The following is a 62,425-nucleotide window of genomic DNA, read 5'->3' as shown; positions in this document are numbered from 1 at the left end:
TGGGAAACCCCAGTTTCCAGAAAGCGTTGCCAAAATGATCAAGGAGCAGCAGCACCTTTTTTTTTAGAAGGAAAGGCTGAATCATTTGGAGTCTTTATTGTGGTGAAGTTTAGAGAGAAGTTACTGCCTGCCCCATAATATTAAAATTCAGGGCACTCAGTGAAGTTGATGGGCAGTAGATTCAGGACAGACGGAAAAGAAAGTACTCCTTCACTTAGGACACAATTAAATTCTGGAACTCTCTGCCACAAGATGTAGTGAGAGGACATTTAGCCTAGACGGTGTTTAAAAGGCGAGTGGAGAAAGTCATGTAGGATTAGTCCATCAATGGCTGTTAGTCATGATGGTTAAATAGAACCTTCATGTTCAGGGGTAGGGTACCTCTGAATACCAGTTGCAGTGGGGGAGGCAGTTACAGATGGAGATTTTGGCCTCCATGTAATACTTATGGGCCTCCTGTTGGCCACTGAGGAAACAAGGTGCTGGACTTAAATGGGACTGTTGGTCTAGAACAGTGGTTCCCAAAGTGGGCAGTACCACCCCCTGGGGGCGGGCGGTGGGATTACCTAGGGGGGCACTAAGAGGCAAGGGGGCAGTAGGGGGTGCTAGAGGTGGGCCCCTTCAACTGTGTTGCTGGATAGGGTAGGGGGTGCTGGGGTTGAGTTTGTGGAACCAAGGGGACGGTGGCCCGAAACGTTTGGGAACCACTAGTCTAGAACATAAGAAAAGCCCTGCAGGATCAGACCAAGGCCCATCAAGTTCTTGCACAGGGGGCTACCTTTACCAAGAGTACAAGAAAAACATTTTTAGCTATATAACACAGCTTCCCTTCCTACTTTCAAGGTGAGGTAAAACAAATCTAGGGATTGGCTCACTGAATCAACCTCAACTTACCCAGGGCCCATAAGCCGTGGGGAAACACCCAGGATAACCGCTTCCCTGCCCTTACAAGGGCCACCAAGGGAGATTAACAATATAGAACATACATCATAAAAACTACATTTTAAAACCACTAAAATCAACCCACCAATTTAAAAACAGAGGAAGACCCAACACAAGATGGATTGACTCTATAAAAGAAGCCACGACCGTCAGTTTGCAAAACCTGAGCAAGACTGTTAAGGATAGGACGTTTTGGAGGCCATTAATTCATAGAATCGCCATGAGTCAGAAGTAACTTGACACCACTTAACACACACAAACATGCTTACAAGCACACGGCAGGATCAACAAGACTTGAAAGTGCTTAGCTTTGGCTGGATCACATCTAGAATGAAGTCATCATCACAGCAATGAAAGTTAAATTTGCTGCATACAGGTCTCCTGGCCAGCTAAGTCTATAAGCACTTTTCAGTTCCTTCATTTCCATACCTTACCATAAAGACTTCACAAGGAAACTGTACAGAGCATTTTTCCAGGGTTGCCCATGACACAAACCTTTGAACATATTTACCATGCAAACTGCCTGGCTTTGATACCAAAGTATTTGCAAGCTCACGGCCCAGCAAACTGAATTCTGTTTATTTTATTGTGTTGTGTGTGGAATCAGTAGTTCTTAAATGGAAGGTTTTATATCTACAGAGACATACCTATTAAACCAGGTTGGCTAAATGTTTGTGGTCTGATGAGGACATTTTGTTCCATTTGAAGGATACCCTGAGGAGCAGGAAAATGAGCCCTGTCTACTAAAAAGGCCATTAAGCACACTATGCTTCACTGTGACTCAAAGACCGAGAACAAGTATTATGTTGCCCATCTGCTTTGACATGATTCTCAACAGGTAGCTAAGATCTGTGGACACCAGGTTTGACTCCCCACACTGCCAAGGAAACTTGCTGGCCTGCCACGTACACTCAGCCTAACCTACCTCACAGGGTTGTTGTGAAGAGGGAGCAGAGGAGGGGAAAGCAACATGGTAAACCACTTTGGGTTCCCATGGGAAAGAAAAGCAGAGTATACATTTTTTGAAATGGCTCCAGAAATTCCCATACTAGTGACAATTCCTTACACACACCACAAACTTCTATCTGAAGAGTGAAAAAGCAAATCAGCTAGCCACCATCTTGTTTTTGTAAAGCTTAAATGATAATTGAGGTTTAAAGTTGTGGTGCAGGAACACAAAAAAAGGGCTGGCTCTCTTATTCACACTGAAACCTAAGATTTTGTTATTTGGTAGAACCTTCATCCTTCCGCAAGTATCTAACTTAGGCTGGAGGAACTTCTTCCACCCTGAGGAGCTTCCCTGCAGCTTCAGTGGTGCTTCCTCCAATGGAGGAGCCTTTCCCCAATGTAAGTGGCTCTTCCATTGGGAGAACAGCCACTTATGTCAGAGGAAACCCCTTAGACTGGAGGAAGGCCTGAAGGGAAGGCACCCCGAAAGTGCCTTGGGGAAAGCACGCACGGTGCTTTGAGGGAAGACGCATACAGTGTCTTGAGCCCCAGTGATCTCTCAGTTTTATTAAGGAATATTACAATGGATAGCAAAGGTCAGTTAATGATCACAGAATGGAACTTAGGCAATGCATACCACGATTAATGATTAACAAGATCAAGGTATAGCGAAGACAATGATATATTCTTTCTCTTGGAGTCATCCTCCTTAAAGCAAACATTTGGCTGTCTAGCACCTTGCAATGGGTTGATTAAGCTAATCCCTTTAAGATTGCTCCACTGAGGTCATTAGGTCACTATACAGTCAGTAGACTTTGGACAGTATATATCCAGAGATGAGACCCAGAAATTGTTATGACAATATTATAAGCAATGAGGGTTTGCCCTGCCATTGCAATAAAACCATAAGAACTGCTACAAAGGCCTCAGACTTTCCTTAGCGGCATGGCAGGATACAGGCCAGTGTCATGGAACCACACTATTGCTTCAGGTAATTGCTAACGGGAATGCAGCTGCCTGTTTACTTTTCATTTTCTTTGTTCTTCAAGTCTTTGTTACTTAATGCCTGTAGCCAGAGCAATAGGATCAGGCTATTAGCATCAGGTTGCCTTGAAGGGGACTCCATGCAAACCAAGGGGAGAAAAAAGTGGATCTTTTTCCCCTCTGGTGGACAGAAGGGAAATGAGCATTAATAAATTAAGGATGTTTGGGGGTCAGAACACCTTGTACACCTTGGGGAAGTTACCTGTCTCCATATAATTCAACCCTTTATTCCTGTCAGTGGCTAGCCAAATGCTTTCAGAAAGCTCAGAAACATGACATGATGCTAACAAGTCTCTTTTGCGGTTGGTCCCAGATAAGCTGCTTTTCAGAGGTCTACTCTCTTTGAAGAGGGAGATTCCATTCAGCTACCATGGCTGATGGGAGTGGCCTACCAGGAGCAAACACAGCAGGCACAAACAGCTTTAAGCAGGGAAAAGCAAGGAACATACAATGGGATTGGCTTGGCAAGGGATCCAGAAGAAGGCTTTTTGGAGACACTAGCAAGTGGTAAGCTGCAGTACTGCAGTCAAAAGCTCTGCCCACGACCTGAGTTCGATCCCAACAAAAGTCGGGTTCAGGCAGCCGGCACAAGGTTGACTCAGCCTTCCATCCTTCCGAGGTCGGTAAAATGAGTACCCAGCTTGCTGGGGGTAAAGTGTAGACGATTGGGGAAGGCACTGGCAAACCACCTTGTAAAAATAGTCTGCCTAGTAAATATCAGGATGTGAGTCACCCCAGGGGTCAATAATGACCTGGTGCTTGCACAGGGGACTACCTTTACCTTTAGCAAGAGTACAAGAAAATCATTTATAGCTACATAACACTGCTTCCCTTCCTACTTTCATGGTGAAGTAAAACAAATCTAGAGATTGCCTCACTTGAATCAACCCTAACTTACCAAGGCCCCATAAGCCGTGGGGAAACACCCAGGATAAGCTGGTGATAGCTTATCCTATAAGCTGGTGATAGCCAGCTTATCCATTTGATGAGGACCTAGTTGTAGGTCCTCATCAACTGGCAATAGTTCCCTAACCCTGAGGAAACAGGGTTAGTGCTCTCAAGGTTAGTGCTCTCAAGACCATGTACTTTCTATGGCGGGGGGGGGGGGAGAAGAAGAGTTGGTTTTTATACCCCACTTTTCTCTACCTTTAAGGAGTCTCAAAGCGGTTTACAAACACCTTCCCTTCCCCTCCCCTCAACAAACACCTTGTGCGGTAAGTGGGACTAAGACAGTTCTTAGAGAACTGTGACTAGCCCACGGTCACCCAGCAGGCTTCATGTGGAGGAGTGGGGAAAACAAACCCGGTTCTTCAGATCGGAGTCTGCCTCTCTTAACCACTATACCACACTGGCTCTCCCTGGAAGAGATCCACACATCTTTCCCATGTAATCTGCCCATCCATCTTAAGACACAGATATGATATGATATAATATATACATGCATCTTTCTGTGACTTGCCTGGTGGCAGCTTTCTATGCTCACAATTAGGCATTGCTGGAACCCAGCCACTGAAGGAAAGCCATGGATCTTCTCCCAAAGGAAATCACACATAAAGCGCTATACATTAAGTACTCTGTGCTGCTTCCCATCATCTAAGTGGGGTGGGGAACCATGAGCTTCCTAGCTGTGGAAACTGAATTGCTGAAACAGCTCTCCTGGTTTTAAAGTGAAATCTTGCAGGACCTTTGTCTAAATGCTGTGATTCTTCAACCGTTCTGCCTTTAGAGAACCCTTCCCACATTGTCTTGCCAATCAATGAACTCCTGAATATCAGCCATGGATGCAAGATGCCAACACACTGCAGAGGATGCAGGATGCCAATGCATTGCAAATGGGAGCACATTTTAGGGCAAAGCACTCTGTGCAGTGCAATGGCCAAGCCATTATGTCAGGTCTCATTATGTCAGGTCACATGAACCAAGAGCCCTTGCAGTAGCGCACTATTAGAACATAAGAACAGCCATGCTGGATCAGACCAAGGCCCATCAAGTCCAGCAGTCTGTTCACACAGTGGCCTATTAGGTGCCTCTAGGAAGCCCAAAACAAGACGACTGCAGCAGCATTATCCTGCCCGTGTGACCAACTTCCACAGCACCTAATAGGCATGCTCCTCTGATCCTGGAGAGAATAGGTGTGCATCATGACTAGTATTCATTTTGACTGGTAGCCATGGATAGCCCTAGCCTCCATGAACATGTCCTCTTAAAGCCTTCCAAGTTGGCAGCTATCACCACATCCTGAAGCAGGGGAGTCCCACAATTGAACCATGCATTGTGTGAAGATACATAGAAAGGGGCAAGTTGATTTTCAGGGACACTATCTGATGCTGCGGATTGTCTCACTGATGATCCCCTGGTAAGTTTCCCCCAAAACCCTCTAGAATTCCCTTTGAAACAACAATGCAAACATCTCAAGACCGTTGAGATCCCCCAAACAAGAAGTCAGTACAATCCAGTACCACCCATCTTTTTCAGAGAGCTAACCAACTTTATAGAACTCATAAGAATCAACACAATATCATCCTAAGCACAGTTACTCCCTTTTAAAGTCCATTGAAAAGATGTAACTGTACGTAGGGTGGCACTGTAAAAATGTACAAATGTGCTCCTAGGTGCCTACATCTGGAGAAAGCAATTAACTTTACACCAGTAATGTTGTCTTCGCCCAGTGAAGAAAGGCAAGGTATAGAAAGAACAACTTCAGTAATCCCCCCCCAAAAAAAAACAGTTCCCTCACCCAGCGCCATACAGGATCATGAATACAGTACTAGTTGAACTTTACTGAGTGCCAAGCAAATGCTTCATCCATATATGTCGGAGGTCTGATATAACATCACAGCAGTTTTTAAAAGATATATGCAATCTGCTGTTTGTTACCACTGCCCTCTCCATCCCACACCCACAGTACACACCCATTTGCAAAGAACAACAACACTGCCATAGAAACCACTCCATATTTGGGGATATATATTTGGGGGCATATTTAGATATTCATACCCTGTTTTTCTCCCTAATGGGGACCCAAAGCAGCTTACATCATCATTCTCTCCTCCTCCACTTCATCTTTAACACAACCCTATAAGTTAGTCTGAAAGTAACCAGCCTACAGTCACTGAGGAAGCTTCCAAGATATTTATTTTGAAAATGTGTATGCTGCCTCTCCGTACCTGCTCAAGGCCACCACAACACCAAAACAAAACCAAGCATACAACAATAAGAATGGGGTAGAGAAGCAATTTGATCCTGATCCTAGTCTAATGCTCTGATCAACTACTGTAGGGGAATTCTGCCCTAAAGGTATTACCTCCCAATTGGAGAGGAATATGTTATCTGGGATACGTGGCCCCACCCAACACTAAATTGTACAACATCAGATAAGGTACTAAATCTGGGAAGTTTTGTTCTTAGACAGGTTCGTAGTATACAGTTCATTTCCCACAATTGTACCCAGCTATTGTTTTTCATACAAGGATTTTATTACAGAACTAAGGTGTGTTATAAGGTTCAAGAGAGGATTGCTGCTTCTAACTACTTTGTTTCATGCATAGCATTCTGGGTATGTCTCAGGTCTCAATGTCCTGATTTCCCTTCATTTCCCTCTTTGATGGCGTCTAAGCCATCATATTATCATATATGAGGCTTTGTTCATGATCCTTTTTTTCAGGAGGACCATTTCCATAGCATATGAGCTATATGATATTTTAAAGGTGGCCAATAAGGTTAATAGAGTTCATAGCACAACAGAAAGAGGCCAATAGCAAGAAGTACTGCCATTCCCTTGAATGCATACTTAATCATTGTTTTGAGCAAATCACCAATATCTGGAAATAAAGAGAAAACCCAATCCTGCGAATGATCATATGACACTTGGTGGATGACTTGAACCATATGTTATGATCATGACTACCTCTAGGGAAATGTTACCTGATTGATCTACAGAGAAACAATATGTGTGTGTGTGTAAAGTGCCATCAAGTCACAGCCGACTTATGGCGACCCCTTTTGGGGTTTTCATGGCAAGAGACTAAAAGAGGTGGTTTGCCAGTGCCTTCCTCTGCACAGCAACCCTGGTATTCCTTGGTGGTCTCCCATCCAAAGACTAACCAGGGCTGACCCTGCTTAGCTTCTGACGTCTGAAGAGATCAGGCTAGCCTGGACCACCCAAGTCAGGGCCAGAGAAACAATACTGTTACCTAAAAGTGCACAAACCGCTTTTTGTTGGGCAGTGATCAAATCTAAGACCCTTCTATCGTGAAGAGCTACTTGTGAAATGGATTGTACTTCTTACTGTAAATCAGAGATGGTTCAGATTATTGCACTGAATCAGGGTTCCATCTCTCTTGAGATGTTGACAATAGCTTTTTCTAGTTCAATGACCCCAAGGCAGGACAAGAAAGCATATACAAAAACATGAAAGCCACTTGGCCTGGTAATAAGAGGATTAGTTCCCTCTACAGCAGTGGTTTTGCCAAGTGGTCTCCTTGACATCTATGCCTCTGACCACCCATAATTATGCCACTAGGGAAATTATGAATAGTTCTGGCCAGGCTCTGAGGGTTTTTGTAACAGTGGAATGTTGTTTACATACGTCTATAAAATGCTAAGTTGCCCACTAAGGAGTTGAGACAGACTCCAGTGACAACCCCCGGGGTCAGCACCATCTCTCCCCCATCTGTGCAAATGTGTGTGATTTCTTTATGAATACTGTTTTCCTGTTATATGCGTGGTTTTCCTAATTAAAGCTTTATCTCTAGATTTCAAGGTTTCTCTTGAGTCCATTCTTACACGCAACTTGATTTGAACCTGGAGTCCTCCCACACTACAACCCTAAAAAGTCACCACAGTTAACCATGAGATTATCACTGCACCTGCAGGCCCCCATTCCAGAAGGGTAGTCAAGTCAGTCTGCGGCAGCAACGTCCCCTAGTGGCTAACAGATTCATATCATTTCTGCACTTTATTCATATCCAGCATTTCTCCCCTCCCTATCAGGACCCAAACTGGCATGCATCACTGTCCCCTCCTCCATCTTAGCCTCACAACAGCCCTGCGAGGTAGGTTAGGCTAAGAGAGTGACCGCCCCAAGGTCATTCAGCAGAGCGGGGATTCGAACCTGCCTCTTCCTGATCCTAGTTCTAGACTATAGCCACTACATCATACTGGCAACACCGTCATGAATTCCAGTCCAGCCTACAACAGACCTTAAGCCATTTCCCCATCCCACATCTCCATATACCTTCAAGGTGTCTTAAACCTCCTTTCCACGTTTCACCTCCGAGGCGAGGCAGCACATCAGTCAATCCCTGGGCGCGAAGGCATCAAGACACCTCCGGCTACGGGCCCTCGGGTCTCGGTCCAGCAAACGAGAGCCTTAAAGCCATCCTTTCCCCAAAGTAGATGCCGGGGTCTCTTTCGCAACTGGGGGGAAATATTCCCAATCCCCCCACCACCACCACACACAGGCTATGACCCCAAACCTGCTCACCTGGGAGGACACCCTGCTGGTAAACACAGCGGGACTCACTAGTGTGAGAAAAGAGCAAGAGTCCAGTAGCACCTTAAAGACTAACATCGACAAGGATCAACAAGATACGTTAAAATATTTAATTACAGCTGCAAGGGTAGTTTTAGCATCTCTATGGAAACACAAATAGAATACCACAAATCGAGACCTGGATTGATAAAGCATACGAATACATAACGACGGCACAATTAACTGAAACACTACAGAAAGAAAAACAAAACAGAGACAAACGGAAATCCTTCTATGAATACATTACAACCCAAAAATAACAATAAAACCTCATAAAATCCAGCAGAGTCATACTTGAGATCAAACCCAATTCGTTAATAAGTTAATATATTATGACACTCTATAAGGGGGCAGTACTAGATATATTAATGCTGCACAATATCTATGTATTTATTTTTATTTTTCTTATTCCCTTGCCCTTTTTTCGTTCTGTATCCCATGTATTATTAAAAATCAATTATATATATATATATATATATATATATATATATATATATATATATATATATATATATATATATATATATATATATATATATAATGGGATACAGAACGAAAAAAGGGCAAGGGAATAAGAAAAAGTTATATATATATATATATATATATATATATATATATATATATATATATATATATATATATATATATATATATATATATATATCCTATTATAATATATTATCTATTTATATATATAATCTATTATCTATATATATAATCTGATATATATATATAAAGACTAGCAAAAATATTTTCTGGCAGGGTATGAGCTTTCGTGAGCCACAGCTCACTTCTTCAGATACCTGTAAACACGCTCGGGATTGCAGCGCCCACGGAAGTAATCACTGCAATGGAACCCCCGGCCTATTTATGGTCCCACCCCGCTCGCCTCTCCGCCCGCTGCACGACGCTCAGCCCCGAGCCGACGCTTACCCAGGCCGGGAAGAGGAGACAGCCGCGACCGCCCGAGTTCGCCTTCTTCGGGAAACCTCAAGGAGGAGGCGGCGTCTGAGGCCGGCGCGGCCGCCGGGACCAATGCGCGGGACTGGGAGGGGGGGGTCAGCGGCCTCATTGGCGGAGCTGGCAGCCTCTGCTCGGGCCCGCTCCGATTGGCCTTCCCGCGTCAAAGGGGCGGGTCGGAGGAGGCGCCGCCTCCGGCCCGCCCCTTTGGCGCGGGAAGGCCAATCCCGACGGAGCGGGTGGGCGGGGCAAGTCCTTGAGGCTCTGAATCTGAGAAAGGGGTGGAGCACACGCTCTGGGGGTCTTGAGCTGCGCGCAGCCAGGGCTACCCTGGTGTAAAGGTTACCGAACTGAATTGAGGCAGCAAGGTAGACTTCCCCTGACTATGGAGGAGCCACTGATTTTGCAATTTGTAATAATCTTTCTTTTCTTTTCTGTAACTGTATTGAATGTATTAGGACAACAAGGGAATCGCTTGTTGCTGGGCAGGGTATTTCTGTGTCTGTGTGCTAGTAATTGGGGCAAGAGTCGCGGAGGGTTACAGTGGACCATAACAAGAACTGGGTGAAACTGTTACTTTACTGCCGCCTCTATGTCTGTAGTGCTGTCAGCTTTACCCTGAATGTTGATGGGTTGTCATATCTTGAATTTGGATAAATATCTCTCCCTCAGTACAATCGGGACTCAGAGATTTCTGCCCATTAGGGACTCTGGGCCGCAGCTGCCAGAATAAACTGTTTTCTTGAAATAACCGTCCGGGTCTCTATTTCCCCCACGAACCTCTGGTTTACCATATCAGAATAGAAGTGACCGCAAGGGATAAGGTTGTTTCTAGGAAGGAAAAGCCATTAGAACTCCCTGGGGGGGGGGGGTTATGGTGCATGAGTAAAAATGCCTAGGATTCTGCTGTCACGTTGCAATCCAGCGCATGCTTACTGGGAAGTAGACCCTTGCCCCAGGATGTAGTGATGGGTGCCAGCTTGGAAGGTTTTAAGAGGGGAGTGGACATGTTCATAGAGGAGAGGGCTATCCATGGCTACTAGTCAAAATGGATACTAGTCATGATGCATACCTATTCTCTCCAGGATCAGAGGAGCATGCCTATTATATTAGGTGCTTTGGAACACAGGCAGGATGGCGCTGCTGCAGTCGTCTTGTTTGTGGGCTTCCTAGAGGCACATGGTTGGCCACTGTGTGAACAGACTGCTGGACTTGATGGATCTTGGTCAGATCCAGCATGGCCTTTCTTATGTTCTTACCCCCACTACTTGATAGGGCTCCCACCTGCTCCTATTGTCTGTAGCTTTTTGGAAGTTTTTTAGGTCATGGTGTTGCCAGCCCCCCTTTCATCTGCACACCCTCCCTCCCAGCCTGAATGGATGTACTACCAGAGTAGCACCGCGAGCGAGTGCCACAAGGCACAAAGCAGAACATGGGGAGCACTGTTATGTTTCGTCTCTCACAGGGAGCTGTGCAGCAGTGAACACAGCAGAGGAGCCTGGGACAAAGGCCACAGCAGTGCTTCCTCTTTGGGAGAAATCATGCTGACAGCAATTAAGCCACACCAGGCAAGAAGACAAAAATGCCTCTTCCTGAATTGTCTTTTACATGATACGCAATCACTGATCATTATCACAATTTTGATTTTAAGTGTCCTGTGACAGTTTGGAACCTCCGATTCAAAGCTTCCCATTGACCCCCAAACTCCTGCCTAATACATATCTCACCTTAATATCTTCAATTTTTGTAATCCTGAATTATAATTCAATCAAACACTGCCCTTCCTGGTGTTGTTTAGGCAGTTCTATAGCTTTCTCCTGATTACTCTCAAATATTCCTTTATCCTCTCATAATCATTTGTTTCCTGAAAAGAACCAATTTTATGCTATGGGCCAAAAACTGCATAACTTACCTGACTTTAGAACCAGGAAATTGAGTCTCTGATCCTACATACCAATTGAACCTACAACACACCCCCAACACACATTGGATCCCACTTTTTCCATCTGATTTCTTTGCAGAACAGGACAGGTAACCTTTGCTCTCCCCCTGATCTATCCTCCCCCCATTTTCCAACCACTATTCCCCATTTTCCACACCTTTAGCTCTAAATTGGAATAGCTGTGCTGAATATTTGTATGTTGTTGCTATATTAATTGGGATAAGGAACTTGTTTGTGCCTTGGTTTAGTATTTGCTTAGGATAAGTCTCCTCATTGTAACAAATCCCTTAATAAACCATGTATTCCTTTTAAACCAGGTCTCTGTCTTCCTTTTCCTATTAAAGACTTGCTGCACACAGCCCTCTTTAGGTAACGGATCCTGGTTTGCTGTGCCCTGCACGAACACACAAGCTAATGCCTCATGTTAACCTGAATGTATGTTCACGTGTTTGTGGGGGTGCGGTAACAAGGGTTTGTCCACACATGGTGTTATATCACACTGCAGCAATCTTTTTCAACTGGATTGACTTGTCCACACAGGAAAATCCAGTTCGAAATGATTGCAACAGCGCAATAGCCAATCATGTGTTGGAACAGCCTGATGTCCATACTGTCTCATTAAAAATGAAAGGATCATTGATCCTTCGGTATGGTGCGATCTACCGTGCTATTAACCTGATGCCAGATAGGGGAATTTCCCATAGAAAATTAGAGCACAAATGTCTCTAAAAAGAAAGAAACTTTTTTAAGCAACCCGGTTAGCATAGATTGCTCAGGCAGCAGCAACCACTCCAAAGGAGTCCTTTTGCCTTAGGCTACTCCAAAGGCAACCCTGCCTTGTTGCCAGACTGAAAACTGCCATGCATGTAAGTGTAAGGATGTGTCGCTGGTGACCAAGATAAAGTTATTCATGCCATAGTATTCCCCATTTCTATGTATGGGTGTGAAAGCTGGACAATGAAGAACGCTGACAGTAAGAAAGTAGATTCCTTGGAAATGTGGTGTGACAATAATCGTAGGAAAAGTTGAAGGCAGCGGGAATGAGGAAGACCAAACCTGTGATTGATTGATTCAAGTTTAAAAAATAAACTTTAAACATTCCAGAGGAATAGCCAAGTTAGTCTCTTGTAGCAAAAATAAACAGGAGTCTAGTGGGACCTTATCAATGAAATAAATTTTCATTCCAGCACATGATTTCATGGACTTTGTCACTGCATCTTGACAACATGGGTTGTTCTGGCCTACAAAACTTTATGCTGGAATTAAAACTTTGCTAGTCTTTAAAGTTCCACTAGAGGACTGCATAATTATGCGGAAAGATTTTAGTGGCCCCTGCTGGCTAAAAGCTGAAATTTCATCAAGAGTCTTGATATGTAAACGTTATTCTTTCTTGGGGGAGGGGGGGAACCCAGTCCATTTTTTAACTAGGTAACATATTTATTGACATCATTTATATCCCAAAGTGGTTCAACATTCTTCCCTCCTCCATTTTATCTTCACAACAACCCTGTGAGGTACATTAAGCTGAGAATATGTGTCTGGCATAAATTCACCCAGCAGCCTTCTATGGCAGAGTAGGGATTCAAACCTGGAGTCTGTCAGGTCTTAGTCTAACACTCTAACCACTACATAACACTGCCTAAATAATCTGCTACTTTAGCTGTGGCAGCAATAAACACACATTCTCCATATAAAATTATAAACAGAGTTTGGTTTTGCATGATAACTGAATCAAGTCACTCCCCTGTCCCACAAGTCTTCGTTTTCTGGGCCGATACAGTTTGCATACTGTTGCGTAAGCTAATTTTTCTACCTTTTAAATTTGCAAAATGCTTTATAGTTGGGAAACTGACACTGATACCCACTGGCTTTCTCAAAGCTGAGCAAGATTCACAGCAGAGTTGTGTGACACTGACGCGTCTGCTAACCTTCTAGCAACTGAACTGCACCAGATCCACAAAGAGGGCTGATTGAATTTACTCAGGAGTGGGAAAACTGGAACTTTACACATGGGCAATGGTACTTTGCTCTTATTCCTGAGTCTTGAAACTGAAAATAGGTCCCTGAATTAAGCTATGGCAAATGTTGGCTCAAACCAATCAAGGCTTTAAGCCAGGGTCTAATAAGGACTCTATTGTCCCAGCTGTTTATAAAGCAAAGCACTAGATCAAGAGTCCCTTTCTCTGTAAGACCAGATTTCTTGGTTGTTCTTGGCACCATTAATGTTTTGTTAAATCAACCGCAGGGCATCCAGATTGAAAAAAGTATAGAAATCCAGAGCTGTGATTTATAACATGTCCTAGTTCTAGTCTAGTCCACTTTTAACATACCCATATTGCAGATAAGGGCTCTCCCCAGTCTGCCATCTAGGAGGCTAAACATCACAATTACACCTCTCTGAACCACAGCAACTCTAGGAATCTTCAAGAGCTCTGCTCCACCTCTGATACCCTATTAAAGGCTGCCCTACCACCTCCCTTCTCCTCATTGAAGACTTCACCTCCTCCTCAAATGATGAAATTGAAACTATCCATTTTGGTACTCCTACTTTTTTCTATCACCATCTCTTCCAGCTTTTCATCTTCCTACACCTCCTTCAGTCCTTTCTTCTTTTCCCTGGTCTCACTCAACAAGATGACTATCATCACTGACTTGGTTCACCATCCACACACACCCTTGATGAGATAGGGTTGCCAGCTCCTGCTTGAGAAATTCCTGAAGATTTGGGAGTGGTACCTGGGGAGGGCGGAGTCTGTGAAAGGAAGGGAGCTCAGCAGGGATGGCCTCTGAAACAGCCATTTCCTCCAGAGGAAATGATCTCTGAACTCTGGAGATCAGTTGTGAATTCAGGAGAACTCCTGCTACCACCTTTTTTTGGTACTGTTTTCTCTTTCCTTGCCGTGTCAATCTACTACCTCTACAATATTGCCAAATACATCCTTCCACTGCAGTATGCATTATTCTAGAAGACACAAATTGCACAGTTGGTCTGTTACAACAGAAACACACTGCGGGATAGAATTTTCATGAGCTACTTCATCAGATCATTGAAGTGAACTCAGTTTCTGTACCCATGTCTAAGCATCAATTCACACATGCAAGGGAATGAAGTCATAAAATGCTGAGATGATAAAAGGGACTGGGCCGCTTCAGGCTGTGGGCAGAGAATCAAATGTTGCAGTATTCCTGAGGTTAAAAGTTCCCTGCAACTAGAAAAGCTTTCTCCCCGTGGTGCTAGTTTTCTACCTGAACAGAGGGTTTCCCCTTTTTTAAGCAAAGGATCAGTCATAACCAGAATGTACCATCTGTAGTGGCACAGGCTATTCTACTACTGCAGCAATCTCTTTGCATGTATAAATCAAGCTTAAAAGTTCAATCCAATGTACATTTATGTAGAAGTTGTGTGCGTGTGTGTAAAGTGCCATCAAGTCGCAGCCGACTTATGGCGACCCCTTATGGGGTTTTCAAGGCAAGAGACTGACAGAGGTGGTTTGTCAGTGCCTTCCTCTGCATAGCGACCCTGGTATTCCTTGGTGGTCTCCCATTCAAATACTAACCAGGGCTGACCCTGTTTAGCTTCTGAGATCAGACGAGTGTTAAATGGGGCTTACACTCCCAAATAAGCTGGAAGAAGATTACAGCCTAAATCACCTGAAGTCATCACATAATTATACTGAAAACAGACAATGTGTGTGTTAAGTGCCGTCAAGTCGCTTCCGACTCATGGCGACTCTATGAATGAAAGTCCTCCAAAATGTCCTATCTTTGACAGCCTTGCTCAGATCTTGCAAACTGAAGGCTGTGGCTTCCTTTATTGAGCCAGTCCATCTCTTGTTGGGTCTTCCTCTTTTCCTGCTGCCCTCCACTTTTCCTAGCCTGACTGTCTTTTCCAGTGACTCTTGCCGTCTCATGACGTGACCAAAACAGACAATAAAGCAGAAAAAAACAAATTTCTCAAAATACAATTCCGATTTCAGTAAAAAAAATAATGTAACTGCCACCCCATATTACCCCCTGAAACAAAAAAGCAACTTGTTACAATGCAGAGCTATATTCGAGTCCTGGAAAACCCTCGAGACGAGCAAGGTTTTCGGGGTTTAAGTTCCGAGTTAACACGGATTCCTGTTAAACCAAAGGGCGACCATTAGCCACGATTCTGCACCGGTACAGCATGGCGTGGCTCTGCTCCTTCACCATCTCTATGGCCTGACACACATGGGCGCGCCTCCCTCTCAACCCGGAAGTGCCGAAGATAAACACCGAGCGTGACTCCGGACTCATCAGGGAACCGCCTCCGCGTTTGGGGGCGGGGCTGGGACCGGCGTTCTCACGTCACTTCCGCACCTGTCCTCGTCCGCGCAGGCGCCCTTCGGGAGGGAGAGCGGTCGGGGCCGCTGGGTCCTGGCGCCGCCGGATCCGTAGCCACGTCTCCCGGAAGAGCGAGCCCGGGCTGCCCTGACGAGGCTGCGGCCTGGCCGGGAGTCGCTGCTGCCGCCGAGCCTCGTTTCCCCGCTCTTATGTGGCTGCTGGGCCGAGGCCGGGGCCCTTACAGAGTGTGGCTGAGGGTGAGCTGAGGAGGAGGGAGGAAAGCAATGAAGGGTTGGTTGCGGGGGGGCTGGCTGAGAAATGGGGGGAGGTAAACTAGAGTTCTGAGGAGGTGGGTGCCAAAAAGACGGGCGGGATATAAACAAAACGTTATTATCCCACATGCATCAATACAAACGGGGTCTGAGGCAAGTTGCTAACCCCTGTGTGTCATTCCAATACCCTGTACAGCGCCTGGCACGAAAGGCTGTGATGTCTCCCCCCCCCTCCCTTCTCCTGGTTGGGTTCCTGCAAGTACAGATTGAACAAGAAGAAGAAGAGTTGGTTTTTTAAGGCTTACTTTCTCTACTACTTTTTATATATATATATATATAATATAATTTTTATTGATTTTTCAAATATGTAAACCACTATTTAACAACAATTAAAAAGATAAATCGTAACAGTGAAATGAAAACCAAAAATTATTGTTAAAAATACAAAATTAACTAATATAATGACTTCCCCTTCACCTCCTTCTACCTCAAAATGAAATTATATATTCTGTCGTTGATTATTTTCTGATCCTAATATTATCATTACAGCCATGTCACCTTGCTCACTTTCTCTACTACTTAAGGGAGAATCAAACCGGCTTACCATCGCCTTCCCCTCCCCTGTGAGGTAGGTGGGGCTGAGAGAGCTCGAAGAGGGCTGTGTCTAGCCCAAGGTGGCTTCATGTGGAGGAGCGGGGAAACTAACCGGGTTCTCCAGATCAGGGTCCGCCGCTCCAAATCACTGCTCTTAACCACTGCACCACGATGGCCCACAAGCAAAGCTTTTCTCGGGATGGCAGTGGTAAACCCTAATCAGTCAGAAACGTGCAGAAAGTGGATCATGATGGGTAGCAGCGTTAGTATGTCAGTATCAATAGAAAAGAGCAAGAGTCTTTACTCCAGTAGTACCTTAAGGACTTACAAAATTTTTGGCAGGGTATGAGCTTTCAGAAGGTGAACATTGATCTCCGAGTAAATGAAGGAAATACAGGCAAAGAGAGTCAGGCCCACAATAGCCCTCTGCATCATCTTGCCTTAATCCAGCCTATAGAGCCATAGGTGAATCCTGACTTGGGGGTGCTCCAGGTTTTTGGTACCCTGGAGCTATAATCAAACATGAAGTAAACTTGTGAATATTGCAGCAATCCTAGCTGAGGGTCTCAACCTGCCGAGTGTCTTTCAGCCAAGCAAGTGGAAGTCACAACCCTCCTAGCTCTGTTGTTGGGATAGAAATGCCGAATAACTACCGGCTGCTACCGGCAGTCGGAGACCAAGGAGATTTTTATGTAGAGGAGAGAAAGTGAGAGAGTGGCAACTCAAGGAATAAGGGAGGGTTGAAAGTTTGGTGGGAGGGAACGGCGTTAGTGGGGGCAAGAGGCAGAAATTAGGCGTACTGGATATTTCTGGGATGGAAGGCTAGTCATTGGCAAGGGGGGGTTTAAGCATTTTTTAAAAGATGAATAAGTGATGAGGAAGGAAAGAGGATTAGGCTGGCTGGTGACAGCATTTTCTGTGGATGTCAGTGTGTGCACTAGTATTTATAGTTCCTATACCAGCCCTCTGACACACCCCCATGTTTGTTCTAGGTGCTTTTTCTGTTGGTGTGTCCTTCCCTTGCACCAGAAAAATCCCTCCCACAGAGCATGCCAGGGTTTGTAAAATGGAGGGATTGGTGACTGCCAAAATATAACTTGGCTACGTTGATTAAAACAGCTACCTAAAAACTAGTTTATGAAGTGGGTTCCCCCCCCCCCCCCCGTTCATATGAACAATTACAACTGTTTCCGGGTATGCATTTATGTGTACAAATGTGATTTGGATCTTTTTGTTTGTTTTGTTTTTGTGCTGTGGGGATTTCCGCTTACAAACATTTAGTATGGCTTTGGAACAGTTGATCCACTGTATGTCTTGGCAGGGCTGCTGTGAGTAGCACAGGACTAGATACGTTTCCAGTGAGAAGTGTAAACACAAGATTACACTATTTCAATGAGCAGTTGTGGATGACGGCAACAGCCAATCCCTAGAACACAAAAGCCATTTTCCCTCTGCCATCAGCCATACCAGTGATTGCCTCCTTCACATTTGCACAAGATTACATGGCATTATTCTATTCTATCCCCCTTTCAGTTATAATATGTATTTCATCATGAATGGAATACCATTGCACATGCCTTATCTATGTTCCAGCTCTAATGGTTGCAGCTGTGGCACAGTCTGATCAACACCGCTGTCATAAATAGGCTTAAGGAGGTTACCTACAGGAAAGATCTACCACATTCTTTAGTTTCTTAACATTTTTGTTTTGTGTGGGCATGATCTGAAATTTCCACTGTTGTATCTTTTTTCCCCTAGAGTGAACATTTGATGGTCTAATTCCATATCGTCTTGGTCTTTGACTCCCATAATGTCTTGGTTTGCCGAGCTTGCTGGTAAGGCAGAGGACCTTCTCAACAAAGTAGATCAAGGAGCCGCCTCCGCTTTAAGCAAGAAAGACGCTGCAGATAGTGGGCCCTACAGCAATAGTCACTTAGATGCTGTCATCGAGTACCCCAAGGTGAACCACCAACAACATCAGATGTCATCCAAATCGAGCTTTATCTCTTCCGCAGCAGATAATATTAAGCACCAGAAAGCAACCATCCTAGCAGGGACCGCAAATGTGAAAGCGACTTCCAGGACGTCTGTAGAACCTTTGCCTTCTGCAGAAACGGTTTCCACACCCAGACCGTCTTCCCAGTTTGTGAGAAGGAAAAAATCTGAACCAAATGACGAACTCCTCTTTGACTTTCTCAATAGCTCTGAAAAAGAACCAAATGGAAAAATGGACCTCAGACGGGAGAAAAGCAAAGCAGCCCCTGCTCAGAATCATTCACGGACTTCGAGCATTAGCTCCATGTCGGCCAGTTCACAGAGTGTCAAAACTGGAGAAGATGTTTCCCTCAGGAGTCAGAACGGTAGCTAAGCATAACTACAGACATTAAGGAATATTAAGTATGGTGGTGGTGGTGAACGGATCGTAGCCTTATGATGTCGTTGTATAACTGTGGAGTAAATTCCAATTGTGATGTTTAAAGTAGTGTTGCATATAAAACAGGATGTCTTGAGTTCTGCTACCAGTCTTTGGATAGATTGCTGTCTGTTGCCTGAAGGGTCATGTCTTTGTTCCATGTCTGATTCCTCAACAGAGAGAGTGGTGCTGCTTCATGGGGCTGCCTTTGTAGCCTTTCTGTCTCCTGGCGGAGTGCCTAGTTCTCCCCTCCCATTTTACCTTCACAATAATACTAGGGATAGGTTGAGAGGGGGAGTCTGGCCCAAAGAGGACCCAGTGCAGGTCATGGCTGAACGGGGAATTTGGACCTGAGATGCCCCTATCCTGATCTTAATACTCTGTCTGCTACAGCACGCCTACGTATTGTATCCAGTTGGTAGCTTTCAACTGTGCTGCACAACTGAATGTAGGAAAGGGTCACTGACATGCCCTAGGGATGACACCTAGCCCTATGGACAAGAGTTTATTGCAGGAAGCCAACCGCGGAGCCTGCACAGCCTAGGATGGATATGTATTGGTAGGCATTGAGTATGGGCTGAGGCATCTTGCCTGTATGTAATGTAGGGACTGGATATGCTTAAATCAGGGATCCCCGACAAGGTACCTGTAGGCACTAGGATGCCCATGGATATGTTTCATCGTGCCGACTCGCTTTTTCTGCAAAGCGTCTCTTCAGCAAAACAGAGAACCACTCCTGGCTTTCTTCCATTTCAGTGGAATGGAAGGTGCTTTAGAACAGCCCAAGAGGCACCTTTACTTCTTCAGGGAGCACCATTTGGAAAAAGCTGCTTTCATCGTAGGCACATGCTTGTCTTGGAACTTCCCAGTGTTTTGTGATTGGACCCAGCCCTCATAACAGCCATTTCATGATTGGTTCCACTTTTCCATGGCAGCCCTTTCACAGTGGTGTCTGCTGTCTGTTCTCAAAGTTCTCAAAATGCCCATTGGTTCAACAAAGTTGAGAACCCCATCTTAAATAAGTAGAGCTGTTTGTATTCACTCTTCTGATTACTTGCTTTGTACAAGAGCAGGGTGGATGTACACTAATTTTTTTAAAAAAACTGTATTTTTTTTTTAATTAAGCTATCATTTTTCTTTTAAAATTTGCCTGGTTTGAAATTAAATTTGAAATGATTGCCAACACAAAGGCTTTTAAAACTGAACATATGAACCTCTTATGAAATGTGGTTTTTCGTTGTAAAGAAAAAGGGAAAGGGCTGTAGCTCAGAGACAGAGTTTCTGCTTGGCACGCAGAATGTCCCAGGTCCAATCTCTGGCATCTCCTATTTTACAAAGGATTGAATAGTTGTTGATGTGAAAGACAATGCTGTGGGTAAACGATACTAATCTTGATGGGCCAGTGGTCTAATTCAGTATAAAGCAGCTTCATGTGTTTTTTAAAAAGTGCAGAAAACAGCTATGTCAGCCATCCTGTAGCATAATACATCATGCACACATTATGCTTGCTATGGGAGGCCAGGACCTACAAGGAACTCTGGATGTCATCCTGTGATCCATCTGTTTTATCCTATATTATGCCTAGGAGTTACCTGCTCTCTGCAATTGGCTCAGTACTCAAATTTTATATAGTGATTCAACTAGCAATCAAAGAGCATGGACTTTCCAGCTCATGGAGAGCAGTGGGGAGGGGCTGTGGCTCAGTGGTAGAGCATTTGCTTGGCTTGCAGAAGGTCCCATGTTCAATCCCCGGCATCTCCAGTTAAAGGGACTAGGCAAGTAGGTGATGTGAACGACCTCAGCGTGAGATCCCGAAGAGCTGCTGCCGGTCTGAGTAGACAATACTGACTTTGATGGACCAAGGGTCTGATTCAGTATAAAGCAGTTTCATGTGTTCATGTGACCTGAGCAGTCACACCCATCAGCTTTTGCTTCTGATTGAGGTTTAGTCTTTTGTGAGGTGGGCCAGGGCAGATAGAAAAGAGAAGGTACAAATTAAAGCAGAAAGTAACACTGGGTGTGACATGCCAACCAGCACCAGTACAAAAAACCCTGTCGAGGCTTCAGGCTGTCAAAGAGATCCAGTCTGAGGTCATGAGCATTGTTATTGGAAAATGTGCATTAGGTAGGATTCAGTGATGTCTCACAGGGGAATCCCTGTGCCAACAGGTGAGGGAGGGAGGAGTGATTCTGCCCCCTTCCCTCTCCTTACTGCATTTCACAGGCCTGCATGGCTATTATTCCATGTGGGTCCTGCAGCCCTGGTGATCAACTTTCCTAGGATCAGAAGTGATTGCTGTCAAGGAGAAGAAGCAGGGGAAGATCAGTCAGTCTTGTGCAGGTCATTGGATCCAAACCCAGCTATTTTATATCACTTTTTAACGTAGCAAAAACATTCAGTTAAAATATTTACACAACACACCATGTGCCCTCTGAGGTTTTAGGAAGTCTCTATTCAGTTTTAAATCAGTATGTTTTATGGGTATAGTATCCAGTTTTATTTAGGGAACACCTAAATAATAAATGGAAAACTTTAGTTTAAAGCAACGATTTAAACCGCTTCCCCCTTAGCCCACCTTGTATAAAAGTGTTTAATGGTTTACTTTTCAGTGGGTCACACAGATGAGTGCTTCTAAAATAATTAGAATCTTAATTATCTGTTACAAAATTCCACAGTGTTATGCATTAATAACCCACCCATTGGTTTGGTGCAGGCTTATGTTATTACTAGATACTCTCCTGCTTTGTCCAGTTCAGGGAAGCTGTAAAGTTAATAGTACATGCTAGGCCACAATCCTCTGGGTAGTTCTGCACACAAACAGGAGCTATTTTTATGCCTTTTGTTGTCACTGTGCAGGGGATCTTCTTTTTGCTAGCATCCATCAGTTTTCACAGCCAGTAAAACTACCCAACTTTGGGACTTGTTTTTTGCTAGTGCATCTTATCAGTAACAATTGATATGGGGGACAACCTCTTTGGCCCAAGTGTCTTTGGGCATGCTGGGAAGCATCATCAGGGGGTGGAAATCAGCAGCAGGGAGTTACCTGGACTGCTTTTTTAGCTGCAGAAAAATGTTCCAGTCTTGCCTTGTCTGGTTTCGCTCATCCTACACCCGGCCTGCACACCCTTTGACCTATTGATCCATTTGTTACATTTTTATCCTGCCTTTCCTCATAGGAGCTCAGGTTGGCATATGTGGTTCTTCTCTCCCCCCATTTTAGCTTCACAACAATCCTATGTGGTTGGTTAGGCTAGCAGGGAGTGTCATGCCTGAGGTCCACCATTCAGTTTCATGGCAAGTGAGCATTGGAGCCCAGGTCTTCCCATAGTCCAACACTCTAACCACTGCACCACACCGTCTCTCCAGCATGCTAGCGTGGTGCGGTGGTTAGTGTGTGAGAGCAGGATCTCTGCCACAGAAACTTGCTGGTTGGCTTTGGGCCGGCCACATGCTCTCAGCCTAACCTACCTCACAGGGTGATTGTGAGGATAAACTGGAGAAGAGAATTATATATGCCACTTTGGTTCCCTGTTGAGGAGAACGGTGAGGTATAAGTGCAGTAAGGAAGTAAACACACCAGTTATGTATCGTAGCCTTCTAAATGCTGTATTGTCTTTTTCTCTCTGTCACATGCACCCACATTCGCACACCTACTCACACCTGTTTATGCAGGCCCAGGCAAATATCAAAACACAGAGTTTTATCAGGTCTCTGGCTTTATTTGGCTTTAGTTGAGTGGAAGTTGGGGTGGGGGATCACAATTTGTGTAGGCTTCATCTACACCTGACTACTAACAATGCAATCCTATAGAGGCTTACTCCAGTCTTTCATTTCAGTGGTCTTAGACCGGATAAATTCTTCATAGGTTTATTTATGGTAAGGATTCAGAGGAGCTGTTAAGTATTTTTTGTGTGGTATTGTGGACCTCTAGAATAAGGACATTTAAAAAAAATATGTTGAGTATACCTGTTTATATGTTCTGCACAGCAAGTAGGCCATCAAGTGAATGTGCAGAGTTTAATGTGCATCTCTTTCTACAGATACTCCCGATAGCTCCAGTTCTGGCGTAGAGAAAGATGTGGATGTCAAAAAAGAGTTTTCACCAAGTGCAGAAGCGAACCCAAGCCTGGCACCCAGCGACAGCGCATCACATGAGCTTTCCAACCTCCGACTGGAGAATCAGCTCCTACGGAACGAGGTGCAGTCTTTGAACCAAGAAATGGCAGCATTAATACAGCGAGCCACTGAAACTCAAAAAGGTAGGGAAATGTCTGAAAATGCTGAGAAGGCCGTGTTGTCAACAGTATGAAGCTAACAAGCTGTTTCCAGTGAACCAAGAGTGGAGCAAAGCTTGTGGGGCAGGACTTTCCTCGCTTCCCCTTTCAGCTGCAGCCTTCTGCAGTTCCCCTTCCTGAAATTCTGCTTGGGGGGGCATTGGAGACCCTCACAAACAGCCTAGTGGGATTTCCAGTAGAGGAGTAAATTTGTGAGCTCCAGTAGAGGAGGAATGTGTGTAGGGTTGCCAGGTCCCTCTTTGCTACCGGTGGGAGGTTTTTTTTTGGGCGGAGCCTGAGGAGGACAGGGTTTGGGGAGGGGAGGGACTTCAGTGCCATAGAGTCCAATGGCCAAAGCGGCCATTTTCTCCAGGTGAACTGATCTCTTTCGGCTGGTGATCAGTTATAATAGCAGGAGATCTCCAGCTAGTACCTGGAGGTTATAAGTACGGATCCGGTACTTCCAGTTCTGGTCTCACCTCAGCCATGAAGGTGGCCCTTCATGAGCCACCGTTTTCTCAGCCCCCTTCCTCTTGCATTACTTAGACGATAATGCTGGCATGCTTTTACAGAGCTTGTTACGATGGGCAGCCATGTTAGTCTGTCTGTAGCAGTAGAAAAGAGCAAGAGTCCAGTAGCACATTATAGTCTAACAAAATTTCTAGCAGGGTATGAGCTTTCTGAAGGAGTGAGCTATGGCTCACGAAAGCTCATACCTTGCTAGAAATTTTGTTAGACTTTAATGTGCTACTGGACTCTTGCTCTTTTCTAGAGCTTGTTACGTGTATTACGAAGATCACATATTTCTTTGAATCAATTTGGTTTCCTGAATTACGCTAACGTTTGCTGCCTTGAATTATGCAGAACTAAACAATGCCCGAGCAAGAGTTGAAAAGTGGAATGTTGACAATTCAAAGAACGACAGGTTTGTCCGCGAACTTCAGGCTCGGGTGGACGATCTGACGGAAGCTGCCTCTGCCAAGGATTCCCAGTTGGCTGTCCTGAAAGTGAGGCTACAGGAAGCTGATCAGCTTCTGAATTCACGGACCGAAGCGCTGGAAACCCTGAAGACGGAAAAATCTCGGTATACAACAACCTCCTCACCCCTTTACTAATAAAGGATTCAAGCTATCTTTGCTTTCTCTAAAGCAGTGGTCTTCAGCCTTTCCCTCCCCAAGTCCCAGCGAGCATGGGATCCAATGAGCTGCAAGCATGTGATGGGAAGTTGCATCACAGAGTCTTGAGTGGCCATGAAAGCACATCTGACAGGAAGAGAGGGAGCCCGACTTATGACCTTGTTGGAGTCAAGGCCAGGCTCGTGGGAAGCAGACCAACAGAGCTGAACTGGAAAGACAGCAGCCCTGAACAGGACTGCAAGAGGAGGCATAAAATCTCCTAAATAAATAAATACATGATAAGCACCAAGAGGCCTAATGTACAAGCCCAGGGTCAGAGCCATGGAGGGATTTTTTTCCCCATCTACGAAAGTTGCAAAGTCTACCATTTCAAGTCAGCTTGCAATAATTGTTCTTTTCCTTTTTCCTTCTTGATAGAAGGAAGGGAGAAAAGGTCCTACATACAAAAACCACCCTTGTCAAGGAAATAATTTAACTTCTTTTAATAAAATGTTTCCAATTAATGTTTTGAATTTTCAGGCTGCCACAGCACAATCTTAAGCAGAGTTATTTACATCTTTTAGTGGTGCTGTGAGTTCAGTCCACTGTTTGTCTCAGTATTGGTTTAGTTTTGGAGCAGCATCAAAAGTTGGATTTAAAGCTTCCATTTATGATGGAACCTTCTTCCAAGGCAATAGGCTGTCCTTGGTTGCCTAGAGGGTTCCTCCAGCAGAAGACTCTTTGCACTAATGGAAGATTGCTTACATTGAAGTACGAGAATACCGTTAGTACCCTTGGAGCTAAACTCTAGTGTGTAAGGAATTTTTTCCATTGGGGAAAAAAGCACTGTGAGAAAAAGAGCTTAAATAATAACCAGGTCTGACCTGTATGGCCCAGGGTAGCCCAGTGCTTCAGATTTCAGATGCTAAAGCAGGATCGGCCCTGGTTTGTACTTGGATGGGAGACCACCAAGGAATTCCAGGGTTGCTATGCAGAGGAAGGCAATGGCAAACCACCATCTGAATGTCTCTTGCCTTGAAAGCCCTATGGGGTCACCAGAAGTGGACTGTGACAGCTCTTTACACACACACAATAACCACATAGAATTAATTCTGACATAACTTTTTAAAGAAGAAAAACCTCAAACATATATGCTACTTCTGACCACTAGTCCAGCCTAGAGGTGTCTGTTCTGCCTGGCAGCAGCTCTCTGAGGTCTCAGGCAGAGAAAGGTTTTGCTCAGCACCTGCCAGCCTTTGACCTGGACAAGGTAGGGGGTTGAGCCTGGGACCTTCTGCATGCAAAGCATGTGTTCGGCCACTGGAAGGGTCCCTAAATTATTGATTTATCTTGAAAACAAGTAACGTCCTTCCCTCCTGTGTCAGGTTTACTGATTCCAGGTCTGTCTTGTCCAGAATAATACAGGATAATTGTGAAGGAAACAGCTTGCACAATCAAGCTCTTCAGACTCTTCAGGAGAGGCTACATGATGCAGAGTCTACGCTCAAACGGGAGCAAGATGGCTACAAGCAGATGCAGGTTAGAAAAGCAGAACTGCTGACTCATTTAGCTGTTGGAGGGCTCACCCCACAGAGCACAGAAAGACACCTTCAGATGCTGTTATTTCTTTTGCACTCTAATGACCCTTTAGGGTGGGGTGGGGGAATCTTCTTTTTTTTTTCAGTTTCAGTGGCTCAGATTCAGCATATGTACATAAGAACATAAGTTATGCTGAGATACAGCATAAGTAGAGTAGCATTTTCATTGGTTGGGTTGACTTTTTCGGTGGCTGGGTTGACTAATCTGGAGAACCAGATTGGATTCCCCACTCCTCCACATGCAGCCTGCTTGGTGAACTTGTTCCAGTCACAGTTCTCTCAGAACTCTCTCAGCCCCACCTACCTCACAAGGTGCCTGTTGTATGTGGGGGCGGGAGGCTATTGTAAGCCACTTTGAGACTCCTTTCGGTAGAGAAAAGTGGGGTATAAAAACCAACTCTTCTTTTGTTGCTAAATGAATGAGGGAGGTAAGGAAGAACTTGAAACTCATAGCAAAATAACTTGTGCAATAAATAAAGTGCATCTGCAACATTGTGTTTTCTTATCACCACTTCCTATGAGTCATGAGGGCCTGTGGGAATTGATTATACCAGTTTGCCAGCCGGGACTTGAAAACAGCAACTGGCTGTTCTGTAGCCCTGCAGCGGGGGCCCTACGTGGCGAGTGCCCAATGACCCGGCCAGCCTTGTCTGGCCTGTTTTCTGCATGCTGAAACTAGAGCAGCCGCTAGGCAAGCCTGCAGACGCTGAATGCAGCTGACCAGCCATGGGTGCCCGCCTGCCGGGTGTCTTGGGAGGTTGTGCCAGTCTGTGCTCAGTTTGGTGGGTCCTGGGCTGCGCAGGCTGGGACTGGAGTGTTGGGTATGGGAGAAACACATTTGAATTCCCACGCACCCCTAAAGCTCTCACCTTGGCTTTGCCCAAGTCATTGGCCCCCCAGCCAGGCTTTCTCAAGCCTGATTTGAAACCTGACATTGGAGGGAAAGGAGAACTGACCCATGCAATTTTACACACTTCCAAGCATCTTGGATAAATAGGGCCACTATGTGTGCAATGAAGACTGTTTGCGTAGGGTTAGCACATGAGTGTGACACCGGCATGTGAACGTTGCATGTGCAGTGGTTGTGGGGCCAGTTTAAACAAGATGCTGGGGGTGTGCAACATTGCACAGGTAGGTTCTTTCATCCTGCCAGCCCCATGTTTAAAACAGGCCTCATTAGGTGGTTGTGAGGCTGATTTATGATGCCTTTGTACAATGTCCTAAGCTCTTCTAGAGGAATGACAGGGTATATAGCTAGATTCCAGTCCAGACCAACAAGATTTTTGGAAATCATGGAAACAAGAGACTGTTCCGGACTTAGAAAAGTGGCAACAAAAAATGGAAGAATTTGCGGTGATGGCCAGATTAACCAACATCCTGAAAGAAAAAAATGATTGAAGATTCACAAGAAGAAATGGGAACGCTATTTTGAATATATTAACTGGAAAGTGTAGACTAAAACTTAACAGAGATAGAAAACAATAGCTATGTTCTTTGAATAAGTTATAGATAAAGATAAACTTAGAGTATAAATAGAGATAGGTTCAGTAATGTTTAAGTAAATATTATAATAACCGAGTAATGTTTATGTAAACTGATCCCTGAAGTAAGTGTATAATGTGTGGATGGAAGTGAATCAAAGGGAGTCAAAGCTCCCTTTGTCAGATACAAGATACAAGGACTTGTATCTGACAAAGGAAGCTTTGACTCTCGAAAGCTTGTATCTCCAAAATCTTGTTAGTCTCTTAAGGTGCTAATGGACTGGTAGCTATTTCTACTGCAGACCAACACTGCTACCCTCTGAAAGGATGTACAGTGTTCTAGTAAAGAAAGTCCGCACCCCTCTCCTTACCCTATGGTGGAGTGTTTCACTCTCCTTCACGACAGGGTTCTGCCTTTATTATTGACAATATTTTGAGCTTTCCCCTCCCATGTGTGTTTGGTGGTAAAAATGGCTTTAAAACTTGCTCCTCACAGAATGAGTTTTCAGCTCGCCTCAGCAAAATGGAGGCCGAACGTCAGAGCTTGGCGGAAGCCGTGACTGCAGCCGAGAGAAAGTGCACGGAGGAGAAGCGGAGAGCCGACGAATTTCAGCAACAAGTCAAAGTAGCCAAAGCCAACCTGGAGTCTGCTAAACAAGAACTGGTGGACTACAAGCAAAAAGCTACACGCATTCTCCAGGTGAAGCCATTTACTGTAACTCCACGCAGAATAATCTAGGCCTTATCGGAAAAGCGATGTATGCCAGAGCACTCCTCTATTATTGGTGGCACAGTGGAACCTCCATGTATGAAAGTAATATACCTTAGTCCCAGATGCTGAGGAGAAATGACAGGGAGGAGCCGTCCTCTTTAAGCCCATGCTTGGGTTCAAGATGATGTTCCCAGATTCAGAGGGAGCCCTTCTGCTCTGGTAGCGTACGTAATCAAGCATAGACTCTTGGGACTGTTATGCAGGCGTACTAACTTATTATTATGTCTTAAATCACAGTCTAAAGAAAAGTTGATCAACAGCCTGAAAGAAGGCTCCGGCATTGAAGGCTTGGACAGCCAAACAGCCAGCCTCATGGAGCTGGAGGAGCTGAGGCACGAGCGAGAGACCCAGAAGGAGGAAATGCAGAAGCTCCGGGGGCAGGTGCAGCAGCTGAGGACGGAGCTCCAGGTACGGGCAGATGTGCCAACAGTTCTCTGGCTATGGTAATAACATCAGCGCAGGTGCGGGTGTTTCTCCCCCCTCTCCTTGACTGTCCAATCAGGCTGGAGGAGAAGAAGTTGAGCCTGTGTGGCATTACAGAGAGAATACTGTACTTGGACTGAGAGCCAGCGTGGTGTAGTGGTTAAGAGTGGTGGCTTGGCATGGTAGACTCTGATCTGGAGAACCGGGTTTGATTCCCCTCTCCTCCACATGAGCGGTGGAGGCTAACCTGGTGAACTGGATTTGTTTCCCCCCTCCTGCACATGAAGCCAGCTGGGTGGCCGTGGGCTAGTCACGCTCTCTCAGTCCTGCATACCTGACAGGGTGTCTGTTGTGGGGAACGGAAGGTGACTGTAAGCCGGTTTGATTCTCCCTTAAGTGGTAGAGAAAGTCGGCATATAAAAAACAACTCTTATTCTTCTACTAGGGTTCACATCTCTTCCTGGCTGTAGACCAGCGGCCCCCTCTCAACTTAGCCTACTGCGTAGGGTTATTGTATGAAGAGAAGACCATGTATGTCTGGAGGTCCTGGGCCACAGATGCGAAAGCAGGAACAGGAGTGGAGTTTTTTGGTAGCCTTTCTCCCGCTGTTGCAGCGCGAGGTCTGGAGTGAAACTGGATTGTTGTCCCCTCCCCAGTGCTTCAGACGGGATGTCTACTTAGTTTTCTCTTTTACTTTCAGACTGCTTGCATGGCTGTCTAACTAATAGATTGTTTGGAACCTTACTCCATTTTTAAAAGCTTCCTTTCTGGTTTTTACATTCTGGGACCTGTTCCAGTCAGGCAAGGGGAGTGGCTTGATGATTGCCATGAGGTCCAGCCAATCAGCACTGTGTACAGCCCGCCTTTAAGGAAAGGGCACAATAGTTTAATGAATAACACCAGGATTTGACAGTCAAAGCCCTGCAAAGCTAGCTGCTTCTTTTCAAAGCAAGAAAACAGGTGTCTCCCCCCAACTCACACTCACCTCTGGAGACTATCTTATGTATGTAGAGGCAGTGAGTGTACTTTCACTGGAGCTCGGTGCTGAAAATGGAAATGGATGCCAGCAACTACCAACAGAGAAATTTGAGGCATTGCTAATGGGAGGGGAAGCTCAAAGGTTTTGGATTTTTCTTTAATTACCCCAGATTAGGTGTACAGTCAGTGGCTGGGATCCACCAAATCATTTCTGTGGACAGAAGGATTTCCGTACACGGAGCGTGACCCTGTTGCGTCTTTTCCTGCTGCAACCTGGAAGCAGCATTTCGGGTAGCATTTTGGACTGTGGCAGGAGAGAGAAGTCTTTCCATCCAAGGGGAGGGGCTGTGTCTCAGTGGTAGAGCATGTGCTTGGCATGCAGAAGGTCCTAGATTCAAGCCCTGGCATCTCCAGTTGAAGGGGCTAGGTAAGTAGGTGATGTGAAAGACCTCCTCCTGAGACCCTGGAGAGCCATGGAGAAGGGCTGTGTCTCAGTGGTAGAGCATGTGCTTGGCATGCAGAAGGTCCCAGGTTCAATCCCCGGCACCTCCAGTTAAAGGGACTAGGCAAGTAGGTGATGTGAAAGATCTCTGCCTGAGACCCTGGAGAGCCGCAGCCGGTCTGAGTTGACAATACTGACTTCGATGAACCCAGGGTCTGATCCAGTATAAGTCAGCTTCATGTGTTCTTGTGAAACACCTGAGTGGATCCAAGCGAGTGTGGTGACTCTTCTTTGTAATATCCAAAGGAGAATTTGCGTGGGGATGAGCTCAGGTTACAGATATGCATTCAGCCTGTGTGTACCCTTCAGACGAGTGGCCCGTTAGATGTCACAGGCACCCAAATGACTGTGGATACAGCTGCTGGCCCCGTCCATGACATCTGAAGACGCTTTTTAGTAGGACTGACTTGGCTCACAGTCTGCCTGTTGAGGGAGGCGAGCATAAGGTGTGCGGAACAAGGCCCCACACCCTAGTGATCATGCGGAACAGTGCAGATGTTGGGGACTAGGCGATAGGGCCAGGCTCATAACAAGGAACTGGGGCTTCATGAAATTGTGCCAATTATTCGTAGGATATGGAAGCACAGCAGATGAGCGAAGCGGAGTCCACCAGAGAACAGATCCAGGATTTGCAGGATCAAATCTCCGTGCACAAAACAGCCAAGCAAGAAGCGGAGGCTGAACTGGAGAGGCAGAAACAGGTATGTCGATCGTGTTCGCTGTCCTTGTGTTTATGCAAGCGAGATCTGATTTTACACCATTCCCCACCACCACCACCCATGCTTCTAATACTAATTTCGGTAAGAACTGCAGGACTTGCAGTGTGTGCTGAGGAAAATTTTTTGAAGTGATCATTTGTCTTGTACGACGGGAACTGTGGAATGAGTTGAGATTATAACTTTTTAATAAACTGACTCTTGAAAGGGGAGCTACACAAGAGCAAGTGGTTGGTAATTTCCCTGAGCTGTCAAAGACTGTAGCTACCACACCTAAATGCTTGAATCAAGCCCAAGACACAGAAAGAGGATGGGTGTTAAAGGGAGCCTTAGTGTGAACTGGAATCCAGCTGAGGTTCCTTCTTGTGCTTCTGTGATTGGCTAACTTTCCTGCCTTCAAAGTCCAAAGTAGTTGATGGCAGACCCCTTCAGGTATAGAGGTATACCACATGGCCCACCCCAAACAGTTGCTGTATGGGCACCACATGTGAAGAAACTGCTGTATTGCATTTTGATGTAGATCAATGGTAAGGGAAATGGATCGTGTCCTTTAAATATGAATCTCACTAAATGGTACTGTAATGGGTCTGCAGCAGGCATATGGCACAATGGCTACTGCAGCGTGTTGTTTTTGCACAAGACCCTAATGAAGTCTCTGAAATACATACATGCATATATACATACAGCCTCCCATCTTCCTTACCTTGTTCTTTGAAACTACAGTCAGCTTGACTTCAGGTTCTCTGAGGGAGACACTTCCATGATTTTTGCAGGCCTCAGCCTGAACGAATGTTTCTGAATAGGCAAGAGACCGCTAGGCAAGCCAGTCTCTTCACAACAGTCTCTCACCCGCTTTGGAGGCCCACCAATATTCACTTGGAAACTGGTTTTCAAATATCCCATCAGGGATTTAAAAATGTGTATATAGTTCTGTGACTGGGTGTTGTGAGAGGGAAGTTGTTTTGATTTCCTTTCCCTGATGGGAACCATTTATCTTGCAGGATTACCCGTTCCTTTCAGGGATTGCATGTTAATTAGATGGCAGCAAGTCTGCCCTCATGAAAAGGCAACAGTTCCACATTTGTTCTCCAGAGCTGGCTGCATAATGGTTAATATTTATATTGAACCATACTGTGGTGTTCTGTTACTGCTGTCCTCTTGACAGGCAGGCCATTTAAAGCCTGTTCTTTGACTTTGTGAGCCAAATCTTTCTTTGTGAGCCAAATCGCCCCTAACCTTCGTCCATTTTGACTTGTAATGGCCCACAAGAGAGTGGTCCAGCAAGTTCTGTTGAATCTCCTACTTGGCTACTTGGCAATAATAGTTGACTGTCTGGGTTTGAAAATGACACCAGCTCTGGCAACTGAATATTCTTGCAGTAGGCAGTAAGAGCGTCCGCCATGCCAGCCACAAAAATGTTGGCAGTACATGATCCATTCACGCACACACCCCAGTCTCCAAGGCACCTACTATTATGAGTACCTTCATCTCATTTCCTTTGCTAATACATTTCAGGTTCTAGTAGATGTGGAAAGGTTGGTTTAAACATCTGATACAAGCCTCTCCCAAAAGGATAAGTAAATAAAAGTCCAGAGTAATGGTTTCCATGATTTCCAAATCTCCTTTTTCATGATTTCAAAAAAAATGAAGAAGAGTTGGTTTTTATATGCCAAGTTTCTCTACCTTTTAAGGAGAGTCAAACGGCTTACAATCTCCTTCCCTTTCTCCCCCCACAACAAACACCCTGTGAGGTAGGTGGGGCTGAGAGAGCTCTAAGAGAGTTGTGACTAGCCCAGGGTCACCCAGCTGGCTTCATGTGGAGGAGTGGGGAAACCAACCTGGTTTTCCAGATTAGAGTCCACTGCTCACATGGAGGAGTGGGGAATCAAACTCGGTTCTCCAGATTAAAGTCCGCCACTCCAAACCACTACACCATGCTGGCTCTCAAGAGATTTATTCATGTTTGTTACATTTGAAAGCAATAATGTCAGAGTAAGACCACTGTAGCGTGAAACCGTGATGATATTCCCAGCTGCAAAGGCAGTGCATCAGTCCTGTTCAGTCCATGCTAGGGAAATTTCTAGTTAGCTCCGGCGTTCCCATCCCTGATCTGGTTTTGTGAGCTGGCCTCAGTGCGGGACCGGTTGCTAATTCATGGCCTGTCAGCCTGGTCTTAACTCTTTGAATTCGGCCAGTTGGCCCATACATCATTCTCTTCTTCCTAAGGCAGCACTGATAATATCTAAAACTGGGCAGCAGGAAAACTGGTCACAAAAAATACTAGACTGTAATGATAGTGTTAAGTTTACGCCTCCAATGTTACTTTGTAAAGTCTTGTTCTGTTGGCTTACCCCAGGTAGCTTTCTGATCAGGTGCTGTGATGTGCATTCAGAGTTACAGATGTGTCCTGGAGAAAGCCACACTTTCCACCCCCCCTAATATTGGAAAGCCAGGGAAACACACTCCATAGACCAGAGGTGTCAAACATAAGGCCCACAGGCTGGATCTGGCCCCTTGAGATCTCTTATCTGGCCCATGAGGCAACCACACACACCCCACCCTCGATCTGGGCTGGTGAGGCATGGCCTGGCCCGACCAAGTGACATTTATGTCATCTCTGGCCCTCGTAACAATTGAGTTCGACACCCCTGCTATAGACCATGCTGCTCCTGTTCATTATGGTGAACAGGCAAGGGCCAACACAGGCGGAAGTACCCTTGGGGACCAGATGCGCTGAAACACTTCTCCACTACCTCCTACTATTAAAGCTGCATGCATTTGATGCAGATGCCTGGGTTATTTTAAAGGCTTTATTTTCGTATAGTGTAGCAAGTTCCAAGGAGAGAGGGAAGCGTGCGTGCAGAGTGCCATCAAGTCGCAGCCAACTTATGACTACCCCATAGGGTTTTCAAGGCAAGAGACGTTCAGAGGTATTTTACCATTGCCTGCCTCTGTGTAGCGACCCTGGACTTGCTTGGTGGTCCCCCATCCTAGTACCAATCAGGCCCAACCCTGCTTAGCTTCTGAGATGTGACAAAATCAGGCTAGCCTGGGCCATCCAGGTCAGGGTGCCAGAGAGAGCAGGGTATTCCAAAAAGGCTTCTGATCAAGGTGGTGGTTTATTCCTGGCCATGTTCATACCCTGATGAAGACAGCAACAGTCCCAGAGTCTATAGATATGTGCATTGCTGTGCAGGTCCCCACACGCGGACCCCCATGAAAGGCATGCAGCAAAATAGCTGACAGAGATCTCAGTGTGAAAACCTGAGCCTTTAAAGAAACCAATGTAGTGGCTCCACTTTGAGTCCCTGAGGTCCCCAGTGGAACTGTACATCTATTGCAGCACCTTAATGACTCTGACGTCTTGAGCCTTGAAAGCTCAGGTACCCTTTTTGAGACTTCAGACAAATAAATGACTATCTAGTGTTAAAACCCAGTAGTGGGAACTTCCACGTGGCATATTTAATCATAGCACTTCTTTAATAATTCTTGCTGGATATATGTACATATATATATTTACAGGAGCTCCGCTATACTGAAGAAGAATTGTACCGGACAAAGAATACGTTGCAGAGTCGAATATCAGACAGAGAAGAAGAAATTCAGAAGCTGAGAAACCAGGTAATGATTTGCAGCCAGCAGGGATCTGCTTGCAGAACAGCTCGTTTCCACCTCCCCCCACATCTTCCACTCTCCCTCTGTGCTGCCGAAAAAAGCAGTTCTGCGAACCTTTTGGAAAAATGTGTGATAAAGTAAAGGCGAGGGCTGCGGCTCAAGTGGGAAATTCATGGAAATTGCTGAACCAGCTGCCACCCCCACCCCTGGAGCAGAAACATCTTTGCAGAAGGGTGCCTTTGGATCCAACCTATAGGCCTGGGGTAGGGTTGCCAACCTCCAGGTACTAGCTGGAGATTTCCCACTATTACAGCTGATCTACAGCCGATAGAGATCCGTTCACCTGGAGAAAATGACCTCTTTGGCAACTGGACTCTATGGCATTAAAATCCCTCCCCTCCCCAAACCCCGCCCTCCTCAGGCACCACACCCAAAATCTCCAGGTATTTTCCAACCCGGAGCTGGCAATTCTATTCTCAGGGCTGTTGTGAAGACAGGGTTGCCAACCTCCAGGTACTAACTGATCTCCCGGCGATAGAGAACAGTTCACCTGAAGAAAATGGCCGCTTTAGTAATTGGACTCTATGGCATTGAAGTCCCTCAGCAAAATCTCCAGGTATTTCCCAGCCCAGAGCTGGCAACCCTAGCCTGGAATTGAAGCGAGCTGGTGAGGGGAGAGGAATGTAGGGAAGAGACATCTCCCTGAGCATATTGGGCTGGCAATTGGTAAAACAGAATCCCTTATCTCTATGGGAGTAATTCTGTAGTGCAGGAGGCATTCAGACTATGGGTTGGATCCAGCTAGATTTTTCAGTTAATTATACCCAATCCCCCTCTTTACTGCTGCCCCCATCCCACACAGCTTCCAGTATCCCCATCCAGTGAGTCCTTTTTTTTTTTGGTCATTAGTGGGGATCCCTCCTTTTCTTTGTCAGGAGAAAATCTAGTTGGATCCATCCTTATGGGGTAGATCCTCCTACTCCACTGAGCAAAGTTTGAATAGGAGGAAGAGTCACTTAAGTTAGAGGAAGGTTGCTTAGACTGAAGGAAGGCACCTTGGAAAGATAGTTGGATTCACCCCATTTGTCTAAAGTTCTTGAGTTATTCTTTGAGGTTGCATGAATTTAGATGCAAGCAAATCTAGATCTGGATTGTTACAACAGTCAGTGGGCAAGCCTTGCTTGGTCAGGATTTGTACAAAGAGGAAACCAGTTTATTTAAATCATCTTGATTTCGATAGATGTTGCAGCTTTGCAAATAAGAATGAGTCCAGGCTGAAGATTCTTTCGATTAAAACTTTTACTTAACTTTCAAACACCCAGAACAGATAACGAACAGGTACAGTGCAGGCGTCTTTCCCCTGGTCTGCAGCTAGAGTTGCCAACCTCCAGGTGGAGCCTGAAGATCTCCCAAAATTACGGCTCACCTCCACAGACTGCAGAGATCAGTTCCTCTGGAGAAAATGGCTGCTTTGGAAGGTGGACTGTGTGGCATTGTACCCCACTGGGATCCCTGCTCTCCCTAGGCTCCACCCCCATATCTCCAGGATTTCCCAACCTGGAGTTGGCAACCCTATGACTGCAGCAGATCCAGCAACCATGGAAGGAACAAGGAAAACAGAAACTAGAAGAAGAAACTTGCAAGCCCCAATTAGTTACTAGGCAACATCAGCCCCTCTGGGTACTGGATAACTTTGCAAGTCAGTTAACCCTTTAAATACCTCTCCATTTCTGTAGTGTGTGATCCATTGCCATTGCTATCCTAACAGATTTTATATCAATCCCCCTGTACCATTGTCCAAGTATCTCTTTTTTTCCCCCTTCCAGTTAACAAACAAAACATTGAGCAGCAGTAGCCAGTCTGAGCTGGAAAATAGGCTACATCAGCTGACAGAAACCCTAATTCAGAAGCAGACTATGCTGGAGAATCTGGGCACGGAAAAGAACTCCTTGGTCTACCAGCTGGAGCGAATGGAGCAGCAGCTGAAGGCTGTCCAAGGCAATTCAGCAAATGGTCCCTCCATTAATATGGCCGGAATTGACAGCAGTGAAGGTAAAGATGGGGAAGTGACAACAGCCGGTGGGACCCCTGCAGCCATTTTTATCAGAGTAAAGAAGGCTAAAAAGGGCTTAAATAAATATATGTATTTTAACTAAATTGGCTGAAGCCATAGATAGGCTATCTTGCCTAAAAGTTTCACTGATATAAAGATTTCTGACAACAGCGTCCATGTCTACCACCGTGCAGTACCAAATTTCCCCTGAAATGCTGCTTCTGGGATTCAGGGGACCCCCCAGGAATAGCTGGGGGAGGGATTTAGAGGTCGTCGAAGGCTTTCACAGTCAGAGTTCATTGGTTCTTGTAGGTTATCCGGGCTGTGTAACCGTGGTCTTGGAAAAAGAAAAAGAAAGAAAGAAAGAAAATACCAAGACCACTGGTTCTTGTAGGTTATTCGGGCTGTGTAACCGTGGTCTTGGAATTTTCTTTCCTGACGTTTCGCCAGCAACTGTGGCAGGCATCTTCAGAGTAGTAACACTGAAGATGCCTGCCACAGTTGCTGGCGAAACGTCAGGAAAGAAAATTCCAAGACCACGGTTACACAGCCCGAATAACCTACAAGAACCAATGAACTCTGACCGTGAAAGCCTTCGACCAAGACCACTGTTACACAGCCCGGATAACCTACAAGAACCAATGATTTAGAGGTCATTTGTCACTGGAAGGGGAAATCAGTGAAAATCTCCTCCTCCCCCACCCTTTGTGCACATGTAAAATGTTATAGAAGAAAGAAGAGGGTTGGTCTGTCCCTACTCCATGTGTTAGATTTGCTTGCACATTCATGTAACTCCATGTCTTGGATTCTGTGAAGGATTTCTGTGCGTGCTAGATAGTTTTTGCCATGGAGAATGTTTCCTTTTCTGCCTAACCTTCAGTTTGCGCAAGATCATTGGTCTTCAGTAGGCTCTTGTGCAGATGGAAATTTTAGTGAAAGAGGAAGCATTCTCCATGGCAGAGACTACGTGTGTGGTGGAAAGTGCTGTCAAGTCACAGCTGACTTATGGAGACCCCGTTGAGAGTTCAAGGCAAGAGACATTCAGAGGTGGTTTGCCATTGCCTGCCTTCATGGGCTGAGAGAATCATAAAGTTGGAAGGGATCTTCAGGGTCATCTATTCCAACCCCCTGCCCAATGCAGGAAATTCACAATTACCTCCTCCCCACACCCCCAGTGACCCCTACTCCATGCCCAGAAGATGTCCCCCCCCCAAAAAAAAAAACACCCTCCAGGATCCCTGGCCAGTCTGGCCTGGAGGAAAATTGCTTTCTGACCCCAGGTCAGGAGTTCTGAGAGAACTGTGATTGGCCCAAGATCACCCAGCAGGCTTCATGTGGAGGAGTGGAACTCCCAGGATGTGGTGATGGCTGCCAACTTGGAAGGCTTTAAGAGGAGAGTGGACATGTTCATGGAGGAGAGGGCTATTCATGGCTACTAGTCAGAATGGATGCTATTCATGATGCATACCTATTCTCTCCAGGATCAGAGGAGCATGCCTATTATATGAGGTGCAGTGGAACACAGGCAGGATAATGCTGCTGCAGTCATCTTGTTTGTGGGCTTCCTAGAGGCACCTGGTTGGCCACTGTGTGAACAGACTGCTGGACATGATGGACCTTGGTCTGATCCACCTTGGCCTTTCTTACGTTCTTAACCAGAACCTTCCCCTTCTTGATCACTTTTCCAATCAAATATGAGATAAGATCCACACATCACTAGATATTGCTCAGTTCTAATCATTGGTCTTCTGACTTTTGCTGTCTGGACACAGTTACGATAACACAGTGCTGGATGTTAAGTGGATCCAGTCCAGCAGCTGCCACAAAGACAGGAGCCAGTGTATCGAGTACAGTTGACCACAGCAACAGTGGGGGCAAGTCTGGCTTATGCATTCCAACCACCTTCCCAGCATGTTTTGGATTTAATATTCAGCCCCAACTGATCTGAAGGACTTTCCCACTCATCTCAATCTGCTTGATCTTTGAGATTAAAGGTGGGAGGGTTTCCTGCAGGACCACCACCTTTCCCAAGGTTCTGTCACCAGCCGCTTGCTGGAGGGCCTTTTCAACTGCCACTTCAAACCTGTGAAACTCCCTTCCCCAGGAGGGTGCAATTAACATCTCGAGACCTTCTGCAGTAGGTTGAAAATGTCTTTGTTCCAGTAAGGTCTTGCAGCGTGATAGGCCAATCTACTTCTATCTCATCAGAGCTCTGAAGTTAAGCAGGGTTGAACATGGTTAGTACTTGGATGGGACACCACCAAGGAAGACAGGTTGCTATGCAGAGGAAGGTGACAGCCAAACCACCTCTGTTCATCTCTTGCCTTGAAAACTTTGTGATCCTGGGGTCACCATGAGTTGATGGTAATTTGACGGCACAAAAAAGTGTCTTGGAATGAACTGCTGAAGGTTGTGGTTATTACTGTTTTCGCAATGCTATTGTCTGTGCACAAAGGCAGCATGCTAATTTACTATACCAGAATCTTCTTGGCCTGGCCTTCTACTTCCTCTTTCAGCAGGGGTGGATTGTGAAGTTGAGAAGATACAAAGGTTGTCTATGCGTGAACTCAGGACACGCTTCCTTTGTTGCCATGTTGTAGGGATTTCTGTTGTGGCACTATATAACCCACAGGCCAGTTTACAAGAATATCAGCAAACTCTTAAAAACGTATGTAAGGGTGATTAATATTCATGACTGCTGATAAATTGGTTTTCTGTTGCCATTTATTTATTTATTCATTCATTCATTTAGCAAATTTGTATGCCAAAGACCTAATACTAACTATTTTTTTTAAAAAAAACTTTATCTAGGCACTCGCATGCGAAACGTTCCTGTTCTTTTTAGTGACATCGACGTTAACATGGCAGGAATGTATGGCAGAGTCCGCAAAGCTGCCAGCAGTATAGATCAATTCAGGTGAGGATATGGTACCATTTGTGGGCTTTGTTGTTGTTGTTTTCCCTGTGAGCAAATGAGGAGGGGCTCTGTTTGTGGAGTGTCTGGTTTGCATGCAGGAGATCCCAGCTTCAATTCTCTTAGTATTTCCAGTTGAAAGGATCAGATAGAAGGTGATGTGCCCGACCGAATTTGACCTGAGATGCTGGAGATCTGCTGTCACTCAAAGGAGTACTTTGCTAGACCAATGGTATGACTTGGTATAAGATGTAAACTTCATTTTATAGGTTTACTTTGGTTTTCTACTCTGCCTGAAGCAGGTATTTCAATGCTATCTTAATCTGCTTCCCTTTTCTTGGTCTCTCACACCTTAGTAATTGATGTTCAGTGGTGGAGGGGTCAATTTTATCGGCCGTTTCTCCAGGCCCTTTGATAATATAACAAAAAAAGAATCTTCTCCCTAATTTATATTTCTTAAATGATCGGTGCTATGCAGAAACTTGCGTTGCAGTGTCATGTTGCTTCCAATGGAGTAAAGTCTACGGCAAGGTCCATTAAAGGTTAGGGTTGGAGGTAACGGCAGACTGTAAATGAATTTAAATTGTTGTGCGTAGTTTAAACAAAAATCCAGTGACGAGGCACCAAAGGAAGAATAGATTTTTGGCTTTTATTGAAGGGCATAAATAGAATCCAGAAAATAACTAAGGGATTCATTGCTTCCATGAAGGAAAACGCAAGAAAAGAAATGTTTCTTTCTCTAATGGCTATGTTTCTCTTGCTTACAGCATCCGATTAGGAATCTTTCTACGACGGTATCCCATTGCAAGAGTGTTTGTAATCATTTATATGGTGAGTATGTTTGATGAATTTAAGAGTGTCGCACTTTTAGCCTTTCTTGCATCATCTGTAATCTTGATCTGTCAAGCAGTGAATGGCATACATAAGAAGAAATGAGATATAGTTAAGTTTAGCATTTCAGCACACTTTGAAAGGAGATTACTGAGCCCTGATCTGGAAGACAAATTTATGGCAGATGTTAGACGAAGAGTTGGTATTTATACCCTGCTTTTCTCTACCTTTAAGGACTCTCAAAGCAGCTTACAATCGCCTTCCCTTCCCCTTCCCACAACAGACACCTTGCAAGTTAGGTGGGGCTGAGAGAGTTCAGAGAGAACTGTGACTAGGCCAAGGTCACCCAGCAGGCTTCATGTGGAGGAGTGGGGACTCAAACCCTCTTCCCCCAGTCCTTAGAGGAAGCTGCTGCTACTGCTTTTCTTTCAAGCATTGGCTATAAGGAGAGTAGTCCTTAAGGAGAGTAGCCCCCCCCCCCAAAGTGTGCCATCTAGTAAGCAGGGCTAGGGAGCACTATTTATTTTCATCCTTTAAGGGTGGGCTTCTCCTCACACAGGGTAGGTTGAGAATCTGAAGCTCCTGGCTCTTTCTTGCTGCAGCAAGGGAAAAAACGTGTGTGTGTATTGGGGAGGGTGATCTAAAATGCCCTTTTCTTTTAGTCCTTACTGCTAGATGTTAGGCTTCTGCTGTCAATGTTGCTCTGCCAGGGTGGAAAAGCAGTCAGAGAGGCCCACATATTTCCCCATCCTGCCTTGCGGGGTCAGAACTGCTCCCATGTTGTCTGGTGTCATCCTGCCTCACTTACACTGTTGTCCCAGACCATCTGGGCCAGCATGCTAGTTCAGTTCATGTTTTGGGGTATTTTGACATGCTTCAGCAATGCCTGGGAGTCACTTCTTATAGATTTGCAGGGGTCTGTCTGTGAAGTGTAGCTTTTTATAAATCTGGTGTTCCCAGAGTAGTGGTTACTGTCTGTAGAGGTAGAGTTTTTTCCTGCTGTGATAGTCCCCTGAAAAGAATATGGGTCAGATCCTGTGGAGAAATTCTGCAGATGGAAGTGGGGGGATTTTTGCCAGTTCCCCTCTCCTGCATCAGCCTTCTGACTCTCCCCTCAGCCTGTTCCTGGGGCTGTCCCCCTGAGAGAAGTATTTCCGGGGGCATTTGGGGCTGCAGTGGGAAGGGGGAACATGAGAAAATTGTGCTTCACTAACAGAAACCCTTCAATCAGCAGATATTTTTGGCAGGATCCAAGCCTGTATGTGTTTTTATTTTTTGAGTAGAGAGGGGGGAAATCCAAAATGTATGTACAAATTCCCACCATTTTCCACTAGAGGGAAGAGAAGTCTGTGGTTAGCTGAGGTAAATTTTATATTTATAGAAGAAACCCCTTTTGCTCTGCTTCCGTACTGAAATATTCCCAGAACTAAAATCATACACTCTCAGGCTGTAGAAATGTCTTCTTGAGAAAACATGCTGAGGATCTAGGGGTGCCGTTTTACTGGGCTTCAGGATACTGAGGAGCTGCAGTGGGGGTGGGTTGGGCAGAACCAACATTTCAGACTGACCCTTTTATCCTACATCTTTTCTCCCAGCTTCCTCTGAATATTAAATCAGATGGCCCCTGTCAATTTCCCTCTACTGTTCAAATTATTCACAGCCCCTCTGTTCCCCAATCAACGGCTTTTAAGAGTCACAGTTCTTAAGACTGGTGTCTAAGCTTCAGTTAGCATCTGCAGAGTGGATCAGCGGGGCATCAGCCTTTCTTCCAATCCAATCTGCACTCTCTTCAGCCACCATTGTCACTTTCTCCGGGAGCCTGGTGCCAGGGTCACTGTGCATTTTTAAAGGCTTTTCGGAGCATGTCAGGGAGGGCGGTTTTTTTCTGGGCAATCATGCAAAGCCTTTGTCACGACAGATTTAAGTGTGTGGACTCTTGCTTTAGATGGAAATAAAAAGTCAGAACTGTGGGGGGGTTTTTTCCACAGAAAGCACTTTTCATAGTCTTTGGTAAAGATTCTGTACACCTACGGCCGCTGCACCAAGTAAAGACCTAGTATGATGTACAGCCAGTGGAGTGTTGGACATCGGGAGAGATCAGAGTTCAAATCCTCATTCAACCATAAAATGGACATAGTAGTCTTGGGCCCAGTCACTACAGGTTGTATCCAAACTAAATCTTCTGCCGATGGAAGGGGAGGGGAGTAACTTCCATCAAGTCCCCTTTCCTTCTGCTGACCCCTGATTTTTCTCCTCATGCTGTTCCTGAGGGTCCCGTTTCCCACTACCAGCAGTTCAGGGAGATCAGTGGGCTGCAGCAAGTGGGTGGGGGCGGGGGGAAGGAAAGTTCTGTTCCAGTGTCAGGAGTGCCTAGCGTGAGTGGAAAGCTTAGTCTGGATTCTGGTCAGCCTCACAAGGTTGTTGTAAGGATGAAATGAGACAAACCCCTCTGTGTATATGCAAGTTCGTTAGAGAGCAGATAGAATACAGAGACGATAGATTATGTGAATGTGTGATAACTCCCCCTTCCCCAGTTATTGCCATCATGGGCAGAACTCCATTTGCACACAGGGGAGGGGCTGTGGCTCAGTGGTAGAGCATCTGCTTGGCATGCAGGTCCCAGGTTCAATCCCCAGTTAAAGGGACTAGGCAAGTAGGTGGTGTGAAAGACCTCTGCCTGAGATCCTGGAGAGCCGCTGCCGGTCTGAGTAGACAATACTGACTCTGATGGGCCGAGGGTCTGATTCAGTATATGGCAGTTTTATGTGTTCACACAGGAAGTTTCACCTCAAGCATGTAGCTCAATGCTGTGCTCAGCGGGCAGAGTAGCCCCTGCTTGTGTGGTGCTCCTTATGAACTGTGCGGCTCTGAATCAGTGGTATTTGCTACTTGTGGTTTCCTGATTCCCATTTCTCTTTTGCCAGGTGTTGCTTCATCTGTGGGTCATGGTGGTTCTGCTTACCTATACTCCAGAGATGCATCATGACAATCCAAGCGGCAACTAAACCACAATCCTGGAACGGCCATTTCCCTGATGATTCATAAAGTTAATAAAGCAACTGATTCTCTGGCAGGGGGAAGCTTCAAAGAACAGGGCAACTGCCATGTCTGTTCCATTGCTGCTTGGGCAAATTTAAATTATTTGGCAGATATTCTGAGTTCCTCTCACTTCCACAAAGCAAAGAGCAGTTTCCTCGATAAAAGGCTGCTTGAATGAACTGTAGCCTCTGTTCCATTTTTCATCATTCTCCTAGGGGTACACACACATCACATGTACATCTGCCGAGTGTAGATGTACATACTGCATTCTTGATCCTAACTGACACAGGCTTTAATCAGGGGAATTTACTATACTTAGAAGCCAAAATAAACACTTATTTTTTTCCTGTTATTACAACTGTTTCGACACCTTTTAACCCTGTAAATATATAAATCCAGCTTTTCTTTAACGCATACATTTTCTGGCAGATCTGACAGCCGCTTGGTGGCACTTATCTTTTCTGTAAATAGCTTTAAAAAGAGAAATAAAAAAATATATTGCTTTAATTTTGGTTCTTCGACATGTTAGAAGTGTATCTTCCAGAGTAATGCAGAGAAGTTGGTATTTTTAACTGTGTATTTTAATAGTCCTGTATAGCTGTGTACATACAGAACTGTGAGACTGGGAGTGCCTTTGTTCTTTGCATCTCTGAGAGAGCCCATTAGCTGCCTTATTAAAAACCTTTCATGTCTTCAGAGATTCATGGTATTGTGGGCATTTTAATCCAAGGTAATATATGCAAGTTCGAACTGGGCTCGGTTTCATAAACGTGTTGAACATTCCCAATCGAAGGCAGCCGCCGGATGGCAATAGAAACTGCAAGCTAATTCAAAAATATTTTTAAACGCTGTTGATTCTGTACGATCATACAGCATCTTACATCTGTGAACTATTGATTGGCTGTTGCGAGTTTCCTATGGACATTTGACACATTCTCTCATTAAGAGAAGACTGTTTTCTCTCTCCCTCCCCCCATCTGAGAAATGCAGCAATGAGTCAGGCAGGAGAACTTGAGCTCTTGGCCAACAGCGAAATATGCCTCAAGGATACGATTGCACAGATATTGGACATCTAATATTGATATTGGGCATAAAAGTCTGCATCTGGAAAACCTCAGTTCTCATTTTTCAGGAAAGGAGTTTAATGTATGTTTAGGCTCTGTCTTTCCTTCTAGCAGTCGGCACAAAGAAGAGTTGGTTTTTATATGCCGACTTTCTCTACCACTTAAGGAAGACTCAAACCAACTTACAATCACCTTCCTTTTCCCTCCCCACAACAGACACCCTGTGAGGTAGGTGGGGCTGAGAGACCTCTATCAGAGCTGTGACTAGCCCAAGGTCACCCAGCTGGCTTCGTGTGCAGGAGTGGGGAATCAAACCTGGTTCACCAGACCAGACTCCACTGCTCCAAACCACCGCTCTTAACCACTACCTCATGCTCTAACACTCAGCGCTGCAGATGTAAGCTTTGTAACATATGGATGTGCTCTCTGAAATCTCAGAGTTGGGCGGGGGAATCTGAGCAGGATTGCAAAGACCGAGGGGTTAGTGTCCTTTTCAGTCCCTGCTCCATAGAATGCCATGGAATGTTTGTTTTAAGTGGAAGTGCAAGAACGTTACGGGCAAGGAGCCTTTGCCAGGTCAGCTTGACTGCTTCCCATCCTGAATTTCTGCTTGCACACGACGTAGCGCAGGATCCATTTCGGCAACGCCCATTTTCCTGAAAATGGGGAATCAAATTGGACTGTAACAACTGCATCAAATAACTTTTTGGGTTTTTTTACTCTTACCTTTTGCACAATGTCTCTTGCAAATGGAACGGCCTTAAGTAAAATTTCCCTTCCCATTCTGGAATCCAGCACCTGTTCTGAAAACAACTTTGGCTTTATTGTACCCATCATCTAGACTACCTAAGTAGTTATTAGACCCCCACCCCTTACTTTAAGAGAAAAAACCATCCAGTTGTCCTGCTGCACAAACAGCTTGGTGAATGGACAAAGACCAATGTTTAAATAAGAACTAAATATTTTGTGGCTTATCGGTGGGACCGGAGCAGCTGCTGTTGTTCCACGGCAGGGTTGTTTGCTTTAACGTTCCCTGATGAAAAATCAGTAGCAACATAATTGCAAAACACTGCCAGGCATTTTCAAAGCTTTTTCTGTCTTTGTGTTTGTTTTTGATTGATGCCCATTGGAGCAGTTTGCCTTCTATGCCATACCTCATATTTAGCCCATTACGTTTTATAAGCACGTTCATACCTCGTTCAAAAACTGGAAGATGCCAGGCTGGGTGGGACAGTAAAGATTTTTGTCGTTCCCAGATTTGGGATGTGTGATAGTTAATGGAAGGGGGAGTTCAGCTGTCTCCAGTTTGGCTTTTTCAGCAGAATGAATTGCAGTTTAATGACACCCCCTATGTTCTTCTCAAAAGAAGATGATTTTGCAGATGATGTGTCATCTAATATTATGATTATTATGAATTAAACTTTGTTGGATCAAAGTGTGAAATGTGGAAAAAATGAGTATGTAATCCATAATCTTCATATGTGTGTGTGTGTTAAGTGCCATCAAGTCGCTTCCAACTATGGTGACCCTATGAATTAATGACCTCCAAAATATCCTATTGTTAACAGCCTTGCGCAGGTCTTGCAAATTGAGGGCCGTATCTTCCTTTATAGAGTCAATCTATCTCGTGGGGTCTTCCTCTTTTCCTAGCATTAATGTCTTTTCCTCTTTTCCTGCTACCTTCCACTTTTCCTAGCATTATTGTCTTTTCTCTTCCTCTTTTCCTGCTACCTTCCACTTTTCCTAACATTATTGTCTTTTCTGGTGATTTGTCTTCTCATAATGTGATCAAAGTAGCCATCATTTCGGGTCTTCCTCTTTTCCTGCTGCCCTCAATTTTTTCTAGCATTATCTTTTCCGGTGACTCTTATCTTTTCATAGATCATAGAGTTGGAAGGGACCACCAGGGCCATCTTGTCCAACCCCCTGCACAATGCAGAAAACTTACAACTACCTCCCCCCCACACCCCCAGTGACCCCTACTCCATGCCTAGAAGATAGCCAAGATGCCCTCCCACTCATGATCTGCCTAAGGATATAGAATCAGCATTGCTGACAGATGGCCACCTAGCCTCTGCTTAAAAACCTCCAGGGAAGGAGAGCTCACCACCTCCTGAGGAAGCCTGTTCCACGGAAGAACCGCTCTAACTGTTACAAAGTTCTTCCTAATGTTTAGATGGAAACTCTTTTAATTTCCATCTGTTGGTTCTGGTCCGACCTTCTGGGGCAACAGAAAACAACTCAGCACCATCCTCTATACGACAGCCCTTCAAGTACTTGAAGATGGTTATCATATCACCTCTCAGTCTTCTCTTTAGGCTAGACATATCCTTTCCTCATAGGATTTGGTCTCTAGATTGAAAACGCATGGCTGTTTTTCCTTATATGTTCTGCATATAGATTGAAGAGACAGGGAGATAAACTACAGGCTTGTCTGACCCCTTTGCCTATTGGAAACCATTCTGTTTCTCCATGTTCTGTCTCTTGTTCAGAGTACAGGTTGCTCATCAACACTATCAGATGTTGTGGCACACCCATTTCTTTTAAAACCAACCATACCTTTTCATGATCCATGCAGTCAAAAGCTTTGCTGTAATCTATGAAACACAAGCTGTTTTTCTTTTGAGATCCTCTCATACGCTCCAGTAACCAATGTAAATTTGCAGTATGATCTCTAGTGCCTCTTCCTTTTCTGGATCCAGCATGAACATTTTAAGTTTTAATATTTCTGTATTTATTTAAGACAGTCATGTTAGGAAAAGTTGAGGGCAGCAGGAAAAGAGGAAGACCCAACAAGAGATGGACTGGCTCAATAAAGGAAGCCACAGCCTTCAATTTGCAAGATATGAGCAAGGTTGTCAAAGACAGGACATTTTGGAGGACTTTCATTCATAGGGTGGCCATGAGTCGGAAGCGACTTGACGGCACTTAACACACACACACATTTATTTATTTAGATATTTATTTCCCACTTTTCTTCCTGAAGGAGATTTAAAGCAGCTCACATTGTTCTTCCTTCCTCCATTTTATCCTCGCAACACCACCCCAGTGCGGTAGGTTGGACTGAGCAAGTAGGATTAGCTCAAGGTTATCCAGTGAGTTTCCATGGCAGGTGTGTATTCAACCCTGGGCCTCTTAGATCTTGGAAGAAACATGAACGTAGTTAAAACCTGTAGCGTGGATGTGTCTCAGATTTTCATGTGAATAAGTTGTTGCTCAGGCCTGTCAGGCTTTTCTTTCCTTGAGGGCTGACCCTGCAGAATACCTTTATATTTCCTTGGCATACCACCTTGTCCTACCTGGCTTTCCCGTGTGGCCTACCACTAACCACCTTGCCCATCAGCTGCAGAAACTTGGCTTTATCATTCTCTGACTGCTTCAGGCCTACCCGCAAGCTGGTCTGGAATCCTTGTTGGCACCACCAATGGTTTTCTTCCCACAGCTGGGTCGTAGATGCCGTCCGGTTTCCCACAGAAACAGAATTGCTTTCCTTGATCTGTCATTCGGTGCTCAGGAGGAGCTCTGGCATTTGCTCCAGAAATGTCACGTCTATCCCCTAAGCTTGATTTAATGTTCAATATTTCATTGAAAAAGGGAACAGCAGAACAAAACGAGTTCCTCATATGTTCATTGTGTAATCTTTCCAGTAAGGGCACAATAAAAATGGCCTTCTCTTCCTTAGGTGCCCATTCTGTGGAATTTGTTTTATGATCTTTAAGTATTTTATGTGACTCTTGCATAAAATCTCTCCTTTACATCAACCTCTGTAGCCTTTCTCCGTCAGCTGCTTGGTGACCCTGAGCTAAATGGAGATCAACTGATATACCTTAGGTAAACAGTGGCTGCAATTGATAGTCCAATATTGCTACTTGTTGCGGGGCAAGATGTGCTTATTCTTGTTGAGTACTACTGTGCAGAGGTCACACCTTACGATAAATTGCCACTTCTCTTGGCAAAGTATAAGGAAGCAGGGACTGGATGGAGCCTTTCCAGTTGCTTCTTCTGCAGATGCAAAAAATTCCAGAGGAAGGAAATGCTTCTTCCAGCCTGTATGCTCCACTCAACATGGGCATAAGCTTTGTATTTGGGTTTCTAAATACAAGAAGGATCAGAAATCCGTGCTGTTGAACCAGTTTACTCTGGTGTTTTCAACAGCAAAAATTCAGCAGTGTGGTGTGGCGATTACATAGCTGGACTAGGCCCTGGGAGACCCAAGCTTGGATCCCTGCTGTGCTGTGGAAGTTTGCTGGGGTGACCTTGGCCCAGTCACTGCCTTGTAACCTGACCCACCTCACAGAGTTGTTGTGAGGATAAAATGGAGGAGAAGAGAATGCGGTTGTAAGCCAATTTCACTCCCCATTGCGGAGAATGCATCTCAGTAAATAAATACAAATTCATACATATATCTCTATACACCCTCATATGCAGACCTCAGAAACATGATTAGGCCAGGGTTCACAGTGGCATAAGCACAAAGGGTTAAAGATGCTTGAGCAAATGCCTGATGTCCACCCATTACAACCTTGCTTCAGGAAACACTCATGACACTTCTGGCCTTCCTACGCTAGTTATAACGTGTAGCACACTGCTCTCAAGGCAGCATGTTGTAACATCTCATTTATGAGGGCTTTTGACCTGGGATTTTGGATGTTATTTCAAGAGTGTTCATTTCCAAATTGGAAATTTGGTGGTGTTTTTACAATTGGTGACCTTTGGATACTTATTATTGGGTGGTTATTTATTAGATGCAGGTTGAACAACGCTCAGTGTGGGATTTGCTCTGAAGAGCCAAACTAGATGTTACTTTGCAAACGTGTTCACCCTGGGGACTTGCAGCCCCATTGCAGCAGCAAATACTGGTGGCAACTCGTGTGTAAATAGCACAGATGGGCCTGATTTTGATAGGAACCATGATGTAGGTAGAGGAAGTGCTCCTGCCTCCCCCCTCCCGCAAGCACATTGTTTTCGGCAGCTGAAATTACTTGGGGGTTGTAGGGGTGGGCAGTAAAAAGCCATGTCTAGTTTGACTCCAAGCATGCATAGGATTATAACACTGTAGTTGCTAAGGATAAAGTCAGGTTGAAAAGTTCTACTTTAAAAGTAAGTTACTAAAATTTGTGACACATTGATCTTAGGTCCTCTCATACCTCCTCCAGGAAGGACAACTACTCCCCAGTCCCTGTCAACTACTGTGGCATCTAACCAACCCATAATGCTGACAATGACTAGGATCATGTGACTCCCACCAAATTTTCCTTCTACAGAGAAAGACTTCCCTCAACAAAGACTTCTCTTTGTCAATGGAAGTTTCTCTCCGTTGTAGGAAGGCCTTCCTCTGGTGAAAGACTTAATAGAAGAGTGTGTTTGGATTCAACTCAGTGCCTTGGATCCAGACTAGGCATTTCTGCAGATGCAAGGAATATGGTCTAATTTGGTTGCCTATGGTTTATCAGGATGCTGAGTTTCTTTCTGTTGACCCCCATGAAGAGGATTTGGGGTGGTAGCTTTGGGCTGCCACAGGAAAGGCAAAGTGGGAAAATATAGAGCTCCATGGGCAAAATCCTTGCACATGCGGAAACATTAGGCTTTTTTATATTTATGTAAAGGGGCTTTGTACGGAATCTGAAGGTCTCACAAACGGGACTCTTTCCCTGCCCTCCTACTTGAGTGGCTTTAACAGGGATTGAACTCAGCACCTTTCACGTTTGAAACACGAGTGCTCCATCCCTGAACTATACTCCTTCCCCATTTTAGCAAGAACAAACCCCCATCACTGTAAATGGGACTTGCACATGAACAAGATAGCAACTGAAGATAACCTTGTATGGGTTATAGTAAAGGTTCCCTTGTATAAGTTATAGTAAAGGTTTCTCCTTCAAAAAGAATTGGGAGGGACTGCAGCACGGTATAGCCCGATCACATCAGAACTTGGAACTAAGTAGGGTTGGTACTTGGAAGGGGGACCACCAAGGAAGAACCTGCAGAGGAAGGCAATGGCAAGCCACCTCTGCTTCTCACTCGCCTTGAAAGCCCCTTGCTGGGGTCATCATGAGTCAGTTGCAACCTGATGGCATTTGCATATGTTAAAAAGAATTAATTTACGTAAAAGACCATCATCAGACAGATTTAACTAAATCGTTTTTAGTTCTGCCTTTTCTACCCAGATTTCAAAAAATTACGGCTTTAGAGGAAGCCCACAATGTTCTTAACACATTGTTTTTGAATTTCCAACCACGGTTTCCACCAGTCAGCTCCTCAATTATTAGCTAGGCCAGTTTGGAGTGTCGTTAATCTCATACATGCAGAAGTAAGGTAGTTTTGTCCATCAAGTGTTTGCAGTCTTATAAATGGCTCGCCCCTCCGCTGTCCATCTTCATTCTCTTCCATTTCCACTGAACAGATATTTCTGCCTTCCAGAATGCTGTGTAGTATTTAACAGCTGACCCAGTGTGTGGCTGGTGCTGTATGCTATGAATCTTCTGAGATGCCAAGAGTCTAATTGGATTCAGTGTACTTCCTCTATCGAAACGACGTTATCTGGAGAGAGGTCATAGCAAGCACACAAGCGCTACAGAAGATTCTGTCCTCCACAAAACTTCCCTATTCATGCAGCCGCTGAGTAATGCTCCATCATCGCAGGCACACAATAATTCTTCCTGTTCTCGAGATTGTTCTCGAGGCACCGAGGGCTGCCTCTTTGGGACTCTTAACTTGAAGGCATCTGACTGTTCTAGAAGGATGTTTATATCCATAAAGGTGCTTGTGATCCAGTTTCTGGATGTTCAGACTTCAAGTAGGATAGCTGGTCAGGTTGTTTCTTGATCACAACATTGTTTTGGAGAGTTCCTGTTTCCTTGGTCATTCCACTTCTACATCTGCTGTGTCGCTTCTGGATCCAAGTGATTTTTGCACTGCTCCTCCTACAACAGGGCATTCTTCCAATGGCATTCCACCTACAGGGTGAATTGTGGTTCTCCTTTGACTGTCTATGAAAATATGTCGGTTGTTTTCCTGTTGAGTTGGGTTATTTCTTCAAGGAAAAAAAATGTGGCTGGAGTTTTATCTTCCTTTTTTTTTTTTTTTTTACTTTGCTTCCAGACTCAGCTAGTGCTTCTGCCTTCTTGTATTCCAGAAATAGGAAGACAGCACCTTCATGAAGGTTTACTTGCAGGCTGTTCTTCTGGGACTGACTGCTATATCTTGATTTCTATTTCATGGGCAGTTTGCTACCACCTTACCCTTGATGATTCCTTTCCTTCTCTGCATTAATACCATATCAAACCTCCCCTCCCTCTGGCCATTGATTATCATGTCAGGATTCTGGTGCCTCTTCTGAAGCTTCCGGCACCTCTTCACTCGGAGCTTCTGGAGCCTCCTCTACAGCCTCTTCTGGAGCTTCTGGAACCTCTTCTGGAGCTTCCAGTGCCTCTTTTGGAGCCTCCTCTACAACCTCTTCTGGAGCATCTGGAGCCTCTTCTGGAGCATCTGGAGCTTCTTCAGGAGCTTCTGGTGTCTCTTCTGGAGCTTCTGGAGCCTCTTCTGGAGCTTCCAGTGCCCCTTCAGGAGCTTCCGGTGCCTCTTCTGGAGCTTCTGGTGCCTCTTCTGGTGCTTCTGGAGCCTCCTGTGCCTCCTGTCCATTGTCTTTTTTGGATTCTTGCTCTTCTAGTTGTTGGCTACCTTGCTCTAATTCCTGCTGTTCCAGCTGTGGGGCTGCTTCTTGCACTGATGCCCGCTTAATTTCTGCTTCCTCTGGAGAAGTGATATCTTTTTCAGGACTTGGGGTCTTTGTGCTTGGAGGGTGCAGAATCTGTGCAAGGGGTTTTCTTTCCCAGATTAAACTCGTCTGATTAAAACTGCATTTCATTTCCTTACCTGTTTTTTTGCTAATCATCTTGATGTCCCCTTTCATCGTAGCTTTATTTGGGGGCTGCAGTTGGGAAAGTTTTCTATCCTGTGGGGGTTGGGACACAATTGTGTGCTGACTGCCACGTTGTGATGCCTGTTCTTCTGGTTGTTTCACTGGTGGTGGGCTACCATCCTGACCTTCTGCTCCCTCTAACAGTTGCTCTCTGTGAACAGATCCTTGCATGGCATCTCGCTCAGTTTCTACATCCTGAAAAAGGGTTATAGTCTCTATAGCATCTGTCTTGTCTTTCTCTGTATCTTTGCTTTTCTGAGGTATTTTACCAGAAGGGTGTAGAATTTCTGCAAGGGGCTTTCTTTCCCAAACAACACTCGTCTGATTAAATTTGCTTTTCATCTCTTTGCCCGTTCGTGGGCTTATCCAAGCTACACTTCCCTTGGCGCCAGCATCTTTGGAAGGCTGCTGCGGAAGAGGTGTCGGGTTCAGTAGGGACTGGCAGGTAACAGGCTGTTGACTCCTTTGGGAAACATGAATGCTTCGGCGGGACTGTTTCCTGGAAGATACTGAACTCTCTTTCCTACCACTAGAGACACTTGTCTTCACGTCCGGGATCAGAGATGGTTCCTCCTCTTCGTTACCCGGAAGTGTTTTCACTGTGTCTTCTTCCTCTATTACTGAATCAAAAATTCCCCTTTCCGTCTTACTCTCTTCATTGGCTATATCATTCAGTTCTTCAGGATCTGGAATTGCTTCACCTGAGTTGTCAGTCTCAGGAGTTTCTGGATTAAGCATTGACTGAGAACTCTCCATTATTCCTTTTGCCTCCAAACTCTCCCCGGGGCAGCAACCAGCACTTTCCCTTCTGTCAGTTATCTGACTCTGATAGCCCTCTCCACAGCTTGCTTGTTCTTTTTGTTCCTTTGAAGATTATAAACTAAGAATACCAGAGAGCTACTTTTCTTCTGTTTCCTTCCACTCAAGATTCCCCTTTATTCTGCTTGTATTTGTGTTGTATAATTATCCAGAAGGCTAGTAGGTTCCTTTACGCTCCTTCTTTCTCCAGAGAGCCAGTTCAAATAACAGCGTCTATACTAAAACTATAGCCCTGGTTGGATGTAGCTGCTGTCTTTGGTATCTTCCTCTTTTAACTGCTATCTGCAGCACTGTTCTAGAAGCTTTGTGTCCCTATGACATCAGTTCCCTTTGAATTACTAGAATCCTTAAATTCCATTGCTGGGTTCTGAGATTATATAGTCAGAGTGCTTAAGAACACAAACATACCAGACCAGATCAAGGTCTACCTCGCCCATGGTTTGCCAGGATCCTGGCATCAAGCAGGCAAGAGGCGCTCCACCAGAATGTGGCAAGTGGTGCCCCTGGTAGGCCTTCTGCCGGTTGCTGCTTTAATGTTACAATATTGCAATGTTACAATAAGTATTTACCTGAGAAGGGTAGGGTTGCCAGGTCCCTCTTTGCCACTGGCAGGATGTTTTGGGGACGTAGCCTGAGGAGGGCAGGGTTTGGGGACGGACTTCAATGCCATAGAGCCCAATTGCCAAAGTGGCCATTTTCTCCAGGTGAACTGATCTCTATCGGCTGGAGATCTCTATCGGCTGGAGAGCAGTTGTAATAGCAGGAGATCTCCAGCTAGTACCTGGTGGTTGGGCAACCAAAAATAAACACCTCTGCACTATTCCCAAGGGCTAGAAACTTAGCACAGGAAAGACTAAAGATAGCATGGCTTAACAGTGAATATATTGAACACAAAGTATACAACAAAGTGTGCAGCACTTAACTATCTTAAAGGTAAGTATGTACAAGGTAAGGTTAAAAAGTATACAGTAACGATCAATCCAAGGTCGACGTCTTCAAACGAAGAATAAGTAGAAAGGGATACGATCGTTTCAAGTCATCCTCAGCTCCGTTTCTGTATATAAAGCACTTTATATGTTCATATAATATCTCTTATATAATATTGCTTAAAATTACAAAGAACTTATACTTGACAAAGTCTACTTACAATTTCAATGTTAATATGCCAACTTGATTTAAGTAACAATTTAAGTCCAATTGCCAAAGTGGCCATTTTCTCCAGGTGAACTGATCTCTATCGGCTGGAGAGCAGTTGTAATAGTAGAAGATCTCCAGCTAGTACCTGGTGGTTGGCAACCCTAGAGAAAGTCTGAACTTGGTCTTACAAACTGGATTCCCTTGAATGTTAGCCAGGATGTGGCTGTATGTTTTTACTGTTCTTTGGGCACAGGATGTCTGTGAGAGTAGACAACACTGACCAATGGTCTGACTCAGTAGAACGTTTCATGTAATCAGTTGATCAGGGATCCCCAACCTGGTGCCCATGCCAAACACCTTTTCTGGTGCCTGCCAAGTACTTTTAGAAAGTGGACAAGACCAGGTGAGGCTCTTGCCCAGTGAGGCTTCCGATTGGTTGAGTGGATTTTAAAAAAAATGCTTTCAGCAGCAGCTGCCACCACAGCACAAGGATCTTCACTGCATGACTGAAGGTAAGCTAGGTGTATGAAACAATTTTTAATCAATATGTTAATTTTACAAGGCATCATGTTAGAGCTTCTGCCTGAAATATTAGAAGTTTTACTATTAGAGAGCCACCTTGGTGTAGTGGTTAAGAGAGGTGGTTTGGAGCGGTGGACTTTAATCTGGAGAACTGGGTTTGATTCCCCACTCCTCCACATGAGTGGTGGATGATAATCTGGTGAACCGGGTTGGTTTCCCCACTCCTATACATGAATCCAGTTGGGTGACCTTGGGCTAGTCACAGTTCTCTCAGAACTGTCTCAGCCCAGTTTGCTTCTCCCTTAAGTGGTAGAGAAAGTCTGCATATAAAAACTAACTCTTCTTCTTATGCATAATCTCACTTCCTGACATTTTGTAGTTGGTTCCACCTCCTACGGCAGCCATGTTCTGGTTGAGTCCACCTCCTGAGGCAGCCATTTTGTGGTTGCGCCTAACACCCCTGTGTCTGAATTCCAAAGGTGATTCAAAATGGTTGGAGACCCTTGTGCTACACCATACAAATTTCAAATTCCTTTATTGGCATAGTACAATTTGCAGTATGCTACATCATACAGTGTCTCTAGCTGTGTGCTCATACTTGATATGGTTTGGTAATCTAGTCTAACTCAGGGCAAAAGTTGGAAGGGGGCATTTACCAAGGAATAACACTCTTAGCCGATTTTGGAGCTGCTTGAACTTTAAGGATAGTTTGGCTTGCAGGTGGTGCATGTCTGCTGACTAGGGCTGCCAGCCTCCAGGTGGTGGCTGGAGATCTCCCACTATTACAACTGATCTCCAGGCGACAGAGATCAGTTCCCCTGGAGAAAATGGCCGCTTTGACCATTGGACTCTATGGTGTTGGACTCTATGAAGTCCTGCTCCTCTCCAAACCCCGCCCTCCTCAGGCTCCACCCCCAAAACCTCCAGGTATTTCCCAACCCAGAGCTGGCAACCCTTCTGCTGACAGTCTCATTAACATCTTCCCTGGACCCCTGGTGAATGTTTTCCCCCCTTTCCAGAATACACACTTTATCTATTAAAAACTGCACATTTATCTATTAAAAACTGCACATTTGGTTACTGCGTGTCCTCTTTGCCTTACATCCTATCAACAGGCCATGTGGCAGCCAAATGAGCCTTTTATTGAAGAGGAGTTTTTGTTAGTAATCAAGCCGGGGGAAATTGCAAGGAAATGGACATGCACATTTTCCAAACTCATTCACATTATCACAGCTAACAAGCTCAGACCTGGGGCAGCCTGTTATTGTCTGGCTCTCTGTGTAAACTTTCCTTAGAAAAGCTGTTAAATAAGCCAGGAGGAAAGGTGGTTGGAAAATTCTATACACTCCAAGAGCCATGTGTGCTTTTCATTTGTTACTTGAGCAAATATAACTAAGCCCCTTTCCTTCGTGCGCAACCGCTTTCCCACTTCTTTTACGAGTCAGGAAATATGACTCAGACCCCACATTTCTCGTGGCACAAGCAGGAAGCAGAAGGGTATCTGCTTAGTACTGCACTGTGAGTTTCTAACTTGCGGTTAGTAGTTATTCTTTTTGACCTTGATAGCTCTGTGCTTTGGGACAATTTTCAAAGGAGACTGTTTGAACCAAGAAAAAAGGACTCTTGTCTTCCTTTTACATTCATAATACACTTTGGCAAAGAATTGTTGTCTAAAGCCACACAATAGACATGATGAGGCACATGGAGGTTGGCAACCTTACTGTGCATGCACTGAAAACAACAAACCGTAATGGCTAGGGTTGCCAAGTGCCAGGTGGTGGTGGGCAAACCCCAGCCAATCCACCTGGCTGCCCGCTGACCAGCTGAGGATTGGCGGGCAACGCGTGCACACGTGCCTGCCCGTCGCACCACGTCACTTCCGGTTTACACCCAGAAACGCCACACGGTAACAGGACTTTAACCACTCAAACTCCCAGTTTGAGTTGCAAAAGGCCCCTTGCGATGCGGCACTTCCAGTTGTAAACTGGAAGTGACGCGATCGTGTCAGTGCGGCCGCGTGCACATGATCTTTGACTTACATCCGCCCCAAAAACCTCCCGCCGGAGGAGAGGGGGGACCTGGCAACCCTAGTCATGGCCAATCAGAAGCCCCCAAACAAGCAGTCCCGCATATTTTTTTGAGTTTTTCACGGTGAACCGTCGTTTAGGAAGTGACTGAGAAGCTGGTGCACACCTGCTTCGCATTACTTAAGAGCCCCTTTAACACGACCTTTTTTTTTTGCTCCGCCCCCCATACCGAATAATCCCCTCAAGGAACCATGCAAAACAACAGCTGCACATTAGCTATGCAGACGGCGGTTGGCTGATGGAAGGAACAAAGGAGCAGGCGAGTGGGGGGGGGATTTCTCCTTTTGTGTCGGGACCATGAATAGGCATTTTAAAGGTCGCATTTTTAAAAAGAGCTTTGAGCGAGCTTCAAAATTGACCCTGCATAAATGGCCAAAGCGGCCATTTGTCCAGGTGAACTGATCTCTATCAGCTGGAGATCAGTTGTAATAGCGGGAGATCTCCAGCTACTACCTGGAGGTTCAAACAAGAAAAACAGCACAAGCTCCAAATTCAAGATACAAAATATATTCGCAAACAATGTTCAATAATCAAAGGACTTGCACTTAGAATATACAAAATACAAAACACAACTGTACCATGGATGTACAAAAAAGCTCAAGACCAAAAGGTAGGTAAAAAGGTATAAAAATGGAGAAAAGGCCCCTTGCGATGGAGAAATTCTAATAGTGGAGAAATTCAAAGCAGTTAATGGCTCAAAAAAACCCCCCAAAGATCCATTCCCAAAGATGGCAAGCGCAGAGGGAAGGCCGTTCTGAGACGGAACTCCGATGGCGACAGGGGTTGGTCATGCACAGTACAGATGGTTGAAGCAATTGCGAAGCCAGTATTGCTGCACATGCGCAGTAACTGGTAGTTGTAACATGCGCAGAAGGAACAACTGAAGGTACTCAAGTGCCCGTAGCGGTGATCCACTGTGATGGAACCAGTGTGTGCCACGGGAATCGTCAGTCATTCATAAGCATTAATAGCCATATGAAAATATCAAAGAACCATGGTGCAGAGGGGAGAATCACGGGAACGTGGACTCCGGATTAAATTCACATTTTGCTTGAGGGCTTCATCAGCCAGTGGTAAACAATGTCATTCATCAGTGACGAGTTCTCACAGACCCGCAGGTTCAGTATCAGTCATCAAGTTGTTGTTGCAGTACCTGGAGGTTGGCAACCCTAGTGTAAGTGCAAAAAAAAGTTGAAAAGTGTAGAGTCTGTAAACAAAAATACAACACACACACGCACACACGGGGGGGGGAGTTCCACATAAAAGCAGGCAGTGGGGAAGGTTCGCCTCGATCACACTATGATCGGAGGAGCCCCAGAGGTGGGGGAACAGATCAGGACTGCAGACTGGAAGACATCCTAGTAAGTTTATGACTGGGGAGCTGAATCCCACAGAAGGTTTTCACCTAGGGTTGCCAGGTGCCCGCTGGTGGCGGGCAAACCCCCAGTAATGTGCCCCTCTGCCCGTCGACCAGCTGAGGGCTGGCGGGCAATCTAAGAGTTTAAGTGGTCTAAGGCTCCTCGCGAGGCGGCACTTCCAGTTGCAAACCAGAAGTGCCACGTCGGCGTACGCATGCACACATGCGCACACAAGATCTGCACAGAAACCTCCCGCCGAAGGTGAGCACCTGGGCAAGAGGCAATGCTGCAATGACTCCTCATTCCCTTCCTTTGTTAAATAAACACAGCTGTATCCCTACTATTTTTCCATGAGTACAAGGCACAGCGCAAGGAATTTCTTCTGATTCAGTTTCAAAATCAAATTAAACGAAATCATGTTAACCATCTGTTGAACATTCCTTTGCCCCACATTCATATTAATATAATTTTTGTCAAAATAATGAAGCGCTACACGTTGCTGCAGCAGCTGGGCTGCTGCTTGTGCAAGTGCAGCTGGGCTAAATCCATTTTCCTTCCCACAAACACATTACTGGATCCGACCTATGGGTCTGAATCACGGTCCTCTCGGCGCACAGTTCATGTGCTTCACTACCACGCCACGTATTGCAATATGAAATGTTTTAGTGCATTTGCTACTATGATCTGAATGAATCCAAATATTGGATTTAACCTCCTTCCCTGGAGGTTTTTAAGCAGAGGCTAGATGGCCACCTGTCAGCAATGCTGATTCTATAACCTTAGGCAGTTCATGAGAGGGAGGCATCTTGGCCATCTTCTGGGCATGGAGTAGGGGCCACTGGAGGTGTGGGGGGGAGGTAGTTGTGAATTTCCTGCATTGTGCAGATGACTCTGCTGGTACCTTCTAACTCTATGGGTGAAAACACATGGTCACTTTAGCCTCCTTTATTCCCTGTTTCAGCCACGATTCAGCCAGGATTGAACGCATGCGTTTCGCCAAACGTGCATTTGATCCTGGCTGAAACAGGGAATAAAGGAGACTAAAGTGACCATGCGTTTTCGCCCTATGATTCTATTCTATATTGGTTTATCAATTTGTGACAGAGTACCTGTGTCGATGTAGAACCTGATTTATTTATTTCATTTATACCCCACCTTTCTTCCCAATGGGGAGCCAAAGCAGCTTACATTGTTCTCTCCTCCTCCTTTTTATCCTGACGACAGTGCTGTGAGGTAAGTTAGGCTGTGAGTGTTTGAATGGCTGAAGATCACCCAGCACGCTTCCATGGCAGAGTGGGGATTCGAACCTGGGTCTCCCAGATACTAGCCTGACACTCTAACTACTGCACCACTCTGGCTCTCTGAATCAGTCCAAATATTACATTGGGGTCCTCCAACACTGATACACATTTTGGCATGCTCCTTCTTAAGCCATAGGTAAAAGGTAACGGTCCCCTGTGCAAGCACTGGGTCATTCCTGACCCATGGGGTGACATCACATCCCGATGTTTCTAAGGCAGACTTTGTTTGCGGGGTGGTTTGCCAGTGCCTTCCCCAGTCATCTTCCCTTTACCCCCAGCAAGCTGGGTACTCATTTTACCGACCTCGGAAGGATGGAAGGCTGAGGCAACCTTGAGCCGGCTACCTGAAACTGACTTCCGTTGGGATCGAACTCAGGTCGTGAGCAGAGCTTTTGACTGCAGCACTCCAGCTTACCACTCTGCACCATGGGGCTCTTTAAGCCATATGTGGTAGTAAAGAAAGTTTCAGGACAAACCAGCACAATTTGCACTCTACCTCCAAACCAAATGCAGTCACTAGTCATGCATGACAACCCACTAGTGACTTGATGTGTTAGCTGATTTCACTGCTTGCCAGGCTCTGGGTTGATCCTATACCAGCTTGCCTTGATGGGTTATACGCTGCATAGGCAAATCTTGCTTTAGGACCACTGCTAATTTTGTTAGATTCATGCACACACAGGTGAGCACTTCTAGATTCCCTTTGGGGACTGGCAAATGCGATAATCTCAATGCCCAGCTGCAGTCCAAAGCAGCACAAAACTAGGTGTATTCCTTTTCTGTCCGGTTCTCGGCTTTGGTTCTGCTTGAGCAGAAATGCATCAGTGTGCTATTTCGGCTGCCCGTTTTATTATTCAGCTTGTGTCAGCTGGTTGCCACAGGCTGTTCAGTCAGAGGCTGGATGTGAATTCAATTGATCCTTGTTTTGCTCGTACTATTGGGTCCGTTTGGTGACAGTTCAGCACATCCTTTCTAGCACTGAATATGAGTTGTGACCTCTCATGGGTTCATACACAAACACCGCACATAGCATAGACAAACTGCTGCTCTGCTGGCACAGGCAAAGGATCGTATGGCACAGGCAAAGGATTCTGGGAGAATGACAAAGGACACAGATACATTGCAGGATGGAGAAAGGGAGGCTACCCTCTCATAATTACTTTGTGGAAACACAAACACTACACCTTTTTTGGCAAGCAGAGTTTTGAACCTGGGCAGCTCTGCATTAAATTGGAAAGGTCAGCTCATCAACACAAGACTGAACTCATTAGCAGCTTACTGCTAATTTGCTCTGGCCAGGAGGAGGAGGAGGAGGAGGAGGAGGAGAAGGAGAAGGAGAAGAAGAAGGAGAAGAAGAAGGAGAAGAAGAAGAAGAAGGAGAGCAGAAGCAGCAGCAGCAGCAGCTGGTTTTTATATGGCAACTTTCTCTACCACTTAAGGAAGACTCAAACCGGCTTACAATCACCTTCCCTCTCCCTCCCCACAACAGACACCCTGTGAGGTAGGTGAGGCTGAGAGAGTGTGACTAGCCCAAGGTCACCCAGCTGGCTTCATGTGTAGGAGTGGGGAAACCAATCCAGTTCACCAGATTAGCCTCCGCAGCTCATGGGGAGGAGTGGGGGAATCAAACCCGGTTCTCCAGCTCAGACTCCACTGCTCCAAACCACCGCTCTTAACCACTACATCATGCTGGTGTAGAGAGAGTAGAGGCTAGTGACCCCAATGTGGTTGGGAAAATTTGGCATGGACATAAGGTGGCCAGCTCTGGGTTTGGAAATACCTGGAGATTTGGGGATATAGCCTGGGGAGGGCAGAGTTTGGTGAGGGGAGGGTCTTCAACAGGGTATAATGCCATAGAGTCCCCCCTCCAAAGCAGCCGTTTTCTCCAGGGGAACTGATCTTGGTAGTCTGGAGATCAATTGTAATAGCAGAGGTGCCACCTGGTGGTTGGCAACCCTACGAACAGTGTCTCCAAAACTTGGAACCCTCATTCTGCGAAAGCATCTCTCTAATGAGGAGAAGTGTCATGGCTTGCCGTCACTGGTCACATAAGTAACTGGGCCACAATCAATCTATAGTTCAGGAAGGCTCACTCTCTGGGCTTTCTGCAAATAAGCTGAATGAGCTGAATTATTCAGGAGGGCATTCTTACAAAAGTAATAAGGCTATTGGTTCTTGTAGGTTATCCGGGCTGTGTAACCGTGGTCTTGGAATTTTCTTTCCTGACGTTTCGCCAGCAACTGTGGCAGGCATCTTCAGAGGAGTAACACTGAAGGACAGTGTCTTCAGTGTTACTACTCTGAAGATGCCTGCCACAGTTGCTGGCGAAACGTCAGGAAAGAAAATTCCAAGACCACGGTTACACAGCCCGGATAACCTACAAGAACCAATGAACTCTGACCGTGAAAGCCTTCGATAATAAGGCTATATTATAATGGAATGGTTCGGGCAGACGCTTTCATAAAGAGAAAGGAATGGTGGGCGATACTACAGTGTATAGTATTGTAATAACCTGAGGGTTAATGTTCTGCTCTTTAGGAAATATACCAGACTGTTGGAGGCGGAGTTAAACCATTCTTAAACTTTGTTCCTATCTAGGGTTGCCAACCTCCAGGTACTAGCTGGAGATCTCCGGCTGTTAGAATGGCTCTCCAGCTGATAGAGATCAGTTCACCGGGAGAAAATGGCCACTTTGGCAATTAGATTCTATGGCTTTGAAGTCCCTCCCCAAACCCCGTCCTCCTCAGGCTCCACCCCAAAAACCTCCCACCAGTGGCGAAGAGGGACCTGGCAACCCTATTCCTACCAGAAGGCTGTGTCTGGTCTCGGTTGTGAATATTCGTTGTAAACTAGGCCCAGTTTACAAGAAGTATATACTGTATGTTGCCTTATGTATTATCCTGCTATGTAATTTCGGCATGTCATGTTAATACTTATGCTTTGTTTCAGAT

At 45.3% G+C, this 62,425-nt stretch overlaps 1 protein-coding gene across 1 annotated transcript; it reads left to right on the top strand.

The window, feature by feature from the left end:
• Positions 1-18,305: 18,305 nt before the first annotated feature.
• Positions 18,306-43,278, top strand: GOLGA5 (golgin A5). Its single transcript, XM_056851012.1, has 12 exons — positions 18,306-18,903; positions 22,998-23,216; positions 24,096-24,315; positions 25,762-25,885; positions 27,922-28,125; positions 28,435-28,605; positions 30,673-30,801; positions 34,339-34,437; positions 36,258-36,483; positions 39,296-39,401; positions 40,166-40,229; positions 43,154-43,278. Exons 1-12 carry the CDS (start codon positions 18,354-18,356, stop codon positions 43,232-43,234), a joined length of 2,193 nt encoding a protein of 730 aa, XP_056706990.1. The 5' UTR covers positions 18,306-18,353; the 3' UTR covers positions 43,235-43,278.
• The last annotated feature ends 19,147 nt before the right edge of the window (positions 43,279-62,425 follow it).

Source organism: Euleptes europaea, chromosome 6, assembly GCF_029931775.1.
Source record: "Euleptes europaea isolate rEulEur1 chromosome 6, rEulEur1.hap1, whole genome shotgun sequence".
Classification (NCBI taxonomy): Eukaryota; Metazoa; Chordata; class Lepidosauria; order Squamata; family Sphaerodactylidae; genus Euleptes; species Euleptes europaea.
Note: the sequence above shows the minus strand (reverse complement) of the source record. Positions and strands in the feature narration are given on the sequence as shown.

Excerpts from the sequence above, each read along its gene's own strand:
- GOLGA5 (XM_056851012.1), top strand. The coding sequence starts at position 18,354 with ATGTCTTGGTTTGCCGAGCTTGCTGGTAAGGCAGAGGACCTTCTCAAC. Across the intron at positions 28,126-28,434 it reads AAGCTACACGCATTCTCCAG|TCTAAAGAAAAGTTGATCAA; the intron begins GTGAAGCCATTT and ends CTTAAATCACAG. Across the intron at positions 40,230-43,153 it reads TGTTTGTAATCATTTATATG|GTGTTGCTTCATCTGTGGGT; the intron begins GTGAGTATGTTT and ends CTCTTTTGCCAG.